General features: G+C 38.1%; 1 protein-coding gene across 1 annotated transcript; it reads left to right on the top strand.

Moving 5' to 3' along the window:
* The first annotated feature begins 29,639 nt into the window (after positions 1 to 29,639).
* LOC131997892 (uncharacterized) lies at positions 29,640 to 35,908 on the top strand. The gene is made up of 4 exons (XM_059369754.1): positions 29,640 to 29,655; positions 29,697 to 31,235; positions 31,385 to 35,567; positions 35,638 to 35,908. The coding sequence occupies exons 1-3, from the start codon at positions 29,640 to 29,642 to the stop codon at positions 34,723 to 34,725; spliced, it is 4,896 nt and encodes a 1,631-aa protein (XP_059225737.1). The 3' UTR covers positions 34,726 to 35,567; positions 35,638 to 35,908.
* The last annotated feature ends 36,181 nt before the right edge of the window (positions 35,909 to 72,089 follow it).

Below are 72,089 nucleotides of genomic sequence, written 5' to 3' on the forward strand. Positions count from 1 at the left end.
TTGTGTCGGCTTGCCTATTTCAGTTTGAAGTGCCTCATGATGATGAACTGAATTTGGGCAAAAATTAATGCTGTCTGTTTTGTTTTTAAAGCGTCCATAAAAAATAATTCGATTCAATTTACGCGTACGAACAAAGCCATAAAACCATGGATAATTACTAAAGAGAATTCATTCTTCTTCTAGTTCTCCATCATCGTAAATGTTGACAAAATTTAACATGGAAATTATATAGCAGCACATCGGTCTATATGGCAGCTACATCTGAACATAATCCAATCAAGACCATATTTGGCATGAAAGTCAAGGGGTCTAATAGAACTCAGTGTTCCAAATTTTAGCAAAATCGGTTAATAAATGCGCCTTGTATACGCTTAAGACCCTAAATCGGCAGATCGACCTATATGGCACCTATGTCTAAATATAGACTCATGTATACCATACTCGGTTTAGGATTTTGATAGTCCCAGTGCAACTCACTGTTTGAAATTTTAGCGAAATCGGGTTACATTTGAGCCTGTTATGACCTTAAGACCCTTTACCAGGAGATCGGTCTTTTTGGCAGCTATATCTAAATAGGGTCTGATCTGGACCATATTCAGTTCGGATGGACGGAGGCCCCCAGCAACTCACTGTTTCAAATGTCAACGAAATTGGGTTATAAATGTGGCCTTTGTCGGCTTAAGACCCTAAATCGGCAGATCGATCTATATGCTAGCTATATCTTAAAATTTTCCGATCTGGACAATACTCGAGTCGAATGATGGGAGGCTTGAAGCAACTCACTGTTCCAAATGTCAGCAAAATCGGGTAAAAATGCGCCTGTTATAGGCTTAAGACCCTTAATCGGCAGATCGGTCTATATAACAGCTATATCCAAATACGATTCGACTTGACCCCTTGAAAAACTTAAACTGCGTATTAAAGATATATGGATCTGTGCAAAAATTCGGCTCGATATGTCAATTTTTTAAGGCTGTATCGTGATCACATATGACAGACGACCAGACGGACGGACAGACACATGGACATCGTTAAATCGTTTAAGAATTTTACGACGATGAGGAATATCTATACTTTATAGGGTCAGAAACGGATATTTTCGATGTGTTGCAAACGGAATGACTAAATTAATATACGCTCTATCCTATGGTGGTGGGTTTAAACAGAAGACTTATAACGAGGGGTAGTAAAAAGGAGATCAGTAAAAAGAAGATTTTTTTTTGGAGGAAGGATCCTCCAAGGGTCCTCAAAGTAGAGTTGGCAAACTATCGACAACCGCAACGTTCTATATTTTCGATATTTCTAATAATGAATATCGATACTATCGTTAATTTCCCATCACCTATATTTCAAACAAAAAGCGAGAAGTAAAAATCGGAAAATCGATTTATATAAAAGCATTGTCAATGAACAGACCGAATACAACCACATTTAATAAAGTCATGAGAGAAATCGTTGCACAATCGTTTAGCCTAATCGGGTGAAAATGGGCCATCTATAGACGCAATGAATCTTTACATAAAGTGCGGGATCTCTTATTTTCGTTAAATTTTGCAAAAAACTTTATTTTGCCGATAGTATCGATAGGAAAAATATCAATCGATATTCAGACGGAAAATAAAATATCGATATTATCGATAGTGCTATCGATATTTTGCCAGCACTACCTCAAAGATTTTACATTGAGTCCCGATCGGCCAACATGCCCATTGAGATAGGCTGATTGTAGGTGGGGTTGCCCCTAGATATTTTGGTCGAAAATTTTATATCAAATTCGTACTCTTATTTCTAATATCATTCTTTTGATACCCAAGTTGCCCCAATGGATAAAAATATACATTTGGGGTGGGGCGTTCAACCAGGTCGCTTGACCCTAGAATAATCGATTCGAAATTCTGGGTTATCATAAGATTAGAAACCAAATTTCGCTTAAATCGTTGCACACATCTCCGAGATCTGGCGTTGTGGTAAGGGGGAGGGTCCGCCTCCTCTTCTACCGTCTGTGACAATTTATCCAGCTATTCAATTATAAAGGGTGATTTTTAGCTGTTATCTTTCTGGCAACATTGTTTTACTGTCAAACATCTTCAGTTTGGCCCATAACTTAACCATAAATCGTCTTACAAACGAACAACACTTACAAATTATTGAATTTTATTGTCAAAATGCATGCTACGTTAAGAAAGTTCATCGCGCGCTTCTTCCATTGAGCGACGAAGCTCATTTTTGGCTCAATGGGTACGTAAATAAGCAGAATTATCGATTTTGGAATGAAGATCTGCCACAAGCATTGCAAGAGCTACCAATGCATACAGAAAAAGTCACTGTTTGGTGCGGTTTATGGGCTGGTGGCGTCATTGGACCGTACTTCTACAAAGATAATGCGAATCATAATGTAACTGTGAATGGTGAGCGCTATCGTGAGGTGATATCCAACTTCTTTTTTGCCCAAAATCCAAGAGCTTGACTTGCAGGACATGTGGTTTCAAAAAGACGGTGCCACATGTCATACAGCACGCGTAACAATGGACTTATTGTGAGTCGAATTTGTAGAACATTTTGTTTCACGTTCGAGACTGGTCAATTTGCCGCCTAGATCGTGCGATTTAACGCCGTTAAACAATTTTTTGTGGGGCTATGTTAAAGCTCATGTCTTGTCACAGACAAGCTTCAATTCACGCATTAGAAGACAGCATTGAAGCATTTCTTCGTGAGATACCGGCCGAAATGTTGGAAAGAGTATGCCAAAATTGGACTTAGCGGATATGGACCATTTGAGGCGTAGTCGCGGTCAACATTTGCATAAAATAATCTAATATTTTTTAAACTTTCCTTTAGCTCTTAAAAAATAACCCGTTATAAAAGTCAAAGAGAGTTTGTTTGTTCTGTATAGACTCGAAAACGGCTTAACCGATTTTCTGCAAATTTTAATTTAGAGAGGAGGCGGACCCTCCCTTTTTTCCAAGAGCATCACCCAATAGGAAAAGAAACCCGATTGGGACAATTTGTACAATGTTGCCCATGAATATTAAATTAAGGAACAGGAACAAACTTCTAACATATCTATGAGTACAGTCCGATTCAAGTTTAAGCTCAATGATAAGGGGCCTCCTCTTATAGCCAAGTCCGAACGGGGTTCCGCAGTGCGACACCTCTTTTGAGAAAAATTTTTAACATGGCATAGTAGCTCACAAATGTCGCCAGCGTTATGAGGAGAAAACCACCGCTGAAAATTTTATTTGATAGTCTCGCCAGGATTCGTACCCAGGCGGTCAGCGTCATAGGCGGACATGCTAACCTCTGCGCTACAGTGGCCTCCATTGGAACAATATGGTACTCAAATGAAAACTATTTTAGAGTCAGGTCTCAGTAAGGTCGGCCTGCCCGTATCAAGATTTGTTTGCCCCTTCATTCTACGGAATCTCTTCAAGTTCGAGAATCCATATCAGCGCCACATTGTGGACCTGGAGCCCATGCAAGGACTTTAAACAATCTGCCACACACCTCGACCACACCGTCTTCGAGCTCAAGGCCTTGAGTGCCTCCATACTGTCCACATCAATTCTGTGTTTTGAGGAAGGTAGATTCCTTACTAGAACTTATCTTGCGGCTACTGTAATGCAGTGATGCCCAGCCCTTTACGGTAGCGTTGATGGCAAGTCACATATATTCTTACGCTCTTGGTATACGCATCATTTCCTGTTGAAATCACGCTACAGTCTTTAAAAATAGAGCTACTGAGCAGGAACTTTACACAGATGCTTTTTTTGTACATAGGCCGGTTAACTACGAAGATGGGCTATATCGGACTATTTCTTAATATAGCCCGATCTCTCGATTTAACGTCTTAGGCCCATAAAAGACGCATTTATTGTTCGATTTTGCCAAAATTTGGGAAAATGGGTTGTGTTAGGCCCTTCGACGTCCTTCTTCAATTTGGCTCAGATCGGTTCAGATTTGCATATAGCTGCCATATAGACCGATCTCTCGATTTAAGGTTTTGAGACCATAAAAGGCGCATTTATTGTCCGATGTCGCCGAAATTTGGGACAGTGAGTTGTATTAGGCTCCTCGACATCTTTCCTCAATTTGGCCCAGATCGGTTCAGATTTAGATATTGCTGTCATATAGACTGATCTCTGGATTTAAGGTTTTGAGCCCATAAAAGACGCATTTGTTGTCCTATTTCGCCGAAATTTGGGACAGTGAGTTGTATTATGGTCCTCGACATCTTTCCGCAATTTGGCCCAGATCGGTTCAAATTTGGATATAGCTGCCTATAAACCGATCTCTCGATTTAAAGTCTTGGCCATATAAAAAGCGAATTTATATTCCGATTTCGATGAAATTTGGCACAGTGCCTAATGTTAGGCTTTTCGACATTTATACTTCGTGTCATATATGGTTTAGATCGGTCTTTATTTGGATTTAGGTACCAAAAAGACCAATATATTATTCTATTAAATTGAACAATGATTTTTACTTATCCGTGCAGAATTTGGTCCAAATCAACCCCAATTTCGATATAGCTGCTATGGGGACAAAAATTATTAATTTTTCACCGGATTATTACGAAAGTTGGTTTACATATATACCCGAAACGGTGGGTGGGTATCCAAAGTTCGGCAAGGCCGAACTTATAGCCTTTTTCTTGTTATTTTAAAAAACAATGATTTTTGTTGTCTAAACGCTAAGAAGGTATAAAAGAGTACTTAAATTTTCTTATTTTGTGATTACTTTTGCAAAACACCAATCATTCAGTCCAAAAAATGTTTTTTACATATTGAGAGAATTAAAAATTCTTAAAGAGAGTATCTCACACATACATTCACATTTTCATTTTGGGCATAGCTGCTGTTATGGCACAGACCTCTACCTGAAAGACCGTACACTCGTCTGGTAGTATCAGAGACATAACGATGTTGAGTGCAACGGAATAGACCCCCAATCCAGTCTTTGATTCCATCTAGGAACCATCACTGAAGATCAAGGTCTCATCCCCCTCAAACACTGCATTCGCCTACCATTCATCCCTCCCAGAAAAAAGAATCCTGAGTGTCCCAATCGGTACCTGTACCAGATAGTGAGAGATCCTCCTTAGTCTATTCTCCGCATCATTACATCCAGGATGGAACTGTGGCCACACCTGTCCTCCTTCAACATGCCGAGCTCTCTCAGCCTAAGCGCAACCTTGGGGGTGAAGTTCGGAATATAGGACCATTGGGCTGTATATACAGCATGACCTCCAAACCTGCCTGCGGTGCGGATCTCAATGCCCCTGTGACTCCGATTCAGGGCTTACTCTGGACCTTCTCGAACTCCCTCGTACGAGTCCTCTTATCCACGGCCCTCCGCCATGCCAATGGCCTACTGGTACTGGAAGTACTGATCTCACAATGGCCGTTTACATCTCAGAAATCATCTTAGGGCTAACCCCCACTTCCAACCGAACTTGATGTAAATTTGAAGACATATTTAGAGAGATGTGTTGTCGTATATTAAAAGATATAACAATTTGAAACAATATCTTGAAAAATCCCGAATTGCCAACTTTTTTTATAATTAAAATAAAGAATTATTGCCACAACCATCTTAGTTTTATCATATTATTTATATGTTCATTGAATTTATTTCAATTGCAACAAAATTTTAACCAGATATCACCAAAATTTTGGTATAAAATAATTTTGTTTTGTGAAAAATTCCATTATTTCCCATATAACAACTAAAAATTTTGTCCTGTATTTCTTTGCCTCCTTTTTTGGAAAATTTAATTTCTGGCTTCCTTTTAGTATTCATGATTGATTGATGCTTCAATTTGTTGCGTTTATTTTTCAGGTCTGTCTTCCCCTTTTTTTTAACGACTATGTGACTGATTGGCTGGAGAATGCCGGTGGTGACGACTTCAATGATGAAGTCAATTGTTTTGTTCAATTATAAACTAAAACAGAAAAAGTGAACAACAATTCGCCGTGAAGACCAACAGATAGACAGACAGACATAGGAACATGCAACAATGTTACAATATTGGCTGCACAGCAATCAACTTTACATCACATCACTTGGAAACCAATCAAATGCAAAAGGAACACGCAATGCAACTAGTGTTGAGGTTGTAACAATAGAAGTCGATTGGCATTCTACCATTCGACGGATCATTCTCTCACCGTCTCTTGGATTTCTATTTTGTATATGTATATCGTTATTCTTTAACACCAACCACTTGCCTCTGTAGAAAGGAGAGCAGACATTTTTTTAAGAGGTATCTAGATAACAGGTTTCAAAACGGTATTGATTGATATCAAAAAGCTAGGCAAGTACACCGGAAAAAAAACAAACAAAAATGTTACTCCTCTAATCCACCAAACCCAATTTCTCTACTCGTACAACCTGTATTTCTCATGGAATATTTGTTCTTTAATATGTTCTTTCTCTCAGTGTATTAATTGGTCACAGCCTTAGAGAAAACCATTCAAAACGCTTGTCTGTCTATTTATCAGACCATTGTTGTTACATTCTGGCTTCAATTCAATGTTTAACTACCTCGCTCATAAAAAAAACTGTCCAAATAAGGCCTTTCTATGACAATGAAAGTCATCATGAAAAAGAAGAACATTTCACTTTGGTTGCAAGTGTTACTTATCATCATTGACAATCATCATTGAATGGAGACCGTAATGCCATCATGTACTCAAAAAAAGAACTCATGGATGATGCGACTAGTTTTTATGGGGCTTTAATTGAAGAAGTGGAATCTATTGTTTGGGCTACTCTTTAGTTAAGTCTCTCTTTTGATTGACTCTGAAATGGAGGGGGGAAATTAAATAAAAAAGAACACGTAAATAGAAATCAACATATCTTTTTGACTTTGAAGAAGGGGTCAATATGATAGTCGCTTCCCTTGATAATGATAAACGAACATCAATTTCCAATTTAAGCTACTCCTTAACTTTCTAATAAATACTCATTGTTGATGATGGTGGCGATGATCTTCAACTTTGTAGTATGAACTTCTTTGTTTTAACTTCTTTCTTATTTTCTCCCTGGAAAGTCAATCTTAACGTTGAACACTTCATCGCAATTGCTTATTAAGAGAACTCCATTAAACAATGGGCGTTTCCTGTTAAAGTAATTGGATTTTTTTATAAAATAATGATCATGCAGCATAAAAGAAAGGTTTGTTTAATGTATAGAAGCTAGAAACTGCAATTAAGCATTATTGATCAAGAGAGGTCTTAATTGAATTGAGTGTTTGATATAAAATACCTATAACAATGATCATAAAAAATTTGGAAAATGAAGAAATTTTAAAACTAAGAGAAATTTGAAAACTAAGTCATTCTTTGAAATTGGTAATAAATGCTTAAAGTGTTGAATGTATAACACCTTAAGCATTTATTACTAACTTCAAAGAATGGCATAGTTTTCAATATTTTTATATATGTGTACTCACATTTTATGACTGTTATACTAATATAAATGTATTCTTAGTCGGAGAAATTATTTCAAAATGTGTGCTGTTGCAGAATGTTTAGGAATTTGTTATACAAAAAAGAGGAAGAATGTAATAAGAAAAATTTAAGAAATAAATCTAAGAGGTTTGAAAAACTGGTAAAAGCCGTAAATACAAAAAAAAAACTAATTAGAAGAAATAATTTAAGAATTAATTATTCATACTCTCCATTAAGGTTATGAAACTTATTGTAATACTGATTATACGGGATGCGAAAAAGGGCACTTATAACAAACCTTAAGCAGTTATAACAGTTTTCAATTTCTCTAGTACCTGTATACACTCCAATTTACCATGTTCAAATTCTTAAAAGCATTTTTAACTACTTAATAAACTTTTTTTAAAACTGTTATAATAGTTTATACTTCATTCCTAGTGTATGTATACCCTCCAATTTACCATTTTCATACTCTTAAAACCATTTTTGAATACTTAATAAACTTTTTTTAAAACTGTTATACTAGTCTAAAACTGCTATACTTCATTCCTAGTGTCTGTATAGCCTCCAATTTACCATTTTCATACTCTTAAAAGCAATTTTAAATAATTAATAATCTTTTTTTAAAACTGTTATACTAGTTTAAAACTGTTATACTTCATCCCTAGTGTCTCTGTACACTCCAATTTACCATGGTTATACGCTTAAAGAGACACCGGCACTTAGGTGGAGATACAATACCACATATGAACCAACTTAGGGGAATGGTATTGAAAACAATTAGAGATTTTGTAAGTAGCACGGAATTCCTAACTTAAGATTTTCTTTTTCGAGGTCAATTTATAGTTTTTTAGAGCGCACAACAAGCCGATTACTGGCTTAGGTGTGTGTCCATAGTGGCATGGGCGAACTAATATCTGCACCCTCTTTTCAACCTAACCTAACCTAAACGCTTAAAAGCATTTGTATAGACCATGTAGACTTTTTGAAAACTGTTATACTAGAAAAAGAATTCAAAAAATTAAATCAAGCAGTGGTTCGAGGTCTTATCAGGATTTGCAGTAATATGGATTCCGTATAGGAGCAACCTGAGAACAGGGAGTACAGGCAAAGGAAACGGGTGCATATGGTTAAAAATCGATGGAATAACAATATTTAGTTGTTAATTGACCTCTAATTATAATGACACGTGACCTACTCATGAGCTATAGAATGGGGATCAAAAACGACAAACACAAGAGGCATAGGTATTGTACAAATGGTGGCCAGAATGCGCCTTACATTCGCCAATGAGGAAAGAGTTCCTACCTTCAGGCGGCCCGGGTGTGAATGCACCATCCCTAATATGACACTGGTATCAAATGCCATTTCGAACAAAATAATAAACTGGAGAGTCCTAGAGATATGCACAGCAAGCGATCACTAGTATATCTCACAATCCCATGACAGCCGGTTGTACGTACCGGATTGACCCGATGAAGTCCTTCATCGGCAAGAGCTGCCTCCCTCGTGTACATCACAGTGCTGCAACCACTTAACGAACTACTGTAAAGAGCACTCGCAGGTGGAATCTGAATAATCAAGTCTGAAACCAATCGGCTGGCAGGTAGCCACAGCTGGAAGATGCCAGAACCGTAGTCATTACCAAAGCCAGCCTGGTATCAGATGCCATATCGAACAGAATAATAAACTGGAGAGTCCTTGAGATAGGCACGGCCAACGATCACCAATATAGCCCATGACAACCGGTTGTACGTACCGGATTGACCCGATGAAGTCCTTCATCGGCAAGGGCTGCCACCCTAGTGTACATCACACTGTTACAACAACAACCAGTATATCTCATATACATTGCAAATGGGCAACACAACCACCGAACGAAGGGCAGTAAAGAGCAACCGCAAGTGCAATCTGTATAAACTGGAAACCTCTGTACTCAAGCCTGAAATCGACCGGCTGGCAGGTAACCAACAGCTCGAAGGAGATGCCAGAACTGTAGTACGCCAGATAATGGGCATCATTACCAAAGCCTGCAACAAGGCGACGCCGAAAATCAAAACCCCAAGAGGAAGCAGAACAGCTGTCTACTGGTGGAACGAGACAATCAACACACTAAGGCAAAACTGCCTTAGATATCGAAGAAAATATACAAGAGCTATCGGAGAGGTCAAGCAACATCGGAATACGAAGATTATAAAGAGGTAAAGAACATCTTAGAATCGCCATGCAAAATAGTAAGAAGAACAGTGGGAAGCACTGAAAGATGATATAAAGCAAGCTCCGTGATGCCTTGACCACAAAGTTGTTAGGAAAAAGCTCTGACGAAAGAACCTGGCAAGCGAGCCAAACGACAAGGCCATGAATAACGTCGTAAACACATTGTTCCCCACACACGACATAGATGCAGGTTATACTGCTAATGGGGAAACACGAGAATTTGCCCCTTTTACAGTGGTGGACTTTAATTCGGCAGTTGCAAAACAGAAAAATGAGAAAACACCAGTTTCTGATGGAGTACCAATCTTATACCGGTGCGAGATTTGAGCAGATAGTCTCTATGTCAGTCACGGGGCACAACAGTCGATTAGCGTTCAGCAAAGGATTTAGCACTTAATTTATGGAAAGGTCATAAAATCGGATTTAGTGGCCAATGTTAACGTACTTTAAGTATCTATTATTTAAAAACTGTTATACTAGTATTAAAAAAATATATCTAAATTAAATTAAGATCTGTTTTTTTATTTGTTTTGTTTGGCCGTTTACATTAAATAACATTTTTATTTCAGCAAATCAATAATATATATCTATTTATATATATTGCTTTTAAAACAGTTTTCAAAATGTATTCCGCACAGTTGCTTTTTGAAATCTGTTATACAAATTTGTGTTGTTTAGTTCCTTTCATTCCAACCAATTTTTTTTTTTGTAAGATGTATATTGTATTTGTAAAGATTTTACGTATAACAGTTTTCATACAATTAAAGTTATGTTGAAGATGTTGTTAACATTCATTCCATGACATAAACAAAAATTTTATAAACTGTTATAAGCTGCCATAAATTGGTATACAGGGTGGCTGATGAAAGCCGCTACCAAAAAAAAATGTAATAACTTTTTTTCTATTTAATAATAATAATTTAATAATTAATTTAATTAATTAATTAATTAATTTAATTAATAATAATTTAATAATTAATTTAATAATTTAATTTAACATGAATAAAAGAAAAATGTATTCCATACACCGAAAAAAAAATGTAGCAATATTCATCATTGTAGCAATATTCATCAGCCACCCTGTACCCCTTATATTCCATATTTATAATTTTTAGAAAGTATTGTGGAACTCCCACAGATATGTGACATAATTCTCACTTTACAGTTTATGATAAAACAAGTATAACAGTTTTCGTCAAGAAAGAAAGGAAGTATTCAATGTTGTAAAAACATGAATTACAATAATTATCAGTTGCTATTGTAAAATTTAGTTGAAAAAAAGTGATTTTTCAAAACTGTTATACACAGAATTCTCTTAAAAGTGCAAAATTTGCTTAAGAACATTCCCATAAGGAACAGCGAGGATACTTCTCTCATATCAATGAGTGTTGTCCGATACAAGTTTAAGCTCAATAATAATGTTCACTTTTGCACTCAAGTAATAGGACAACTTATTTTTAAGAAATTTTCTTTTAGTCTGTTTGGTTTAGAACAAGTACAACTTAATTTATATGCATTTATTCAAACCCAATAATGATGTTATGGAAAAATAAATGTTGCAAATTCAAATTCTCATTAGATGCATTCATAATCACTGGTAACTTTATACATCAATAGTTATTTTTGAAACTGTTATACGAATTTTCAAATAGCTAAAAAGGCTAATTTTTTAATTTTTTTGGTATTTATTAAATATAATTTACGCTAAATATATTTTATGCTTGTTTACAAGTCGATAAAACGTTCAAAATATAAAATTGCATTATTATTGGTTTAAAACTGTTATAAACGGTTTATCAGTGCGAACATAAACATAAAGTTTATAATAAGTTGTAACAGTTTACAATAAAACTGGTTTTTCATGATTGCTTGAAAACTGTTAAACGCGTTTTATCATAGCGCAAAGATGAAGTGTATAACAGTTTACAAAAATTATTGATCTATACTCCAATATGTTATACAAATTCTCAAATGGCCGACAAATTTTCAAATGAAATGCTTTTTATTATTTTACTATATTATATGCTTGTATCCAAACCCATAAAAATATAAATTTATATAATTTTTTTATTAAAAACTGTTATAAGCGATTTATCAGTGTGAATAAAGCATAAAGTGTGTAATAATGTATAACAGTTTACAAAAAATGTTTTTTTCATGATTGTTTGATTGCTTTTCATAATTCATGAAGTGTATAACGGTTTGTAACAGTGTATAACAGTTTATAACAGTGTATAACAGTTTACAAAAATTATGGATTTGAACCGCTGTTCATGTATACATAACTATGGATAACTCCAAACACCTTCAAAAGAAGGATTTTTGCTATCAATCAACTATAGTTTTTATTTTATCAAGAAAAATACTTGCCCTTAAATTATTTTAGTTTTTTTCCATACCTGAAAATAAAAAAAAAAAACATACATTATAAAAAACTGTTTTAAATGAATAATTAGAGTTTAAAACAAATCTTCATATTAACAACATTCAACATGAATAAGTCTGACTCATAACGCTTTTGTTTCTTTTTTTATTACTTCTTTTTTATTTCACACTAAAATCTGGAAGCTAAAAAATCTAGATTAAGTGTAGTCAATTTTTGAAAGTAATTTGAGAGTACACAACAAAAATGACATCATGCTAGAGGCCATATTTCAACTTGATTAATTATCAACTTAAATGAATCTGATATCAAAACATCATGTTGTATCCTAGAGTGCAAAAACCCCCTTTTTATGAGAAAAAAAGCAACAACTTTAGATTGAAAGAACCCTAAACTTCAATTAGCTTCCAACAAAACACGTTTCTGACATTACAAAACCAAAAAACCGCTTTATTCGATTTATGTTATACTGAAAATCTTGAAAATAATACAGAAACAATGTATTCATGCATATGTATGTATGTATGGTCAATACTAATACTCAAATGCTTAGAGTTACATTTCAATTACGAGCATTTGCTGGCACTGTGATTACAAATCAGCAACCAATCAATGATTTTGTAATATGCTGCTAGATCAATGCCTAATTAGACTATAGGGGATAGTTTTACTAAATTTTGCCATACTGCATCTAGCAAAAAATTATTTATTGATTACCGGTCCTTAGAGACTGGATAAACCATATGCTAAGGAACAGGTGGATAACTTGTGTATATCATGGCATAAATATAAGGGAGAAAGTGGCACAGGGCACCCCACAGGGGGGCATTTTATCGCCACTCCTATGGGTGACCACCATAAATAACCTATTACGGATGCTAACTGAAGAGGGAGTTGAACCTGTCTGCTACGCAGACGATGTTATAATACTTCTAAGGGGTAAGGATCCGAACGAGCTATGCAGAAGAGGCGGAAGGGTCTTTCATAGGGCATATGACTGGGCTAGACCCAGAGGTCTCAATGTTAACCCAGAGAAGACTGAAATATGCCTGTTCACGAGGAAGACGAAGGTGGGCCAATTTGACGCACCACGTTTCCTAAATAAAACGATTTCGATATCTGACAAGGTCAAATATTTAGGAATGATCTTGGATAGGAAACTGAATTGGAAGTGTCACATTCAGAATCATACTGAGAAGGCTCACAGATGTTGGGCACTATGTAGACGGGCCATGTGCTCGAAATGGGGCCTGAATCCAAGGATAGTCCACTGGCTCGACATGAAAGTGATTAGACCAATACATACTTACGCCTCAGTAGTTTGGTGGACTGCTATGGAGAAAAAGTGCAACATAAGGACCATACAACAGGTTCAGAGAACATGTTGTCTTGGCATAGGTGGAGCAATGAGGACCACGGCCATTAGGGCACTGGAAAATATTCTAGATATCCGATCCATTGACATACAGATTAAATGTAAGGCAGCCACTGCGGCTATGAGACTTAAGGCGAGAAGAGAATGGATTGAGGATGGGAGCAGCTCATACCATCGCGGTATAATCGCGGCGACGATAGGAAACCTGGAAGGAAGGGAAGATGTTTCCGATCGGATACCAGAGATGAACCTTGAAGTCGAGTGCGAGGCATTGCTGCCATCCGCACAGTCTTGTATTGATAGAACCCTAGGAAGGAAATCTTTCAAATAAACCTACTTTAAAGCTGCATTAAGTTTTGTGAATATGGGCATGAATATTGCAGAACTTATTTGCTTTATAACTTTTTAATAGCCTCATTTATTATTCTTAGAAAAATCATTTTGTTTTGTCATCAAACATCAAAAACAGGATGATGAACATAATGATAACAAATGACATGAAATGTTAAGGGATTATTATTTGCATATTTTAATAAAAATAAAAAGAGATTGCCACTTTCCAAAGCAATGCCAAAACAAGCTATGGTTTTTACATGCAATTGAAATGTTTTCTGTTTTTTTTTCTCTCATCCTTACCCAGCTCAATATGAATCATTCTAGGTAGCTAACATTCAACCATCAGCACTCCCTAGAGGATGCTGGCATCATAAAAAACTATTTGCGCTAGAAAAAAGAGCAGTTAAACCCTTTCTGAAATAAATTGTCGCAATTAGTTTTAGAGTGGAGCAGAACTGTAAACAAAACGTTATGAATTTACTTTTAGTATTAAATAAATGTGGGGTATTCCATATAAAATTGGGCAGTTGTAGCCAACAAATTTTGGAAATATTTTACAACAGCTCGAAACATGGCTAAAGCAATAATCTTTTATATTAGTACCAAACTAAAATAATTGAAGATGAAAGCTATTTCAAAATAATAAGTTTTAGTACCAAAAATAGTACGCCCACCAGAAAAAATATAAACCTTTAAAATATTTATTTGTTGGTACCGAAAACCAGTAAAAAATTAGTAACGAAACAAAAATAATTGAAAATGATAGCCATTGCTACTAAGAACATTTCGGTACCAAAAATAGTACCCCACCTGAAAGCTCAAACGATAATAAACATGAACAAGTAAAAGCGTGCTAAGTTCGGCCGGGCCGAATCTTATATACCCTCCACCATGGATCAAATTTGTCCAGTTCTTTTCCCGGTATGTCTGTTGTGCTATTTCAGACTATAGACCGATGCTGTTTCAGGCTATAGACCGATTTAGACCATATTTGGCACGTTGTTGAAGGCCATGGGAGAAACCGTTGTACAAAATTTCAGCCAAATCGGATAATAATTGCGCCCTCTAGAGGCTCAAGAAGTCAAGATCCCAGATCGGTTTATATGACCATACTTAATACAGTTGTTGGAATTCATAACAAAACACGTCATGCTAATATTCAGACAAATCGGATAGGAATTGCGACCTCTAGAGGCTCAAGAAGTAAAAAAGGAGATCGGTTTATATGGGAGCTGTATCAGGCTATAGACCGATTCGGACTGCATTTGACACATACGTTGGTGGTCACGGAAGAAGCCGTTTTTCAAAATTTCAGCCAAATTGGATAATAATTACTCCTTCCAGAGGCTCAAGAAGTCAAGACCCCAGATCGGTTTATATGACAGCTATATCAGGTTATGGACCGATTGCCACCATACTTAGCACAGTTGTTGGAAGTCATACCAAAACACGTCATGCCAAATCGGATAAGAATTGCGCCCTCTAGAGGCTCATTCTTAATTTCAGCCAAATCGGATAGTAATTGCGCCCTCTAGAGGCTCAAGAAGTCAAAACCCCAGATCGGTTTATATGACAGCGACATTAGGTTATGGACCGATTTCCACCATACTTAGCACAGTTGTTGGAAGTCATACCGAAATACGTCATGCCTAATTTCTGCCAAATCGGGGAAGAATTGCGCTCTCTTGAGGCTCAAGAAGTCAAGATCCAAGATCGGTTTTATAGCAGCAATATCAAAACATGGACCGATATGGCCATGTTTTGGCCAGGAATGGAACGCCGATGATTGGATTTCCCCCGTGCGAGCTTCTTAGTACGGTGGATGGTTTCTGGGAAAACCGCACATGAGGCTGACGCCGTGTTTTGTAGGGCAGTCAAACCACCTTTTCCGAATATTTCGCGGAACAAGATGTCAGTTGTCCTGGGGCTAAGGAAGCCCCATCAATCATCATTGCAATGACAGGTCTTTGACATCGCTCTGATGAACTAGATGGAGCACGTTTGGTGTCATTACCTTACAATTGCGAGAAGACAGAAAATTATGGGCAAACTGTAGACGGACATGCTGTCATGACGCTAAATGTCTGGGTTCAAATTTTGGCGACAACATCAGACCTTTCAGATTGGCGACATTTGTGAGATACCATGTGAAACACTTGCATACAAGAGCCATATAAAAACTTCTCCCCAAAGAGGTGTCAACTATCGATCAACAAATTTTTATACCTACCACCATAGAATACTAATTTCGTCATTCTGTTTGTAACTCCTCAAAATACTCGTCTAAGACCCCATAAAGTATATTCTTGATCGTGTCGAAATTCTGAATCGATCTAGCCATGTCCGTCCGTCTGTTGAAATCACGATAGCGGTCGAATGCGTAAAGCTAGCTGCTTGAAATTTTGCACAAATACTTTATATTGAAACAGGTCGTTGGGGATTGCAAAAGGGCCATATCGGTTCAGATTTGGATATAGCTTCCATATAAACCGATCTCCCGATTTGAATTCTTGAGCCCCTGGAAGCCTCTATTTTTATCAGATTTGGCTGAAATTTTGCATACGGTGTTTTATTATGACTTCCAACAACTGTGTTGAGTAAGATCTAAATCGGTCTATAACCTGATATAGCTCCCATATAAACCGATCTCCCGATTGGACTTCTTGAGCCCCTGAAAACCTCAATTTTCATTCGATTTGACTGAAATTTTGCACATAGTGTTCTGTTATGACTTCCAACAAGTGTGCTAAGTACGTTCAAAATCGGTCTATAACCTCATATAGCACCCATATAAACCGATTTCCCGATTTGACTTCTTGGGCCCCAGGAAGCCGAAATTTTGTCCGATTTGGCTAAAATTTTGCAGATAGCGTTCTGTTATGACTTCCAACAACTGTGTTGGGTAAGATCTAAATCGGTCTACAACCTAATATAGATCCCATATAAACCTCTCTGCCGATTTGACTTCTTGAGCCCCTGAAAGCCTCAATTTTCATCCGATTTGGCTAAAATTTTGCTCTTGAGGTTGATCCAAATTCTTCAGTATCAGTGTAGAGATTCCGTCGGGGCCCAACGCCTTAAATAACTTGGCGCCACGGATGACATTCATAACGTCGTCCATGGTTAATTTTTCTTTGAGCAAAGTTGGTTACCCACCACAACTTTGCTCAACTGTACTTTTGGTCATGGAATGCCCCATATATAACATGCACTCTTATAATGAAATATCGCGTATATATAGAAACTAAAGCGTAAAAAAATAGTTTCTTTAAATACATTGCAATGAATGAATTGCATTTTTCTTCTTTCTTTGTCATTTGATGTTGGCTGTTTGCTCTGTTGTTATCGGGCGCCAAACATTTTCCCACTTATATCCGGCGCTCTAAATTCAATGCGAATGCTAAAAAAACAGCACACGTTTATCCACAATTCAGGCAACGACAACAATTTTTATTATTTTTATATTAAAACAAAAAAAGGAGACAAATAGTCGCGAAATTGAGAATTTGTGTATATACTCAATCGCATATACGCATAAATGGCAGTGACATAAATGCATTTAGATACACAAGGCGCATGATGACGAGTTGGCAAATGAAATGTGCCAAAAATCAAATAGGATGTTTCAAAACAAACATTTCTAAACAATTTATAAAAATCATATAAAATATATACTACACCAGTTGTTTGCGGGTTCTTAAAGATGATTCATAATAATTTTTGTTTATATCAAGAGAAAGCAAGTGTCCCCTTGGGGGACGAAAAAACTGTTTTCACCTGGTATGAACTTCTCCTAGGTTAGGTTGGGTAATAGTGGCAGTCGTTTTCAGACTCACTTAGACAATTTAAATGTCCATTGTAATACCAGAGTAGCTACAGACCAAGGCTTCTGGCGGGAATCGAACCTACGACCCCTGCACTGGTAATCCAAGCACGCTACCAACTCCGCTACCGGGGCGCCCTCTTCTTGCAGCTTCCTCCTATCTTCTATCCATTCTCCCATCGCCTTAAGTCTTATAGCCGCAATCTGTATGTCTATGGGTCTTCATTGCCATAGGAGTGGTCCTCATCGCTTTGCCTATGCCTAGACAACATGTTCTCTGAACCTGCTGCGCAATCCTAACGTTGCACTTTTGCTCCATAGCAGTCCACCAAACTACTGAGGCATAAGTAAGTATTGGTCTAATCACGCTCCTGTAGAGCCAGTAGACTATCCTCGGATTCAGGCCCCTTTTCGAGCCTACGGCCCATCTACATAGTGCCCCACATCTGTGAGCCTTTTCGGAACGTTCCTGAATGTGACACTTCAAATTCAGTTTCCTGTCCAAGATCACACCTGGCTATTTGACCATGTCAGATATCGAAATCGCTTCGTTGAGGAAACGTGGTGCGTCAAATTGGCCCACCTTCGTCTTCCTCGTGAACAGTCGTATTTCAGTCTACTCTGGGTTAACATTGAGACCTCTGGGTCTAACCCAGTCATATGCCATATGCAAGATCCTTTCGGGCCTTCTGCATAGCTCGTTCGGATCCTTTAACAGAGCGGATGACTGAAATGGTTTGAAACTCATCAAGGATTCCTTGACCATAAATTCCGTTATGATAAGCCTTCAATCAACTTCATTATTCCAAGATTCCAGTGTCTCCTTGAGTCTCTTCGTATCCTGTGAAAAATGGGTTTTCATCAACAGCCTCAACATGTCCTCCGTTGTCTCCGATCTCACTCCCATGTCATCTATTGTCATCCCATGTCATCTATTCCTTTCATTTGATACCCATATTGCCCAAAGCGGTAAAAGTGTCCTGTTGGTGGGTTTTTCTTAGGGGTGGGGGACCCCTCGACTCTTATGGTGCCATTTCTGTGACAATTTCGCACTCTGCTCTTAAATGCCTTTCATTTGATACCCATATTGTCCCAATCGGTAAACATGTCCGTTCGGGTGGGGCGTTCCCCCCAGATTATTTGACCCAAAAATTGTATACCAATTTCTAGTTTCTGGGCTACCATAAGGTGGCATACAAAATTTAGTTTAAATAGGACCCATCTCCGAGATCTATTGTTTATAAAATTAGGGTAAGGGGGAGGGTCCGCCCCCCCTTCGACTATCGAAAAATTAACTATCCTATTTTCACCGGGGGCTCAAACAAACTAACAAATAAATACAATACTAACGTTTCAGTTTGGACATGGGTATTTGAGAGAAACTTTTTTATCTTGGCGGCATCATTAGCACTACCGACCTGTTCGCAGAAAATCTTTCAGGAGATACGTTTTGCCGCTCTGGTAATCTTATTGTATTCCTTGAGCCCTGTGTAATACACATTCCAGTAAACTTCCGCTTGTTTATTGACGAGCTCTGTTATAAAGTCTGCGGACCTCCTTCCCAATGTCGCGAATCTCCCCGGTCATCCAGGATTTTTCTTGGGCTGATTTTCTATTCCGAAAAGCACAATTATCTTCCAAAGACACCACTAGTATAGCCGTAACCCTGTTGACATTGTCATCAATGTCTTCCTATTCCGAAGAGGACAACTATCTTCGAAGGACCCAACCAGTGCTGTCGTAATCCTGTTGACATTTTCGTCAATGTCTTCTATGCTTGGCCAGTCTTCTTCTGAGTAGTCTTCCGAATTTCGGCCTGATCTCTGCCAGGGCTTGGCCCCATTTATTAATGTTGGTCATGCCCCACGAAATGTGGTGAGAGTTTGCATCGCACCCTATTAGTACCTCATTTCCTGTATGTTTTACTTTCTTCACTAACCGTTGCAGCTCCGACGTAGGTGGCGGTGTGGGAGAGTCGAAAGGCAGATAAAGTGATGCCAAGTATGCTCCACCGTCTCCCTGTCTCACCACTGTTGCATCCGACGTTGACAATCGTGGGGAAATATATATAATTCAAATTTTGATGACAAATAACGCAGGTCCTCGGCCTAGTACCAATGTTGGCATAGAATAATTGGTAGTTGATATGGTTCAGTCCAGAAACTTTGTTCCGGGTCGTCCATGGCTTCTGAATTAAGACAATGTGAACCTTGTCCTTGCTGATTTTCTCCATCAGAGCGTGTGTGGCAGTCTCGCTCCGGTGGAGGTTTATCTGGATTACCTCAATCATTGGTCCTCCAGTAAATGGGCATCTTGGGAGTAGTTGATGATCTTATCATCTGCTCCCTGTTCTTTAGACTGCATTGACTTTTCTGTCACTGCACTGCCTGGTGTCATCGTTGTAGGTTCTTTGCCTAGTCTAGTCTTCCGACTTTTTATAAAGTCGGTAATGGTTCCATCGTCGGGTCCCTGTTCGTTAAGCTTTATTGGGTTTCCGTCCCCGTACTGCTTGATGTTTCAATACTAGGATCTATGCCTATCTTAGCCTTCAAAATCTTAAGTAAATGGGCTTCTTGGGAGTAGGTGATGGTACCTTCATCGGCTCCCTGTTCTTTGGGTTGCATTGAGACTCCTGTAGCTGAGCTGCTTAAAGTTGCAATATTAGGATCTTAACCTATCCCAGTTTTCCGAATCTTGATGTATGTCATGGGTCCGTCGCCGGTTCCCTGTTTGTTAGGCTGTGTTGGGTGTCTCGCCACTGCACTGCCTGATATTTCAGTATTAGGATTTTTGCTTCTCCTAGTCTTTCCAACATTGAGAGAGGTCGTGATTGTCTCGTTGTCAGACCCCTGTTTGTTGGGCGGTGTTAAGTCACCTGCCACTGCACAGCCTAATGTCTCAAAATGAGAATTTCTGCCTATCCTAATCTTCCCAATCTTGAAAAAGACACCTTTGATCCCGTAGTGCACCATGCCTTTAGTCTTAGCCAAACTCGTCACGGAGACTTGATCAATGCCTTTACTAGTCTTCCAAATCCTGAGTAAATGGGCTTCTTAGGAGTAGGTTATGGTCTCATGGTATGCGTCCTTTGAGCTTTGAGTGCTCTGTCACTGCACTGCCTAATGTTTAAGCATTAGGATCTTTATCCATCCTAGTCTTCCTAATCTCGAGAATGTCGTTGATGGTTACGTCCATCAACGACATTCTCCCAATTCGTCCCAATATTAAGAGATTCGGTGATAATCTCGTCGCCGGCCCCCTGCCTGTTACGCGTTATTGAGTGTCCCGCCACCGCACCGCCTGATAGTTGAATATGAGGATGTTTACCTATCCTAGTCTACCCAATCTTGAAGAAGACGGCCTTCGCCCGCAGTACGCCATGCCTTTAGTCTTAGCCAAACTTGTGGCGAAGACTTGATCAATACCCACCACAAGGAGAGTTCCTTCCTCCTTCTCCTCCCTGTGGTAAACCTTCCATTTCTCCACGACCAAATTTTGGTTTTGCTTGTTTAAGACTTCCATCATGCATTCGTTCGCGATTTCGCCGCGCACATACTTGATGAAGGCCGTCGACTTTGTGAGCTGTGGGATGTCGATCTTTCTCTTAAAGTAAGAAAGATAATTTTTCCAACTTTTTATACCCTCCACCATAGGATGGGGGTATACAAATTTTGTCATTCTGTTTGTAACTCCTCGAAATATTCATCTAAAACCCCATAAAGTATATCTATTCTTGATCGTCATGACATTTTAAGTCGAACTAGCCATGTCCGTCCGTGTGTCTGTCCATCCGTCCGTCCGTCTATCTGTCCGTCCGGCTGTCTGTCCGTCCGTCTGTCTTTCGAAAGCACGCTAACTTTCGAAGGAGTAAAGCTTGACGCTTGAAATTTTGCACAAATACTTCTTATTAGTGTAGGTCGGTTGGGATTGCTAATGGGATACATGGGTCCACGTTTTGATATAGCTGACATGTAAACAGATCTGGGATCTTGACTTCTTGACCCGCTAGAGGCCACAATTCTTATCCGATTTGGCTAAAATTTTGCACAACGTGTTTTGTTATGGCTTTCAACAACTGTGCTGAGTATGGTTCAAATCGGTCCATAACCTGATACAGCTGCCATATAAACCGATCTGGGGTCTTGACTTCTTGAGCGTCTAGAGTGCGCAAATTCTATCCGATTTGACTAAAATTTTGCACGACGTGTTTTTTATGACTTCCAACAACTGTGTTAAGATTAGTTCAAATCGGTCCATAACCTGATATAGCTGTCATATAAACCGATCTGGGGTCTTGACTTCTTTAGCTTTTAGAGGGCTCAATTCCTATCCGATTTGACTAAAATTTTGCACAACGTGTTTTGTTATGACTTTCAACAACTGTGCTGAGTATGGTTCAAATCGGTCCATAACCTGATATAGCTGTCATATAAACCAATCTGGGGTCTTGACTTCTTGAGCCACTAGAGGACGCAATTCTTATCCGAATTGGCTGAAATTTCTGGTGGAGGGTATATTAAGTTCTTAAACCATTTAACTGCACTCGTAGTTATGCATATTTACTGACTTTTACGAATGAAATTCCTATTCATACACGCACATGAGCATGTAACTTTGCATGCAATATTTAAATGATTTCATTCCTGTTTTTTAGAGTTGGTAATGTTTTTTGTTTTTTTTATTTTAATTTTTCCCCATTTTACAAAAAAAGTTTTTCCATGTCTTTCATGTGGGAGACGCCATAGCAAATTCCTGTCAGCCCCCAGTAAGGATGGTTTATAAAGGCTTTCACCCATCACCATCATCATGGCCTGCGGAACAATGACAAGCTTTTAATGCGTCGTCTGATGGTGTCATTGCTAATGCCCGACGCCAGACGTGGTTGGTGTCGGAGCCAGAAAACAAAACACAAAACTTTTCATTTGGCATACAAATATTTGCATGAGAAAATGTTATTTGATGCCACCGCTCGCTTGATTGCATGTTGAAATGATTTCATTTCAGAACAAAAATTGCCTAAAGTGCAATTCAAACGTTTCTTGTTTTTTTTTTCTTTGTACTCTGCGGTGATTACCTAGGGCTGACTTTGGATTTGGGCCATAATAACAGGGTATTATTAACGCCGCCACTGTTGCAACAGTCTTTAGGTCTTATGTGGTATTTTGGTTGATGCAATGTCCCTGTTTTTCTGTGGTGTTGTGTTAATAAACCTCTGCTCTATAATTTGGCAATAATTGAAATACTGTAGTATTGACAATTTTCTATGAACTTTAACACGCAACGTCATTGCAGATTAAAAGGTAGTTAAAATTTTGATATGAAGCCTAAGACTTAATGGGGTTTTCTATTTCCGGTTTGTCTAAACAAAAGAAAAATGAGTCATAATAATATTGCTGTGATACAAATTTAGAATCTTAGCAAATTGCTGGTAACATTTAATGGATTATGGAAAGGGAGGTCTAAATAGGGGACACGTGTTGTAAAACGATTTCAACAGCAACACTTGACAGGTAGAGCCATCTACATGATGCAATTACACTAAATCACATCAGATGGCAGCAATAGAACAAGTTGTCATATGATTGTCATCATAATCATCGTTCATCTGGTACAGCTTAAACTTGTCTGTCCGCTCAATAAAAAACAAAAAAATAATAACAAGTAAGAGCGTGCTAAGATCGGCCGGGCCGAATCTTATATACCCTCTACCACATTGCACTCGTATGTTGAAGGCCATGGGAGAAGCCGTTGCACAAAATTTGTGCCAAATCGGATGAGAATTGCGCTCCCTAGAGGCTCAAGAAATCAAGATCCCAGATCAGTTTATATGGCAGTTATATCAGGTTATGTACCGATTTGTGCCATACTTATCCCAGTTTTTGGAAGTCATATCAAACCACCTCATGCAAAATTTTAGCCAAATCGGATGAGAATTGCGCCCTCTAGCGGCTCAATAAGTTAAGATCCAAGATCGGTTTATATGGCACCTATACCAGGTTATGAACCGATTTGGACCATACTACGCACAAATGTTGGAAGTGATACCAAAACGCCAAGTGCAAAATTACAGCCAAATCGGATACGAATTGCGCCCTCTAGAGGCTCAAGAAGTCAAGAACCAAGATGGGTTTATATGGCAGCTATATCCAAACATGGACCGATTTGAACCATACTTAGCACAGTCGTTGGAAGTGATACAAAAACACCACGTGCAAAATTTCCGTTAAATCGGATGAGAATTACGCCCTCTAGAGGCTAAAAAAGTCAGGATCCCAGATGGGTTTATATGGCAGCTATATCAGGTTATGTACCGATTTGAACCATACTTTGCACAGTTTTTGGAAGTCATATCAAAACACCTCATGTAAAATTTTAGCCAAATCGGATGAGAATTGCGCCCTCTAGTGGCTCAAGAAGTCAAGACCCCAGATCGGTTTATATGGCAGCTATATCAAAACATGGACCGATTTGGCCCATTTACAATCCCAACCGATCTACACTAATAGAAAGTATTTGTGCAAAATTTCAAGCGGATAGCTTTACTCCTTCGAAAGTTAGCGTGCTTTCGACAGACGGACGGACGGACAGACAGACGGACGGACGGACAGACAGACGGACGGACATGGCCAGATCGATTAAAAAAATATCATGACGATCAAGAATATATATACATTATGGGGTCTTAGACGAATATTTCGAGGAGTTACAAACAGAATGACGAAATTAGTATACACCCATCCTTTGGTGGAGGGTATAACAAGTAAAAAAAAACTTTGTATACCCGCCACCTCGGGTATATATGTAAACCTCCTCTCGTCGTAATCAGATGAAAAATTCATAATTTATGCCCCCAAATGGAAAATTATGGCCCCAAATTTTTGGACCATATACGACACGAATTTTGAAAAGCCTAACATAAGTCACTGTGTCAAATTTCATCGAAATCGGGTTATAAATGTGCCTTTTAGGGGGCAAAGACTTTAAATCGAGAGATCGATTTATATGGCAGCTATATCCAACTCTGAACCGATCTGGGCCAAATTGAAGGCCCAAATTTCTGCGAAATCGGTCAATAAGTGCGTCTTTTATGGGCCCAAGAGTATAAATAGAGAGATCAGTCTATATGGCAGCTATATCCAAATCTTGACCGATCTGGGCCAAATTGAGAAAGGATATGAAAGGGGCTAACACAAATCTCTGTCCCAAATTTCAACGATATCCGAATAAAAATACACCTTTTATGGGGCCAGTAACCTAAATTTCGGCTAAATCGGACAATAAATGCGATTTTTGCGGGGCCAAGACCTTAAATCGAGAGATCGGTCTATATGGCAGCTATATCCAAATCTATACCAATCTGGGCCAAATTGAAAAAGGATGTCGAGGGGCCTAACACAACTCTCTTTCCCAAATTTTGGCGAAATCGGACAATAAGAACACGGCCCCAAATTTCAGCGACATCGGGCAATACATGTGCCTTTTATGGGCCCAAAACCTTAAATCGAGAGATATTTAGGTCTATATGACAATAATATTCAAATCTGGGCCAAATTACAGAAGGGTGTCAAAGGGCCTAACACAACTCATTGTTCAAAATTTTGGCAAAATCTGACAATAAGTGTGGCCCAATCCCATATTTCAGCAAAATAGGATAATAAATGTAGCCTTTATAGGACTAAGACGTTAAATCGGTGGATCGGTTTATATGGGGGCTATTATCAAGATATATTCCGATATAGCCATCTTCGAATTTAACCAGTCTATGGACAAAAAACAAAAGAATCTGTGCAAAGTCTCAGCTCAATATCTCTATTTTTAAAGAATGTAGCGTGATGTCAACGCTAATTTCGGCCGGACCGAATCTTGGGAACCCACCATCATGGTTTCTGCTTAAATATGGGAGCTATATCTGTTTATAGACCGAGTTGGACCATACTTGGCATAGTTGTTGAGAGTTGTAACAAAAAATTTCAACCCAATCGGGTAAAAATCTCGGCTTGTAAGGTCTCAAGAAGTCAAATCGGGCGATCGGTTTATATGGGAGCTATATCATGTTCTTGACCGATTTGTACCGTACTAGGCACAGTTGTTGGGAGTCGTAACAGAACACTATGTGCAAAATTTAAGCCAAATCGAATGAAAATTGAGGCTTCCAATGATCGATATATATGGGAGCTATATCTGGATATTGACCGATTTGGACCGTACTTGGAACAGTGGTTGGAAGTCATAACAGAACACCATGTACAAAATTTCAGCCAAATTTGTTTGAAAATTGAGGCTTCCAGGGGCTCAAGGAGTCAAATCGGGAGATAAGCTTATATGGGAGCTATATCCAAATCTGAACCTATATGGCCCATATGCAATCCCCAATGACCTACATCAATATTAAGTATCTGTACAAAATGGGGCTAGCTTTACGTGTTCGGCCGCTAACGGGATTTCGACGGACGGACGGTCGGACGGACATGGCTTAATCGACTCAGAATTTCGAGACGATCAAGAATATATATACTTTATGGGATCCCAAACCAAATTTTCCAGGTCTTACAAATGGAATGACTTGATTAGTATACCCCCATCTTATGATGGTGGGCATAAAAAACCAATACTTTTCGCGTTTTATCAGTGTAGACGGCACCATACCCTTTAACAGTTAAAATTGGTTTGTGAAGTTATGAAGTACTAAATTCTTCATAATTTTTGAGTGTAAGCCCTTCACCATTGCATTATCAGCATTGCCCCTGTAAAACTTCCACCATCATTCTCCCATCCAAAAGTGTGCTCATAATTTAATAAAAAAAAAACTTTTTCCTTTTGTTCAGCTCATGAATGATTATTTCGGGTGGTTGAAAAAATACAATCCAATTACCCTATGACGTCAACATGAAAGTTTGATTATAACCTTGTTTCTAGGTAGGGAGTAGGTGGGAACCATAATTGCCTTAGAATTACTAATGAAAATGCTGGATGTTAATTAGTTGCAGCATATTAAATGCAAATCCCAGTGGGAAATGAATTCAGGCTAGTGTTGATATATGTAATGGTACATATTTTTTTTATCATCATTGTTCACAGAATAATTATTTTTATACGAATGATTTAATTTGCCATCACTGGCATTGACACATTAATTGGGTTTGTACAGTCCGTATGATGTTTTTTTTTTCAGTCTATCTGATATTCTGTTTATAACAACAGCAATCTATGATTAAGCACGAGGACTGTCGATGCTATGGAAATGACAAGAGGATGACGTTAGTGGCTCTCTTTTCCAGTCTGTTTCTATTTACTTTCGAGTTGGTATTTACAACAAAAGCGATCTATGATTGGGCAATGATTGATGGATGGCTAGAGCTTTTGGTGATGATTATTTTTTTTTTTTGCTCTCTTTTCTTTTTATTGCTCTAAGCAATAGTTTTCATTCTTGGGCTCTTGAGACGAATGCGAAATAACCAGTTATCTTTTTCTATCTTCTTGTTTAAAGAATTTTTTTTTTTTGATTCTGTCTTCACATCGAGCCTTGGTGATAGTCGAAATGTGAAAGACAAGTTCTTTTTAATTTGTAATCCTCCGCAACAAGACATCAAAGCGACAAAAAGTGAGACTCAGAAAAAAAAGAAAAAAAAAGGAAAGACCTTAAAGGGTACAGTGTTTTTTTTTTATATACGGCCAAATTTAAATCGTGTGAACGATTAAGCGAAGTTGTTTGTGTGCAAAGACACCTTTTTACTTCCGTATTTTTTTTTTTGTTTCAATTTGAATGAAATTCTGTCTAAATTGGAACAAACGAATTTTTGATTTTTATTAAATTCCTGAATTTAAAATACCCAGGTAATTTTGGATAGATTTTTTTTTATGTGGATTTGCCCAGGACCTAATTCCGTAATTGGTTTTTTTCCAGGGCATACTGGTCATACATAACCTCTCTCGAGTATAGGCCTGTGAAACCCATAAAGCCAGACACGTGGGCTTTTGGGTTACTCGAGAGACGGGTTCCCCTTTTATTGACGGGCCACATATGCCGATTTTGATTTCCGCAGCATATGTATCAAGTGAAAGCTGGCATAACCTAAATGGGATTTGCAAATTTATGAAGGTCGCAGAAATTGGACTAATTAATACCTAAAAATACCTACAACTATACTTCCTTTAAACCCAAATTTATAAGAAAAAAAAAAAAAAAAAAAAACCCTTAAATATTAATTTAACTTTAAATTTCCGTAATATTACCTAACCTAACTTGATTTTTTTTATTTTTTTTTATTTTTTTTTTATTAATTATACTATCTATAACCTAACCTACAATACCTTTAAGATAACTTCTAAAATCCCTAAAAATCATTTTTTTGTAAAATAAGAGAAGGAAATTACTAACTCTTAACATGTATCATAACCCCCTTATCTAAACCATATTATCCAGCCTTTATAATTTTTGTGTGACCAGACTTCGAACACCGCAAGGAGGCCTTCATGCATCGTTGGAAGATCGTCAGCAGTTGCAAAAACAAAAGTGAAACCGTAAGTCTTTAGACAAAAGCAAGCAAAACAGTCCTTTTTTTTCTATTGTTAAATTTTTTTTTGATACATGATAAAAGTTAAGTATTTTGCGTAGTATATGTATAAAGGAATTTCTAAAGGGGGCCATTCTGATTAAATAGTTGTATCAGACTCCCCCCCACCCCCTTTGAAATCTCTTTATGGTCTGAATTCTCCATTTTTAAATTTAATTCAATTTAAATTACACATATATTTAAGTAATATGGCTCCGCCCCTTTAAATCTAATCTTTGTTGTTTTTTTTTTGTATATATAACCTAAAAGAAAAAAAAAAAAAAAGAAAATGGTTTCCTAGACATTTTGAATTTGTGTTGTAATAAAAATAACTAAAAATGGAATAATTTTTTTCTAATGTGAACCAGGTATCTAAGGTAAAGGCTTGTTTTAGGGGTTTTTCTAAAATTTTGAAAAACGTTTTGAAAAACCAGTAAGGATGGGTGGGTAGAGAGGCCCAGAGCTTGACACCTATGCTCTGGATAGTGTCACAGGAAGGAAATAAATGGAGTTTTAAGGGCATTTAAATCGCACGTGAATTTTTTTTGTAATGGGTTTAGTCATGAAATGGAACAAGATCCCCGCCCATATCTCCCGAACAGGCTAGCTTGCCGAGCACGTGCGTTCCGTTCCAGACTCTGACTTAGGATTTTGGGGTGTTGATATAGCTTAGTTTAGATGGCCAGAGCGAACCTAGACTTCGACCGGTACGATCCCCCGACTTCAGGCTAACAGAAGGCTTATATTGACCAGAGAAGACCATGATCTCAAATTTTTTTTTTTACCCTTGACGCATTACAAGATTGGCGCCCAACGTGGGGCCCGAAAACTTAGGAGTAAAAGTTAGATTAATTTTTAACCAAAATTTAGTGCTATCTTCATCTAAGTACAAGACCTTAAGTTTTTGGGTACCTCGTATTTAACATCTATATACATTTTTTTTCCATTCTGGATATCAATTTAGTAACAGTTATATAGTGTTTGTCATAGTTTTGATCATAGGATCAAGAATGTAATAATGGGAAATTACAACAGGAATTATTTTGTACAGATGTCTCGTCATGCAAAATCCATTGGAAGTTTTCTATATATTCATTCATTTTTGTTTAAGTGACTGTTGCATAAATTTTTATCCTGAGGTGCGAATACTTTTCAGGTACTATGACCAAAAATTTAGAAGGAGAATTGATAGGAATTACAATTGCGAAGCAAAGGATTCTGCTCGAATTGTCCACAATTTAAATTTTAATTTTTAGCCATTTTTCTGTAATTGTATACACGACACAAAGTTTTATTTTCCTGTGACATAATCAGCTTTCGAATTCTAAGTTCCAATTTTTTTTTACGGCTTTTAGATTATTTCTTTTTCTATTAGTAATTTTGATTGGTAAACCGAATGACCGATCGTAAACATTTTTTTTTGTTTCTTTGCAAAAATTGGACCTTAGATGTGAAAGTCTGTTTATATATTTTTTCTATTAGAAGCAAACCTTTACCAAAGATGACCACGATTCACCGTAATATATTGTATTTAAAACAAAACTTTTTTTTTTTTTAGCAATGTCACTCATTCACAGCAATGAGAATATTCCCGGCCTTGTGTCAAATAACAAACCCACACAGTGTATAATTTGTGATAAACCATTTGAGTTAGACGATGTGATAGTTTGTACGCCGTGTAAACACGTTTTTCATAAGGAATGCATTGTTCGCATATTAAACGAGACTCAGGAATGTCCTATATGTGCTAAGCTATGCAGGACGAACCGTCTAGTGCCCTATGACATTTTGTCAAGTACGGCAGATCAGACGACAGATAGACAGGCTTCGGCTAGGACTGATTTGGGGGCGATCCCTAAGACCGTTAATCAAAAGAAGAAACCACCTAGGAAGAACTTGGCTGATTCAGCTTTGAATAGGAATTTACCCAGACATTCGATAGAAGGAGGTGCTAGATCCTTGGACCAACTTTTAGATATTTCACAGGCTCCTAATGATTTAGAGTTTCTGCCGACAGATCCACGGAACACTAATATTTCTAGTAGGCCTGACGCTAGAGCCACGGCTTCGACTGTTCCGAAACCAAACAGGAAACCGGCTAGGAGGAATTTGTCAAGGACTCCAGGCTTTGGGAATTATTTTGGTAGTGTTCCAAGAGCATCCGATCAGTTTTTGAATTCATTACACCCTATTCCAAATACTAATAGTCAACAGCGACCACTGGAGCAACAGAACCTGAGTGACAGTTTTCTACAAAATTTGATTAATGACGCGATTAGGAACCAACTGTCTTCCATGAGTTTGAATCAAGGCAACCACACGAGACTTAGTTTCGCGAATCCTGATGTTGGAGTAAATGCTCCTAATAGACGACATGTGGGTCAGAACAGGCAGGATCGTTTCATTGATTTGACCACCGATAAAGTATCGAATATTATTTCTGGCTGGAGATTGAAATTTACGGGTGAAGAGGAAACCGGATTATCTGTGGATAATTTTATTTACAGGGTTCAGGCTCTTACTGTCCAGAATTTACGTGGTGACTTTGACACACTTTGCCGACACATAGATTTACTTTTTTCTGGAAAGGCAACGGATTGGTTCTGGCGATATCACAGAACTGTGAACCGCATTGATTGGGTTTCCTTATGTCGCGAGTTGAGAAACCAATTTCGTGATCGTCGGACAGATTTTGACTTGAAGGAACAGATCAGGTGTAGGAAACAAGAAATAGGTGAGCGATTCGATTCCTTTTATGACGCTATTCTACAGATCTCTGATAGATTGCAATATCCTCCAGAAGAACACGAATTAGTAGAGATACTAAGACGAAATCTTAGGCCCGAAGTGCGGAAGGAACTATTACACTTTCCGATACATTCTATTTCTGATTTGAGAGAATATGTGAGGAAACACGAGATATTAAACGAGGAACTAAATAAGTATAGAAACAATAGAGCATTTGTTCCACGTAGAAATGTGTCAGAAATTGAAATTGAGGAAGTTATTGAGGACGAGACGGTAGAAATCGACGAGATAATTGAGGTTACTTGTTGGAATTGTTTGGAGCCAGGCCACAAGTTTGAAGACTGCTTAGGTGACAGAAAAGTGTTTTGCTACGGTTGTGGAACTCCGAACGTATATAAACCGAACTGTTCAAAATGTAACAAACATCCAAAAAACTACCATGGAAATCGGACGAACAGATATGTTCAGTCCAAAGCAACACAATTTTGAAATCCATAGAATGTCAAACTGACCCCTCTGACAATACAGATACGAGAGTAGCAACCACCTATGACGACTTCCCCAGACATGTAAAGCCGTATCATATACGACTCAGGGAATACAAAGAGGCAAGAGCGAGGATCTTCCATGAGGAAATTCTAGTACCCACTCCGGTTAGGAGGATGAAAAGGTCAACGAGTAGGTTGAGGTCCTTTTGGCGGAATGTTTTGTCTTGTCGTAGGAAATTTTGTTCTGCTATTGTATCTGGTATGGTCAAATCTGATTTAAGACCATATGCGACAGTGAATATTTTTCGGAAAGAAGTAGTAGGATTGATAGACACAGGAGCTACGACTTCTTGCTTCGCTTCCGATTACGCGAAACAATTCTTGGACCAGAACGAATATCCTTGGAATAGATTCAATATAAAACTGCAGACCGCGGATGGGAAACCACACCTTGCTGTAGGTTGCGTAACGACATCAGTCTCATTTCGGGGACAAACTAGAGACATTACGTTTTTAATAATTCCTAATTTGACACAAAATGTTTATTTAGGAGTTGATTTTGTTAGAGAATTTGGTTTAGCCAATGACTTATTTTCAGAGAACAGGTCTATGACTTCGGCATTGGGAGTAGACGAGATTGGGATGAATGAGGATACACATAACCTTGACAAAGATCAGCAGAATGTTCTTAATGCTGCAATTAGCGCATTTCCTTCATACAGCAAGGAAGGGCTAGGACGGACGTCTTTAGTTACCCATACCATAGATACTGGTGAAAGTAAACCGATTAAGCAGAGGCATTTTGCGGTTTCGCCCGCTGTAGAACAAATGCTTTTCTCAGAGATTGACCGCATGCTCGAGTTAGGCGTGATTGAAGAGTCGCAAAGTCCATGGTCCTCGCCGGTGGCGCTGGTACACAAACCTGGGAAGGTACGACTGTGTCTGGACGCACGGAAGTTGAACAGTGTTACGGTGAAAGACGCTTATCCTTTGCCTTTAATCGATGGAATTTTAAGTAGGCTCCCAAAGGCAAGATTTATTACGAGTCTTGACCTGAAGGACGCCTTCTGGCAAATTCCATTAGATGAAAAGTCAAAGGAGAAGACCGCTTTCACTGTACCCGGCCGTCCATTGTACCAGTTCGTTACCATGCCGTTTGGTTTGTGTAACGCCCCACAGACGATGTCCCGACTCATGGACCGAGTTATTCCGGCGAATTTGAGGACCAAAGTATTCATCTATTTAGATGATTTGCTTCTAATTACTGAGACATTTGAGGAGCACATTCTACTACTGCAAGAGATAGCTTTATGCATGAGAAAGGCAAACTTGACAATTAATGTGGAGAAAAGTCGGTTCATGCTTAGACATGTGAAGTATTTGGGACATATAATTGGTTATGGTACTATTAAGACTGATCCGGAGAAGGTGCAAGCCATTCGAGATTTTCCCTTGCCAACATCCGTTCGTCAGCTAAGGAGATTTTTAGGCGTTTGTGGTTGGTATAGACGATTTGTTCGTGATTTCGCTTCGATTAGTTCACCAATTACCGATATGCTTCAAAAGGGCAAGAAATTTTTATGGTCTGAGGAGGCAGTTCAAGCTTTTACTAATTTGAAGGAGATTCTCTGTTCGGCTCCGGTGTTACACAACCCGGATTTTGCTAGGCCATTTTCAATACAGTGTGATGCGAGTCAATATGGTATTGGGGCGGTTTTGGCTCAGAGGGATGACGATGGTGAGGAGGTCCCTATTGCTTACATGAGCCATAAGATGACGACACCGCAGAGGAATTATTCTGTTTCTGAGCAAGAATGTTTGGCGGCCGTCATGGCCATCAAAAAGTTTCGTGCTTATGTGGAGGGCCACCAATTCGAGGTCATAACGGATCATGCCTCGTTAAAATGGCTGATGGGCCAGACAGACTTGCATGGACGTCTTGCACGATGGGCGTTGAAACTGCAAGGTTTCAATTTCACCATAAGACACCGAAAGGGCAGCCAAAACGTTGTGCCAGATTCCTTATCCCGCATGTATTCGGAAAATAATGATGAGATAGGCCATTTAGCTATTGACGGATTGTTTATAGAGGAATTAGATAGTTCGGTCGAGATTGATTTAGGATCAGAGGAGTTCAAGTCTCCCGATTATTTGGACCTTCAGGAGAGATTAAGTTCTAACATTAAGCACCTTCCTGATATTAGGATACAAGATGGGTTCATTTATAAGAGGGTAGAACATGCCACAGGTGATGCCGTGCAGGAACAACTATCTTGGAAACTTTGGGTTCCACAGTCTTTAACTCATGATCTCATCGAGCGAGCACACGACCACCCGCTTTCGGCACATGGAGGGTTGGGTAAGACCCTAGGGCGTTTGAAAACTTTCTTTTTCTGGCCTAAGATGGCGAAACAGATTTCCGAGTATGTTTCGGCATGCGAAGTGTGCAAGCAGACTAAGTCTACCAACAGGATTTTGAGACCACCGATGGGTCAGCAGAACATTTCCACTAGAGTATTCCAAAAGTTGTATCTAGACTTGTTGGGTCCGTACCCAAGATCATCGACAGGGCTTATTGGTATAATCGTCGTTCTGGATCATTTGTCCAAGTTTCACTTTTTGGAACCCATTAGAAAGTTTACTGCTAATGTCATCGTTGAATTCCTAGAGAAACGCATTTTTCATATTTTTGGGGTTCCAGAATGCATAACGACGGATAATGGGGTGCAGTTTAAATCGAATTTGTTTAGATCATTTCTAGATAGCTATGGAGTGTCTCATAACTTGACAGCCATTTACTCTCCGCAAGCAAACGCTAGTGAGAGAGTCAATAGGTCAGTCTTGGCGGCAATACGTGCCTACGTCAACCCCAGTCAAAGGGACTGGGATGTGAAATTGTCCTCTATTAGTTGTGCTCTGAGAAGCTCCATTCATACTAGCACTGGATTCTCTCCCTATTTTACAGTATTTGGCCAGAACATGATGACCAATGGAAAATCGTATAGCCTCCTTCGCCAATTAAATCTTTTAGATGACCATACAGCTGACTTAAAACCTGATGAGAAGACGGATTTGATAAGGAAAAAGGTACAAGACAATATTAGGAAGGCATATGAGAGAAATGTTAAAACTTATAACTTGAGATCACGAGCTGTTAACTTTGATATAGGTCAAATCGTTTTTCGAAGAAATTTTGCGCAGTCGAAGGCTGCAGACCATTTTAATAGCAAACTTGCAAATCAATTTGAGAAGGCTAGAGTTTCAGCGAAGCATGGATCTTGTTATTATGATCTTGAGGATATGTCAGGAAGACCTTTGGGAAAATTCCATGCTAAAGATATTAAGGCTTGACTTCAGCTTTTGTTCTCTCTTTATCATCAATCGGAACAAAATCTGTGTTGTAATGGTACATATTTTTTTTATCATCATTGTTCACAGAATAATTATTTTTATACGAATGATTTAATTTGCCATCACTGGCATTGACACATTAATTGGGTTTGTACAGTCCGTATGATGTTTTTTTTTTCAGTCTATCTGATATTCTGTTTATAACAACAGCAATCTATGATTAAGCACGAGGACTGTCGATGCTATGGAAATGACAAGAGGATGACGTTAGTGGCTCTCTTTTCCAGTCTGTTTCTATTTACTTTCGAGTTGGTATTTACAACAAAAGCGATCTATGATTGGGCAATGATTGATGGATGGCTAGAGCTTTTGGTGATGATTATTTTTTTTTTTTGCTCTCTTTTCTTTTTATTGCTCTAAGCAATAGTTTTCATTCTTGGGCTCTTGAGACGAATGCGAAATAACCAGTTATCTTTTTCTATCTTCTTGTTTAAAGAATTTTTTTTTTTTGATTCTGTCTTCACATCGAGCCTTGGTGATAGTCGAAATGTGAAAGACAAGTTCTTTTTAATTTGTAATCCTCCGCAACAAGACATCAAAGCGACAAAAAGTGAGACTCAGAAAAAAAAGAAAAAAAAAGGAAAGACCTTAAAGGGTACAGTGTTTTTTTTTTATATACGGCCAAATTTAAATCGTGTGAACGATTAAGCGAAGTTGTTTGTGTGCAAAGACACCTTTTTACTTCCGTATTTTTTTTTTGTTTCAATTTGAATGAAATTCTGTCTAAATTGGAACAAACGAATTTTTGATTTTTATTAAATTCCTGAATTTAAAATACCCAGGTAATTTTGGATAGATTTTTTTTTATGTGGATTTGCCCAGGACCTAATTCCGTAATTGGTTTTTTTCCAGGGCATACTGGTCATACATAACCTCTCTCGAGTATAGGCCTGTGAAACCCATAAAGCCAGACACGTGGGCTTTTGGGTTACTCGAGAGACGGGTTCCCCTTTTATTGACGGGCCACATATGCCGATTTTGATTTCCGCAGCATATGTATCAAGTGAAAGCTGGCATAACCTAAATGGGATTTGCAAATTTATGAAGGTCGCAGAAATTGGACTAATTAATACCTAAAAATACCTACAACTATACTTCCTTTAAACCCAAATTTATAAGAAAAAAAAAAAAAAAAAAAAACCCTTAAATATTAATTTAACTTTAAATTTCCGTAATATTACCTAACCTAACTTGATTTTTTTTATTTTTTTTTATTTTTTTTTTATTAATTATACTATCTATAACCTAACCTACAATACCTTTAAGATAACTTCTAAAATCCCTAAAAATCATTTTTTTGTAAAATAAGAGAAGGAAATTACTAACTCTTAACATGTATCATAACCCCCTTATCTAAACCATATTATCCAGCCTTTATAATTTTTGTGTGACCAGACTTCGAACACCGCAAGGAGGCCTTCATGCATCGTTGGAAGATCGTCAGCAGTTGCAAAAACAAAAGTGAAACCGTAAGTCTTTAGACAAAAGCAAGCAAAACAGTCCTTTTTTTTCTATTGTTAAATTTTTTTTTGATACATGATAAAAGTTAAGTATTTTGCGTAGTATATGTATAAAGGAATTTCTAAAGGGGGCCATTCTGATTAAATAGTTGTATCAGACTCCCCCCCACCCCCTTTGAAATCTCTTTATGGTCTGAATTCTCCATTTTTAAATTTAATTCAATTTAAATTACACATATATTTAAGTAATATGGCTCCGCCCCTTTAAATCTAATCTTTGTTGTTTTTTTTTTGTATATATAACCTAAAAGAAAAAAAAAAAAAAAAGAAAATGGTTTCCTAGACATTTTGAATTTGTGTTGTAATAAAAATAACTAAAAATGGAATAATTTTTTTCTAATGTGAACCAGGTATCTAAGGTAAAGGCTTGTTTTAGGGGTTTTTCTAAAATTTTGAAAAACGTTTTGAAAAACCAGTAAGGATGGGTGGGTAGAGAGGCCCAGAGCTTGACACCTATGCTCTGGATAGTGTCACAGGAAGGAAATAAATGGAGTTTTAAGGGCATTTAAATCGCACGTGAATTTTTTTTGTAATGGGTTTAGTCATGAAATGGAACAAGATCCCCGCCCATATCTCCCGAACAGGCTAGCTTGCCGAGCACGTGCGTTCCGTTCCAGACTCTGACTTAGGATTTTGGGGTGTTGATATAGCTTAGTTTAGATGGCCAGAGCGAACCTAGACTTCGACCGGTACGATCCCCCGACTTCAGGCTAACAGAAGGCTTATATTGACCAGAGAAGACCATGATCTCAAATTTTTTTTTTTACCCTTGACGCATTACATATATTAGGGTGGTTCTTATGGGGTTGTTTTTATACCCGCCACCATCGGATGGAGGTATACTAATCTAGTCATTCCGTTTGTAACACCTCGAAATATTCGTCTTAGATCCCATAAAGTGTATTCTTGATCGTCTCGATATTCTTAATCGATCTAGCCATGTCCGTCCGTCTGTTGAAATCACGATAGCGGCCGAACGCGTCTTGATCGTTTTGACATTCTGAATCGATCTAGCCATGTCCGTCCGTCCGTCTATCGAAATCACGATAGCGGTCGAACGCATAAAGCTAGACTCTGGAAATTTTGCACAGATACTTAGTATTGTTGTAAGTCGATGGGGACTGCAAATGAGCTATATCGGTTCAGATTTAAAAATAGCTCCCATATAAACCGATTTCCCGATTTGACTTCTTAAGCCCTTAGAAGACACAAATTTTGTCCGATTTGGCTGAAATTTTGCATGCGATGTTCTGTTTTGACTTCCAACAGCAGTGCCAAGTATGATCCGAATCGGGCTATGACCTGATATAGCTCCCATATAAACCAATCTCCCGATTTCACTTTTTTAGCCCTTAGAAGCCGCAATTTTTGTCCGATTGAACTGAAATTTTGGATGTAATGTTCAGTTATAAATTCCAACAACGGAGCCAAGTATGATCCGAATCGGGCTATAACCTGATATAGCTCCCATATAAACCGATCTCCCAATTTGACTTTTTGAGCCTTTAGAAGCCGCAATTTTTGTCCGATTTGGCTGAACTTTTGTATGTTGTGTTCTGTTATGACTTCCAACAACTGAGCCAAGTACGGTCCAAATTGGTCTATAACCTGATATAGCTCCCATATAAACCGATCTCCCGATTTGACTCTTTGAGCCCTTAGAAGCCGCAATATTTGTCCGATTTGGCTGAACTTTTGTATGTTGTGTTCTGTTATGACTTCCAACAACTGTGTTATGTACGGTTCAAATCGGTCTAAAACCTGATATAGCTGTCATATAGACCGATCTCCCGCTAAAGGGTCTGAAGGCCATAAAAGCTTTAATTATTGCCCACTTTCGCTAAAATTTGAAACAGTTGGTTATTTTAAGCCTCCTGACATCTGACCTAAGTATGGTGCAGATCGGGCTATATCTAGATATAACTACCATATAGACCGATCTCCCGATAAAGGGTCTGAAGCCCATAAAAGCTTTATTTTTTAACCGATTTCGCTGAAATTAGAAACAGTGAAAATCTTCAGGCCTACCAACATCTGACTCAAATACAGTTCAGATCGGACTATATTTAGATAACTGCCGAACTGCCGATAAAGGGTCTGAAGCCCATAAAAGCTTTTTTTTTTTGAATGGATTTCATTGAAATTTGAAGCAGTGAATAGTTTTGGGCCTACCAACATCTGACCCAAATATGGTTCAAATTTATTTAGATATAGCTGCCATTTAGATATAGCTGCTGCACCTTTGTTTGCAACGCTAAGAAGGAGAAGAGCTAGACCCATTTATAAGTATACCGATCGACTCAGAATCACTTTCTGATTCGATGTAGCCATGTCCGTCTGTGAGTCCATGAGTCCATTTTTTTTGTAATCAAGGTGCAGGTCGTATTTATTGTCCGATTTTTTGCACATGTCAATTTTTTGGCCCAAGGACAAACGCTATTGATTTGGAAAAAAAATCGGTTCAGATTTAGATATAGCTCCCATATATATATTTCATCCGATATGGCTTCTTAAGGCTGTAGAAGCCACAATTTTCATCCGATCTTCACATAATTTGACGTTGGGTATTTTATTTGAGGTCTACATATGTGTGCAAAATTTCATAAAAATCTGTTCAGATTTAGATATAGCTCCCATATATATCTTTCATCCGATATGGCCGTTTAAGGCTGTAGAAGCCACAATTTTCGTCCGATCTTCACAAAATTTGGCATTGGGTATTTTATTTTTGAAGTTTACATATGTGTGCAAAATTTCATAAAAATCGGTCCAGATTTAGATATAGCTCCCATATATATGTATCACCCGATTTGCACTTAAATGGCCGCAGTAGCTACAATTGTCAACCGATCTGCACAAAATTTGGCACGGACAGTTTTGTTACTGATCTAGAAAATTTCATCAAAATCGGTTCAGATTTAGATATAGCTCCCATATATATATTCCATCCGATTTGAACTATTAAAGCTGTAGAAACCACAATTTTGGTCTGATCTTTACCAAATTTGATGTGGAGTTGTTTTTGTGAAATCTCAATGTATGTTTTTATTTTTTTTTTTTTAGTTTTAAAATTTTCGAACATCTTCCAGCTCGAGATCATATTCAATGCCTTGTATTCAAAGAACAGCATAGCAAAGAATTTAAAAAAGTTTTTTAATTTTTTTTAATATTTTTATTTTTTACATTTTTATTTTTTTACACTTTTATGTGTTCTATTTATTTATTTTTTAATTTATTTATATTTTTAATATGTTTATATTTTCAATTTACTTTTTGTCCTTTTTTCAAATTTTTTCTCAAATTTAATTTTTTTTTTTTGTTTGCTTTTGTATTTATTAATATTTTTAATTTTAGTTTCAATTTTTTTGAATTTTTGTTTTTTATTTTTTTGAATATTTGTGTTTTATTATTTTTTTTTTTTAATTTTTTATTTATTTTATTTTTTATTTATTTTATTTTTTATTTATTTTATTTTTTATTTATTTTATTTTTTATTTACTTTTTTATTTTTTTTTTTTAATTTTGTTTTTATTGTTTATTTTAGTTTTTTTTCACATATTTCGGCTTATTTTTATTTTTTTTATTTTTTTAAAACTATTTTTTTTTTAGTTTTCATTCCTTTTTCGCTTCAATACAATTTTTTCTTTATACAAAACAACATTGCCTGGGTATTTTTGACTTGTTTGCCATTTTTTTTACATATAATAAATAAATGTTTGGATTAAACTTTTGGCAACCCCTTTTTTTGCACCGTTACGCATTGCTATCTGTAATCGTAAAATTATTGCTAAATGAAGCATAAAATTGAACATTAGCCGATAATTTGGCTATGAAGGCAAAAAAAGAAACAACGGGAACACACATTCGAATGCAAACGAATGCAAAACGCAACTGCAGATTGGCTAAAGAAATTATCTATGAACTCAAGTGGAAATCAAAACAAATTATCAATTGAAAAAAAGAGCACGCTTAAATAGCACCTATTTGCACAAAAAAAAAAGAATAGGAAAAAAGTTTCAAAACACAACGGAAATCGCAACATATCATTTCCTCTTGTCCACCATACAAAAGAAGTTAAAACAGATTAAGTTCCATGGATCGACCTCAGAAAATTTTATGTACTACATATATGTATATGAACTCAAAATTTCATCTAACCTGTATAGTTCTCCATTGGAAACTCTTTAATTTTGTTTAATCAATTTTTTTTTTAATGGCACTTAGTACATTTTTATAATCAACACCTCTCAGATGTATGAATGAATGGCCGCTAACCTACAAAATCGACATCTAAGAGATAATTACCTGTTTAATTAATGTCCACTTATAAAAAATTCCAATAAATTATGATAAATGTTTCCGATTTGCATTATTAATTAATTCAAATGATTATAGAGGGCGCTGGCGTTAAACAAGAAAGAAAAATAAAAACAGCCATTAAACAGTGACACATTGACATTACAAATTGCGTTTATTTTTAGCAAAAAAGTGATAAAGAATTTGTATTACAATTTCACAAAACTGCTATATGATGTCATGCAATGGAATTTATTTCAATTTTTTTTTTTTTTTTTTTTTTGCATTGACTTGGACAGATTTTCAATCTTAACAAAAAATTGCCTAGAATTTCTATGAGCTTACAATTCCAACGGTTGTTTGAGAAAAATGGTGGCAAAAACACAGATACAGACATCATTTTGTTGAATGGCAGTCAACACCATAACATCGAAATAGTGCTGGTGATGGAGATGATGCTTTTGTCTGTCTGTCTGTTGATGTTTTTACAAAGCCTTGTTTGTTAATAAAATTTAATAAAATGCTATTATTTATTAATAGAATGATTAATGGCCATTTTATTTGTAGAATTTATTTTGTGGTTGTAATTGTTATTGACACCAATTGTAGCTGTTGTTGAGAGACTAGACATTGCGACTATGTCGTTTATGGCAGATGAATGGTTCCCAGGGAAAGCAGAAAAACGCTCTTAGCTACGAATATAAAGTTTTTTTTTTTTCTAACTGAAAGAGAGTAATAGGTAATTTTTATTCCCACCACCATAAGATTAGGGGATACTTATCTAGTCATTCCGTTTGTAACACCTCGAAATATTCGTCTAAGACCCCATAAAGTCTATATAATCTTGATCGTCTCGAAATTCTGATTCGATCTAGCCATGTCCGTCCGTCTGTCGAAATCACGATAGAGGTCGAGCGCGTCAAGATAGCTGCTTGAAATTTTGCACAGACACTTTATATTGATGTAGGTCGTTGGGGATTGCAAATGGGTCATATCGGTTCAGATTTAGATATAGGTCCCATATAAACCGATTTCCCGATTTGATTTTTTGAGCCCTTAGAAGACACAAATTTTGTCCGATTTGGCTTAAATTTTGCATGCGATGTTCTGTTACGACTTTCAACAGCAGTGCCAAGTATGATCCGAATCGGTCTATAACCTGATATAGCTCCCATATAAACCGATCTCCCGATTTGATTTCTTGAGCCCTTACAAGCCGCAATTGGCTGAAATTTTGCACATAGTGTTCCCTTATGTCTTTCAAAAACTGTGCTAAGTACAGCCCAAATCGGTATATAACCTGATATAGCTCCCATATAAACCGATCTCCCGATTTGACTTCTTGAGCCTTTACAAGCCGCAATTTTAGTCCGATTTGGCTAATTTTACATGAAGTATTCCAATATGACTTCCAGCAACTGTGCAAAGTACGGTCCAAATCGGTCAAGAACCTGATATAGCTCCCATATAAACCGATCTCCCGATTTGACTTCTTGAGCCCTTACAAGCCGCAATTTTAGTCCGATTTGGCTAAAATTTTGCATGAAGTGTTTTATTATGACTTCCAACAACTATGCCAAGTACGTTCCAAATCTGTTTTTAACCTGGTATGGCTTCCATATAAACCGATCTCCCGATTTGACTTCTTGAGTCCTTACAACCGCAATTTTTGTTCGATTTCGCTGAAATTTTGCATTCAGTGTTCCCTTCGTACGTCTGTCTATCCGGCCCTCTGTCTGTCGAAAGCACACTAACTTTCGAAGGAGTAAAGCTTACCGCTTGAAATTTTGTAATTGCGATTGTAAATGGGTCATATCGGTTCATAACCTGATATAACTGCCATATAAACCGATCTTGAATCTTCACTTCTTGAGCCACTAAAGGGCGCAATTCTCATCCGATTTGGTTCAATTTAATACGGATTGTTTAATAACCCATCAGGAAACATCCACTGAGGTCCATCAAAATTGGTTCACAATTAGATATATCTGGCAAGGGACTTACCGCCCTCGAAACTCAGAATTTATGTGGGCAATATGGCGGCGCTGAAGGCCTTGGGGTCGAGGATGGTGAGGTCGAGATGCGTGGGGACTGTTTAGAATGCCTGGATAGACTCCGGGCCCACGATGTGACGCTGACATGGGTTCCTGGGCATGAGGGGTTTCGAGGAAATGAGAGAGCGGACGAGTGTGACAGGAGGGATTCGTCTGCGCCGGGCGGACCAGTCATCGACCTTGCCTTCATGCCATTTGTCGAGCTACTGAGGGGATGGCCGGGGCGGCGTCGGTGTCGAGTTGGGAAACGGTAGATGGTTCCTGGACTGCGAAGGCGCTATGGCCAGTCATCGATCGGAGGAGAACGAGGGAATTGCTAGCGTTGGATAAGAGGTCGATGAGTACTTTGACAGGGGTCATAACCGGCCGCATGGCGACTCGCATGGGGATACCGCTCAATGACTTCTGTAGCAGTTGCCTCGATCAGGATGAAGGGGGACTTTAGAACACTTGCTTTGTTCCTGTCCGGGTCTGCAGAGACGTAGGCTCTCCTTTCTGAGGAGCGGTTTCTTCTGTGATCTGTGTAAACTTGCGAACGTGCCTCTTGTATGTTTCCTGAGGTTTGTTGCGGGAACAAGATGGTTCTGATGGGGGGTGCCATAAGCTCTGGCGTAGCTACTTCCGTACTTGCGTGGGGACGGGCGTTTTTTCACCCCCTGTTAGGGTACTCCATTTCTCCTGTCTATCTTTTATTCCTGTATAAACTCTAGTCCGAGGTCTCACATCTTCCTTTTTCTTCCCTTTCTCTCTCTAGGGTAGCACAATGGGCGAAATTGGCCTCCGAATGAACTCACCTCTGGTGGGCGACATATTCAACCTAACCTAACCTAACCTAGATATAGCTTCCACTTTGTACTTAGAGTGTAGGTGTAGGGTATTATAAAGTCGGTTTTTTTCTAATTTATTGCATTATTTTTTATCGGTGTTTTAATTTGTTTTATTTTTTACATTTTTTATTAATGTGTTTTTTTTTTATATTTAAGTCTTCATTTATTTATTTTACCTAATTTAAAATTTTATTATCGCTTTTGATTTTTTATTTTTTTTAATTTATTATTTATTTTTAAAATTTTTTTATTTTTTCAATTGTTTTATTTTCTAAATTAATTTATTGCTCTCGTAGTTTTTTTTTAAATTTTTAAAATATTTTTTTTTTTTTTTTAAACAAATTTTTATAATTGTCACAAAACTCTGTCGAAAATTCATTTTTAAAAAACGTTTTGTGTACAATTAAATTTTTATAAAAAAATGTATTATTATACATGTTTCTCAAACATTGATATGTATGTGTGTGTATGTGTAGATATTCCCCATATAGACACGCCTAGATTGTGTCATCTCGCCCAAAGCCGCAAAGACCACATTCATTGGCTAAGGTGACAAAAGAGGTAAATCAGAGCCATGTAAATGAATGAAACGATGGAAATTTCTTATGTGTGTGTGTGCTCCACATGTGGTCAATTTAATTGAGAGCGAAAAAAAGGAAGAATTGTTTTCCCCACACACTGAGGTGTGCGAATGTGTGTGTGTATAAATTAATAACAGAATTTTACATTTTCCATTAAAGCATTTTGAGAGATGTTATAGAAAACCGACCTAAAATGCAAATTTCCCAATAACAGCCCCAAGGGGAGAGGAAGGGGCAGGATGGTCATGAATGCAATTAATATCAGCTGCAATGTAAACTTTTTTGTACTGAAATCGATGATATTAAAAAGGTGTGGTGGTCTGGCTGATTTTTGTTTTCTGGTATGCACACAACCATGAATCTCTGTTCTACATGAAAGAGAATCTCTCCCTCTGGTCAGTGTGGCATCCATTTAATGTTTGGTCAATATCACATTTCACAAACAAAAAACATTTTTAATTTAATAAATTACAAAGGCTTTTCGAATGCCCCATTAATAAAGTCCATTATGCACACTTTGGATGCTACAACAATTGAGGCTACTGTGCACACACAAACACAGCGGTTGGTAGTAAAATAAATTAAAATTAACCTAAATAAAATAAAATAAAATGGAGTTAAATAAAATAAAATAAAATAAAATAAAATAAAATAAAATAAAATAAAATAAAATAAAATAAAATAAAATAAAATAAAATAAAATAAAATAAAATAAAATAAAATAAAATAAAATAAAATAAAATAAAATAAAATAAAATAAAATAAAATAAAATAAAATAAAATAAAATAAAATAAAATAAAATAAAATAAAATAAAATAAAATAAAATAAAATAAAATAAAATAAAATAAAATAAAATAAAATAAAATAAAATAAAATAAAATTAAATAAAATAAAATAAAATAAAAAAATAAAACAAAATAAAATTAAATTATATTAAATAACATAAAATAAAATAAATTAAAAAAAAATAAAATATAAAAAACTAAAATAAAATATAAAAAACTAAAATAAAATAAAAAATATATAGAATAAAATTAAATAAAAAAATTAATAAAACTAAATGAAAACAAGTAAAAGCGTGCTAAGTTCGGCCGGGTCGAATCTTATATACCCTCCACCATGGATCGCTTTTGTCGAGTTCATTTCCCGGCATCTCTTCTTAGGCAAAAAAGGATATAAGAAAAGATTTGCTCTGCTATTAGAGCGATATCAAGATATGGTCCGGTTTGGGTCACAATTAAATTATATGTTGGAGACCTGTGTAAAATTTCAGCCAATTCGAATAAAAATTGCGACCTTTGGGGGCTCAAGAAGTAAAAAGAGAGATCGATTGGGATATGGGAGCTGTATCAGGCTATAGACCGATTCAGACCATAATAAATACGTAAGTTGACGGCCATGAGAAGATCCGTCGCACAAAATTTCAGACAAATCGTATAATAATTGCGACGTCTAGAGGCTCAAGAAGTCAAAATCCCAGATCGGTTTATATGGCAGCTATATCAGGTTATGAACCGATTTGAACCTTATTTGACACAGTTGTTGAAAGTAAGAATAAAATACGACGTGCAAAATTTCATTCCAATCGGATAAAAATTGCGCCCTCTAGAAGCTCAAGGAGTCAAGTCCCAAGATCTGTTTATATGACAGCTATATCAGGCTATGAATTGATTTGAACCACACTCGGCACAGTTGTTGGATATCATAACAAAACACGTCGTGCAAAATTTCATTCCAATCGGATAAGAATTGCACACTCTAGAGGCTCAAGAAGTCAAGACCCAAGATCGGTTTATATGGCAGCTATATCAGGTTATGGACCGATTTGAACCATATTTAGCGCAGTTGATGTAAGTGATACTAAAACACCAAGTGCAAAATTTCATTTCAATCGGATGAGAATTGCGCCCTCTAGAGGCTCAAGAAGTCAAGACCCATGATCGGTTTATATGACAGCTATATCAGGTCAAAGACCGATTTGAACCATACTAAGCACAGTTGTTGGATATCATAACAAAATACTTCGAGCAAAATTTAATTTCAATCGGATGAGAATTGCGCCCTCTAGAGGCTCACGAAATCAAGACCCAAGATCGGTTTATATGGCAGCTACATCAGGTTATGAACCGATTTGAACCATACTTGACACAGTTTTTGGATATTATAACAAAACACGTCGTGCAAAATTTCATTCCAATCGGATAAGAATTGCGCACTCTAGAGGCTCAAGAAGTCAAGACCCAAGATCGGTTTATATGGCAGCTATATCATAACATGGACCGATATGGCCCATTTACAATACCAACCGACCTACACTAATAAGAAGTATTTATGCAAAATTTCAAGCGGCTAGCTTTGCTCCTTCGGAAGTTAGCGTGCTTTCGACCGACAGACGGACGGACGGACAGACGGACGGACATGGCTAGATCGACATAAAATGTCGCGACGATCAAGAATATATATACTTTATGGGAATGACGAAATTAGTATACCCCCCATCCTATGGTGGAGGGTATAATAAAATTAAAAATAAATAAAATTAAAAACTAAAAAGAAAATAGTACATATAATAAAAACTAAAAAAAAATAGAAAATATTAACAAAAAATTAAGCAAAAAGGTAATTATCAAAAAAAAAAATTATAAAAAAATATATCAAAATATTGATCTTCTTGGTAGCTCTATCTAAATACAGACCGATCTGAACCATATACGACACGAATGTCGAAAAGCCTAACATAAGTCACTGTGTCAAATTTCAGCGAAATCGGATTATAAATGCGTCTTTTATGTGCCCACGATTTTAAATCGAGAGATCGGTCTATATGGCAGCTATATCCAAATTCGATGTCGAAGGGCCTAACTCAACTCACAGTCCCAAATTTTGGTGACATCAGACAATAATTGCGTCTTGTATGGGCCCAAAACCTTAAATCGAGAGATCGGTCTATATGGTAGCTATATCCAAATCTGAACCGATCTAACCCAAATTGAAGAAGAATGTCGACTGGGCTAACACAACTCACTGTCCCAAATTTCAGCAAATCGGATAATAAATGTGGCTTTTATGGGCCTAAGACCCTAAATCGGCGGATCGGTCTATATGGGGGCTATATGAAGATATAGTCCGATATAGCCCATCTTCGAACTTAACCTGCTTATGGACAAAAAAAAGAATCTGTGCAAAGTTTCAGCTCAATATCTCTGTTTTTGAAGACTGTAGCGTGATTTCAACAGACAGCCGGGCGGACAGACGGACAGACATGGCTAGTTCGTCTTAGATTTTTACTCTGTTCAAGAATATATACTTTATAGGGTCGGAAATGGTCTTTTCGATGTGTTGCAAACGGAATGACAAAATGAATGTACCCCCATCCTTCGGTGGTGGGTATAAAAATATAAGAAAGTCTTACCCAAATGCGCGAAATCTACTTAAATGGTATTGTTTGCTTTTAATATGGATAAGGGATTTTACCTGAAATTAAAAAAGGTAGAATTGGGAAATTAGTATTGCAAAAAGTTATGTTTATATGAATAGCCGAAATACAAAACAAAATAAAATATTTGATTCAAACATTTTCTGGATTTTGCCATGATTGTGGGTCTATCTAACTGTCTGACCAACTGCTTGTCTGTCCGTCTGTCAATCCGCTCTAGCTAGCAAACTCGCTTGCTACGCTCTTCACTTGTAGACAATCAAAGGTGAAGAAGGTTGAAGAGAAAAATTCTGGCAACCAGGCGTATAAGTGTGAAACTGCCATTGGCCAGAGCCTCATCCTGTCAGCCAATTTTCACCTCGACAGAACTCTAGAATGACAAGAAGCCAAAGTGTCTGAAGGGAATCTAGGCAAGCCTCATTCGCGCGGTCGTTGTAAAAAGCGTCCACTCAAACAAGAAGCTCGCATTGGGCTGGATTCACCGTAGCACTTTCTCCACTCAACAACGATCCATACCAGCCAGCTCTTTGGACATCTCGTTCCACGCCAGCTGCAGGTGGCTCGGGACCCTGCAGAGCTTGACTGCTTTCTCGATGGTTGTTAGATGCTCCTTACATGTTGTTCTTTCATACCTTTAACTGAAAGACGCAACAATCGACCACAAGCCTTATTCAAAGGAACTCAATGAAGATTCTTTTGCTGGTGGTCCCCTCCAATTTAGGCCCATCCGTGTAAATAGTGAGGAGGCCACCGTAGCGCAGAGGTTAGCATTGTCGCCTATGACGCTGAAAGCCTGGGTTCGAATCCCGAAAAATTTTTAGCGGTTGATATTCCCTCCTAATAGGCGCCCCGTTAGCCGAGTTGGTAAAATGCTCCGATTACCAGGGTGGGGGTCGTGGGTTCGATTCCTATCATAGAGCTTTGGTATGTCGCTACTGTGGTATCACAATTGACTTAAAATTGTCTAATTGAGTCTGTTAAGGACTGCCCCTCTTGCCAAATCGAAGCCATCCCCATCAAATCGAAGCTGGAAACATTTGTGAGGTACTATGTCATATAAAAACTTCTCTTCAAAGAGGTGTCGTACTGCGGCACGCTGTTCGGACTCGGCTATAAAACTAAATCTTACAGCACTCATTGATATGTGAGAAGGCAAATGTTCATGGGAAATTTGCATTTTTGTGTATACAGTGCAGGTGCTGGTGCCGGTAAAGCCTTTTCGAAGTCTAATCTCTTAGCAAGGAAGGACTGCCCTAGTAATAATCAGTCGCACCGCTTACATCTTAGCATGCCGCCACGCCACATGGCCAATGGCTAGCTGAACACAAGAATGCATAAATTTTGCCAAAATTTGTGCGCCAGGTTCCTAACGCCCTCAATCCAAGCGCGATCTTTGTTGTCACAACATACAGGTGCAAAAGCCTAAGATAAGGCATAGCCTTCAGCGCCCCTCTCGGGAAACTCCTCATTGCTCCAGAGCTCAGCGGTACCCTGTGCTTTCTCGATCACCCTGTGGAGCGCACAGTTGTTCAGAGATAAAAATCAGCTGAACTACCGCCGTAAGCATTCAGTGTACCGTCCCCGGCCTAAGTCCCTTCTTCCCATCGAGTTGGAACAAGAGTAGATCGCTTTAAATTCCCTTTTAACATTTTTCTTGTCCAATTTAGCCTTTAGTCAAGAATCTCGCTCAATTGCTTGGCCTCTGGTGATAGCGTCAGCTTGACCCCATCCAGGCCAGGTCCCCTGAAAACACTCAGTTTTTCATTCTATTGAAGAGTATCAGCTCAGTTCTTTGGGGTTTATGCCAAGCCTGTCGGGCCATGCCCACCCAAACAAATTGTTCAACTCTCTCTGAATGAGTTCTGCAATAGTAGAGAGGAAACATGATGACCACGCGTAGACTACAACCTTCACCCTCTCCTACTCGAGCCCCTAGAATCCCCTTGGCAATAACACTCAGAGAAAAAAGTTAGTTGACAATAGCAGACCCTGTCTGCTGACTGTTAGTAGTTAATTGTGCTACCACATTGGAATGTGGAGGTAGCGATCCTCATCAAGTTTCATATGTGAGCAAGCTCTTCCCATTTTAAGTCGATCTAGCCATGTCCGTCCGTCTGTCTGTCGAAAGCACGCTATTTTTCGAAGGAGTAAAGCTAGCCGCTTGAATTTTGCGCATATACTTTTTATTAGTGAAGGTCGGTTGGGATTATAAATGGGCCAAATCGGTCCTTGTTTTGATATAGCTGCCATATAAACCGATCTTGTGCCTTGACTTCTTGAGCCTCTAGAGGGCGCAGTTCTCGTCCGATTTGGCTGAAATTTAGCATGAAGTGCTCTGTTTTGACTTCCAACAACTGTATTAAGAATGGTCCAAATCGGTCCATAACCTGATATAGCTGCGATATAAACCGATCTTGGGTATTGACTTCTTGAGCCTCTAGAGGGCGCAATTATTATCCGATTTAGCTGAAATTTTGCATGAGTTGTTTTGTTATGACTTCCAACAACTGTATTAAGAATGGTTCAAATCAGTCCATGAACTGATATAGTTGCCATATAAACCGATCTGGGGTCTTGACTTCTTGAGCCACTAGAGGGCGCAATTCTCATCCGATTTTATTGAAATTTTTCACGTAATGTTTTGGTGTCACTTTCAACAACTGTATTAAGAATGGTCCAAATCGGTCCATAACCTGATATAGCTGCCTCATAAACCGATTCGGGGTCTTGACTTCTTGAGCCTCTACAGGGAGTACTTCATACCCGATTTTTCTGAAATTTTGCATGACGTGTTTTTTTTTTTTTGACTTTCAACAACTGTGCTAAGTATGGCTCAAATCAGTCTATAACCTGATATGGGGTCTTGACTTCTTGAGCCACTAGAGGGCGCATTTCCTATCCGATTTAGCTTAAATTTTGCATGAAGTGTTTTGGTATGACTTTCAACAACTGTGCTAAGTATGGCTCAAATCGGTCTATAACCTGATATAGCTGCCTTATAAACCGATCTGGGATCTTGACTTCTTGAGCCTCAAGAGGCCGTAATTATTATCCGATTTGGCTGAAATTTTGTACATCGGCTTCTGCCATGACCTTTAACGTACGTGTCGAATATGGTCTGAATCGGTTTATAGCCTAATACAGCTCCCCCATAAACCGATCTCCCTATTTTACTTCTCCAGCCCCTAAAGGGCGTAATTCTTTCTAGATTTTGCACAATGACTTCTACTATGGTCTCCAATATTCAATTCAATTATGGTCCGAAATTAACAATAACTTCATATTGATACAATAACATAGCAATTGGTTTCTTCTACGCTTTGTTTGCCTAAAAAGAGATACCAGGAAGAGAGCTCGACAGATGCGATCCATGGTGAAGGGTATATAAGATTCGGCCAGGCCGAACTTATCAAGCTTTTACTTGCATTTTTTAATTTTTTGCTAGTTTTTCTACACGATTTTGCCCCAATGTTCCCTTATCTCACAAGTCCCCTATGAACTAAGAAATTATAAACAAAAATTTGCTATTTTAGCTATCAAAGGCCAAGGTCGGGGTAATAATACAACAGGCAATGTATTTTGAAAAAAAAAATTATGTATATATAGAAATAATTTGCTATAATTGGGAAACCTCAGAGGCAAAACACAATCATCATCAGTCATACGAAAAAGTGTCAACGATGATTCAGTGTTTCATAGAAAGCTTCCAGTGACTCATAATTCCTTTCCTTTTTGCAAATAAGCACTTATAGAAGAACTATAATCTAGAAAACAAAAATAAAAATAAAAACTAATCTCAAGAATGGGGAATGAATGAACTTCACTGGAACAGAGTACAAAAGTCTTAAAATTTTATTACCCTTAAAGATGTTCGTTGATACAGAGAGGTCGATGGCTGTTCAATGGGTTGTTAAATGAATCTTCTCCATCAAATCACTTTAAGCAATCAAGCCATAGAAATCGTAATAAATTGGGACTCAAAAAATGGTCTTCAGCTTTCAGCTTTGGTTTCATATCTCATCTTGCATCTATTTTTAATGCTTGTAGCTAATTAGGAAAAAAAAACTAAAATCTATTTTTGCAAATTTAAATAAACTACAGTCATTTTTTCAACTGCCACAAAACCAAAACCAGTGAATTAATTACACTTTAAGCATATCTCGCTGCCATGATCTGATAGTTCAAAAGAAAACCCCTCAAGAAGAAGGAAGGCACTTTATAAAGTTTTTTTTTCCTTTTTTTTATAATGAATAATGTTAAGCTTTCTCTTTTATGCTTCTTTTGGCTCGGCAAGTACTTCATATCTTTATTATTTTGCATATTTTTTTCTGTGTGTTTTGAACCAAGTTTAAATTGTATGTTTTCTATGTTAAACATTGTTGTGGAGTTGCAAGAGCTGTGTCAAAAAGTTTATTGACCATAACTTTTTCAGAAAAAAAACCATCATAATTTTAGCCATGATCATGATTACAACATTTTTCACTTCTCTTAACTAGCTTGCCTTTAAAACTGTCCGTTACGGTTGGTTAACGGATAAGGTTGTATGCCCTGTTAACGATTTGTTCCTTAAGCAAACTCTCACTTGGCTTAGAATTTTTTTTTTGGGGGGACAAAAAAAGTGCGAAATTATCAAACGGGTTGCTTTTTCTGATAATTTATGAAATAAATTGCAACTCATGAAAAATTATTGCAAGGGCAAATTTCATTTGAAAACATTGAAAACATTTTACAAAATAAAAACCAGTAAGGAAATGAAACGTCGGGCGCTGCCGACTTCATAATACCCTACACCTACCCTATACACACAAAAGTGGGACTATATCTAATTCTGAACCAATTTTGATGGACCTCGCGGATGTATTCAGATAGGTTATTAAAATTACTGTATCAAATTTCGAGCAAAGCAAATTGGTTCAAAATGTAATAACTACGGTTGACAAATGACGGGAGACGGGAGCTATTTCTAAATCTGAACCGATTTCGATCAAACTTTATGGATATTGTGGAATTCGTCGAGGAAAGCGTTGTACAAAATTTTGGGAAGATTGGTCAATAAATGCGCTTGCAGTGGGTCTGGGAGTGAAAATCGGCCGATATATATTTATGTGAGCTATACCTAAATCTGAACCGATTTCTATAAAATTCACCAGTAATATTGAGAGTCATAAGAAAATGCTTTCTACCAAATTTCGAGAGAATCGGTTAACAAATGATTATTTTATTGCATTATTACTGCAAATCGGACGAACATATATATGGGAGCTACATCCAAATCTGAACCGATTTCTATGAAATTCACCAGTAAAATTGAGGGTCATAGGAAAATCCTTCTTGCCAAATTTCGGCGGAATCGATTGAAAAATAACCATTTTATTGCTGAATTACTGCAAATCGTACGAACATATGTATGGGAGCTATATCCAAATCTGAACAGATTTCTATGAAATTCACCAGTAATATCGAGAGTCATAAGAAAATCCTTCCTGCCAAATTTCGAGAGAATCGGTTGACAAATAACCATTTTATTGCTGTATTACTGCAAATCGGACGAACATATATATGGGAGCTATATCCAAATCTGAACCGATTTTTACTAAACTCACCAGTTATATAGGGAGTCATAGGAAAATTCTTCTTGCCAAATTTCCAGAGAATTGGTCGACAAATGACCATTTTATTGCTGTATTACTGCAAATCGGACGAACATATATATGGGAGCTATATCCAAATCTGAACCGATTTCTATAAAATTCACCAGTTGTATTGAGAGTTATAGGAAAATCCTTCCTGCCAAAATTTCGAGAGAATCGGTTGCCAAATAACAATTTTATTGATGTATTACTGTTAATCGTACGATCATTTATATGAGAGCTATATCCAAATCTGAACCGATTTCTACTAAGTTCACCAGTAAAATTGAGGGTCACAAGAAAATGCTTCTTGCCAAATTTTGAGAGAATCGGTTGACAAATAACCATTTTATTGCTGTATTACTGCAAATCGGACGAACATATATATGGGAGCTATATCCAAATCTGAACCGATTTCTACTAAATTCACCAGTTATATTGAGAGTCATAGGAAAATCCTTTCTGCCAAATTTCAAGAGAATCGGTTGACAAATGACCATTTTATTGCTATATTACTGCATATCGGACGAACATATATATGGGAGCTATATCCAAATCTGAACCGATTTCTATAAAATTCACCAGTTCTATTGAGAGTTATAGGAAAATCCTTCATGCCAAATTTCGAGAGAATCCGTTGATAAATAACCATTTTATTGCTGTATTACTGTAAATCGTACGAACATATATATGGGAGCTATATCCAAATCTGAACCGATTTCTGTAAAATTCACCAGTAATATTGGGAGTCATAAGAAAATCCTTGCTACCAAATTTCGAAAGAATCGGTTGACAAATAACTATTTTATTGCAGTATTACTGCAAATCGGACGAACATATATATGGAAGCTATATCCAAATCTGAACCGATTTATCCAATTTCAATAGGCTTCGTCTCTAGGCTGAAAAACATGCCCATACCAAATTTGAAGACGATCGGATGAAAATTGCGACCTGTAGTTTGTACACAATTAACATGGACAGACGGACATAGCTAAATCGAATCAGAAAGTGATTCTGAGTCGATCGGTATACTTATCAATGGGTCAATCACTCTTCCTTTTGGGTGTTACAAACTAATTCACTGTGTTATAATACCCTGTACCACAATAGTGGTGTAGGGTATAATAAAATAATCAAACGACCATCCATATTCAATAGCTCAGCAAGTATGGAAAAATGGAAAATCAATATGTCATCAGATCTTGGCATTGCTGGCTAGCTGGCACAAAGTGGTACCATTTTCGCACAGTTATAACTGTCAAACTATTGTAGAAATGACAGCTACATGATATTGGATTTATTGACAGCTTATTATATTGATTACAAGCCACGTAAAGCATTTGTTTCTGACTTTTTTTAAAAAGAAAGCTATTTGTCATGAGGTTTGAGTGTAATAGTGTGATTGTTGGCGAACTCAGACACCTTAAAGTGAACAAAATGTTGGGGGATCGCATCGTAAATCGCTAAAATGATACTGAAAGCAAAATCCACGCCCTAGTGGCAATCAAATAGCTAAAGATCGTAAAATGTCCCATGAAAGAATGCAACATATATTGGAAAACTAGCTCAAGGTTAAGCCTTACAAGTTCTAAGTCACGCAATCTTAGACCAAGGCAGGTTTTAGATGTGACAATATGTTCGGATAATCCTATAGCTGAGATTCAGGATAGGAGGGTCTCCATGAAGCATTCCTTCTTTGACCATCGCTGCATTAGGCCAGCGCGGAATCCGATCCGTAATAAGTTGAAAATCAACTGGACGAAACTCGGAAGACTACTCAGAAGAAGACTTAGGCAAGATGAATTAAATTCTCCAAACATAGAAGACATTGATGACAATGTCAACAGCATTACGTCTGCACTAGTGGAGTCTTTCGAAGATAGTTGTACTCTTCGGAAAAGGAAATCAGACCAAGAAAAACCTTGGATGAATGGGAAGATTCACAATATTGGAAAAGAAGTCCGCAGACTTTATAACAGAGCTCGTCGTAAAAAAAAACGGAAGTTTAATGGGATGTGTGTTACATACGGCTCTAGGGATACAATAAGATTGCCAGAGCGGCAAAACGTGCCTTCTGGAAACTTTTCCGTGAACAGGTCGCTAGTGTTAATGACGGCGCCAATATAAAAAGTTTCTCTCAAAAACCCATGTCCAAACTGAAACGTTAGTAGACGACATAGGAGTGAGAGCAGAGACAATGGAGAACATGTTGAGGCTTTTCATGAAAATGAATTTTCCAAAGGATACGACGGGGCTCACGGAGACACCAGAATCTTGGAATACCGAGGTTGATCGAAGGCTTAACATAACGGAATTTATGGTCAAAGAAGTCTTGAGATGCTCCAAACCAACCGGACCTGTTGGAATATTTCCGGCATTACTACATAAGGAGGCAGACTATCTGGCGCCCCATCTGGACTGTATTTTCACAGCGTGACTAAGACTTTTATATACTCCGAAAGTCTGGCAGGAGGCAAGGGCAGTATTTTTACCTAAGTCCGACAAGCCAAGCTATGCGACACCAAGACCTGTAAGCTTTACATCCTTTCTACTCAAAACCATGGAACGTATTGTGGAAATCATGATAAAGAGTAGGACATCCAGTGAACTATTCAAATACAAACAGCATGCCTATGTCAAGGGATGGTCGGTGGAGAATGCCCTCCACGAGGTTGTGCATAAAATGGAAGAATCCTTCGATGCCAAGACGTACACACTGGCAGTATGCATTGACATCGAGGGGGCGTTTAACAATGTGCGGACCGCAAGATCAGGACAGTAAGATTAGAAACAATCTTAGAATGTAAGAAGGAGATTAACGCCTTCTTTGGGGATGGCATAATCCGGGCCATATCGGAATAAGGGGCAATGAAAGGACAGAAATTGTGGCTGTGAAGGCCAGAAGACTGCTGTCAATAAACTTGGTTAACCCGAAGCCTTTTGGGGTCGATGCAGTCCGAGTTAAAGGCTAGGGCGACGAACCCGCATGTAACACCGTTGAAACAAGCGAAATAGTCGGTATGACGTCGATAATCCTATGGGGTGATCTGGATCGTGAGAGAGACTATTACTGAAAGGAATTAAGAAGGAGGTCAGTATAGCTTTTTGTATCATAAAGGGACACATAGGACTATGGGCTCACTTATGTACAAACGGTGCGGCAAGTGATAGATTGTGTAGGGCATGTGGGGAGGATGATGAGACGTTGGAGCATGTCCTATCTCATTGTCCGGTTTTCGCGGTGTCATTCAAACCAAATGACGAAACGCTTTCCACAGTGGTTGGTGTGTGTTGTAATCTCTGGGTTTCCTTTTCTATTGCGAAAATCTCCGATCATTGAGATCTTCTCAAAAGAGAAACAAACGCAAAAATGTTTTTTTTTAATTATTTTTGAAATTGGATTTTAAATTTAAAATTTTATTTTCATTAATATTTGACTTTCATAGAACTCTAGAAAAGAAAAAAAATTGCTTCTGAAAAAAGATATTTTGTTAAAATTTTATTTCGTCATTTTCCTCTTCAAATTTTAAATTAATGGAACTTATAAAACGCAAATATATTGAGGGGTGAAGAAACATAAAAATCTTTTTAAATATCTTCCCATTATAAACAGTTCACCTCTTTTAATTTGTTTTTAAACTTTTTTTGTTCTAAAGCTCATTAGCATTCTTTTCAGTTTCACCAGAATAATTTAAATCACTTGACATCACACTTAATTTACGAATTTTAACCGAAGACAATCACATAAAACACCCTCAGTCTACAATTCCCACTTTTAATTAGCATGAGAACCAACACAACCAATGGGGACTATTTTCTCAAGCAAATTTAAATGGCAACAAAGGCGAAGCATAGTAAGAAGAAGAATTTTTGACTCAAAAAAGATGAAAACTTATCATATAAAAACTATACCTTTCGGAGAATTCATCATTTATCAAATACAGCAAGCTACATAGATTTACCAAAGTATTATTATACCCTCCACCATAGGAGAAGCCTCTTGAGGTCACAATTCCTGTCCGATTGGGTTGTAATAAGACGCCAAGTATGGCCTGAATCGTTCTAAAATCCGATATAGCTCCTAGCTTCTTGAGCTCCTAGTGCTCGCAGTTCTTATCTGATTTGATTTTGCTTAATGACTTCTCCTATGACCTTCAACATACGTACCAAATATGGTCTGAATTGGTCCATAACCTGATATAGCTCCCATATAAATCGATCCCCCAATTGCACCTCTTGAGCTCCCAGGGAACGCATGTTCTTGTCCGATTTGGCTAACATTTTACACATTGACTTCTAGTTTGGCCTCCAACATCAAAATCAAGTATGCCACTAATCGGTCCACAACCTGATATAGCTCTAATTAGAGATGTGCACGTGAGTGATTTTTCACTCACGCTCATTTCGCGTTCACGCACGCTCACGAGACAAAAATTTTACTTACGCACGCTCACGCACGACTCAAGAGTAAATCACGACTCACGAGACACTCACAAAACACTCACGACTCACAAGACACTCACAAAACACTCACGAGACAATCACGACTCACGAGGCACTCACGACAAATGAGACAATCACTACTCACGAGACACCCACGGGAAATTCACGACTCACAGGAAATTCACGACTCATGGACAAACACAACTCACGAGTCACTCACATGTCACGGTTATATTCCATGAGTCTTAAATCATACAGCATTTGAACGTACGTACGCATAGATACTTCTAATTGATGTAGGCAATTGCAAATGGGCCATATCGGTTCAGATTTCGATACAGTAGCTCCCATATAAACCCATCTCCCGATTTGACTTCTTGAGCAATTACAACCTCCAATTGTTGTCCAATTTAGCTACAATTTTGCACATAGCGTTTTGTTATAACTTCCAACAACTGCGCCACGTACGGTTGAAATCGGTCTATAACCTGATATAGCTCCCGTATAAACCGATCTTCCGAATTTGACTTCTTGAGCCCTTACAACCTCCAGTTGTTGTCCAATTTAGCTAGAGTTTTGCACATAGTGTTTTGTTATAACTTCCAACAACTATGCCAAGTACGGTTCAAATCGGTCTATAACCTAGTATAGCTCCCATATAAACCTATCCGCCGATTTGACATATTGAGTCCATACAATCCGCAATCTTTGACCAATTTGGCAAATACGGTCCAAATAAGTCTATAACCCGATATAGCTCCCATGTAAACCGGTCTCTCGAAGCTTTAAGTTTTGCTGGTTTGACATAAGTTTGGTACGTACAACAAAATTAAGCCCCCGAACTAAATTTATTTTGTATAAAGTTTTCTCTCAAATACTCCAAGTACTTTCTCGTGCGATTAAACTAATGAATTATACTGGAACTGACAATCTGGAACTTTTAGCATCTATGAAGATTAGCAAGACATATAGATTTCATAATTATTCATCGGAGGCCACCGTAGCGCAGAGGTTGGCATGTCCATCACTGACGCCAACGCCTGGGTTCGAATCCTGGCGACAATATCAGAAAATAAATTATCAGCAGTGATTATCCCCCTTTTCATGCTGGCGACTTTTGTGAGATACTTCTCCCCAATGAGATGTCGCACTGCGGCATGCCATTCGGACTCGGCTATAAAAAGGAGGTGATAAGGGCCTAAACTTGAATCGGACAGCACTCATTGATATGTGAGAAGTTGCCGCTGTTCACTAATGGAACGTTCATGGGCAAATTTGCATTTGTTATGTTTTCAAACACTCCAAGTACTGATTCGTATAAAACAAAACTAAAGAATGCTACTGGAAATTGAAGTCTTGGACATATGGCCCTTCGATTATGATATGGAAGACTTACTGTTACTGACTTCAGTTTTATCCTATGTGCCTAATTTTTCGATTCATTAGCCTTGCCACATCTGTTAGTATCAGAATTTTCTTTAGGGAGGGGATTTTTGGTATTCAGCCAAGGATTTTTTGACATTTTCCATAGTTTGCAGCCAGTTTACTGTAAAATTAGAGCTTCTTTAGGCATCTATACAACAATTCTCATTATGTTGGCGACATTTGGTCAATTTTAAATTTTTTATGGACAAAAACAATTTTGGCACATTATTTTTAACCTTGAAGAAATATTTCTTAGGACCCCAATTTTAGAAACGTAAACCATCAATTAATTTTTTTCATACTTTTTCGCCATAAAAAAAAAATGTTAATGTATTTTAAATTATACATTTGGATGTTATATATAATTTTATTGTTTTTATTCATCCCCCTCGTAATTGGTATGTTTAAGAGTTTTCACAAACTCATAGAGTACCTTCACTACAAATAATGGCATAATGACAGCGATACTTTAAAGTTCCTAGCTCAATGACGACTGTCTGCGGGTGGAAAATTATGATGATATACAAATTTGCCATAATTTTTTGTAAATTTTTTTTAGGCAAGGAAAACGAAGATGGGCTACATTAAATGCTTGGGCAAGTAACCATCCATCCCATGGGGGTTTATTTGATGAAATTAAAATTCTATTATTTGACATAGTTTTGGTGTTTATTGTTGTTGGTATAGCATTGCCCATCATATGATGATGTTGGTATATCATTGCCCATCATATGATGATGGTGGTTGTCATCATCATCATCGGCAGCACCAACAACAGCAACATCATTGACATCATATTGCAGATATGACACATAATAGTAACCTTACCCCAACATGACATAATTCGCCATTATGACATAATCATGGGACAGTTTTTGTTTGTCTGTTGGTTGGTCGTTTAAATCTTCCATCCTTTTCATGGTTGATAACCCTTGAGAATGTTTAATGTGGTTTTCTTGTTTCAGAGAGTTTGGGTTTTTAAATTTTGGATTAAAATTCCAATGTAAGATTAAAGGCGTGTGGCTTTATTTTATAGAAGGGATCAAAGTTAAATATTGTAGATAAAAAAATGTAAGAAACATGCCTGCGACTGCAATTTAGGTGAAGCACAGTCTCAGTGTAAAGACTTTCAAAGGAAACCGTAGGATAAAACTTAATTGCGATATAATAAGCAGTTTGATCAAACTGTTATATGGTTGGAGGATGTTTGATCAAACTTAGGAAGTATGGTCAAACAGTTTTCAGGGTGGGAAGATGTATGATCAAACTATGTTTAAAGTGGGAAGATGTATGATCAAACCAAAGCAGTTTGAAGCAAACTGATCCATGTCAGGGACAGATAGGCTTGCCAATATTTGTTTTTAAGAAAATTTTAAAATTTTAAATTTTTATAGAAAACTAGCTAAACAGGGCCCGCTCCGCTGCGCCTTCTTGTACTCTCTTATTTTATTTGAACTCTATACTGACACGGTCAGGAAAAAAGTCCTGAGGGTACCAGTACGGCCTTTCAGATATTTCGCCCCAATGTGGATATCATATTGGGGCTCTACTCCCAAATTTCTTTCATTTGAGGTTTATATTGCTTTGGTCGGTAAATATGTTAGGTATGGGGGTGTTTTTTGGGTTGAGTTGGACCTCCATGTACCAGATTCATTTCCTAGTCTCAAATATCTTTCATTTGAGCCCAATATTGTTACTATTGGTTTAAATTGCCATTTGACGGTCTTTGAGGGTGGGGCAACCGCCCTAGACATCTCACCTTAAAAAAGTATACCAAATTTCTGTTTTTGAGTTATTATAAACAAACTAAATTTTGCCTAAATCGTCGCATCCATCTCCGAGATTTGGCGGTTTTGAATAAGGGTAAGGGGAGGGTCCGCCCATTAAAGTTTGGATGTTCGATCTACTTCATTCTCTTTTGGTGGTGGATTGGAGTAGTCAAACCCTTTGCCCCGAAAGTGAATATCAGATGCATACCCTTCTCCAAAAAACCACATTTGAGCTATATACTGATATAGTGTGTATATATGTTATTTTAAGGGAGAGATTATGGGGTGAGGCGTCCCTGAAACACTTGGCCATAAAACAGATATCAGATTTGAGCCCCAATTGTCATTGGTTTGGGGGAGTTTATGGGGCGAGACGACCCCCAAACACTTGGCCTCAAAATTGGATATCAAATTCGTTTTCTACTATCAAATACCTATTATTTATTGTCATGGTAGGCAAACATGGCCGGTTTGAAGGGAGTTTAGGGGGCGGACTCTGAAATAATATCAGCATGGTGCTAGAACACGGTTTTGTTTGAGCCCCATAATGTCAAGCATTTCAGGACCAGAAACGTGGTCCTGAAAGTGGGTATGCATTTCGTGCTCTACTCCCAAATGCCTTTCATTTGTGTCCCATATTGCCATGATCGGTAAATACGTATGTCTGATTTAGCGTTTTTTTTTGGAGGTGAGGTGGTCTCCCAGACTCTTAGCCCTACTCTAGTATACCACACCATTTATTAAAGTCCCACATTGTCATTGGTTTAAGGCGAGTTTTTGGGATGAGGCGTTCCCCCAACACTTGGCCCCAAAGTAGGTTATCAAATTCGTTTTCTTAAATGCCTTTCATTTGAGCCACATATTGCCATGGTCGGTAAATATGTTCTCTTTGGGGGTGCTTTGGGGAAGGGGCGGCGAATACGTTTATTTAAGCCCCATATTGCGATGGTCAGTAAATAATTGCTGTTTGTTTTGGGGAAGGGGTAGACCCCCAGAAAATTGGTCCAGAAAGTGACATTAATTTCATGATCTACCCCTTAATACCTTTCATTTGAGCCCCAAACTGATCTGATCGGTAAATATGTCCGATTTAGTTGTGCTTTGGGGGGTGGGGTGGTCCCCCAAACACTTACCCCTGAAAATAAATCAGCATCATGCTCTACTCTCAAATATCATTTATTTGAACCCCTTAGGGCCATTGGCCTCAAAATAGGATATAAAATTCGTTTTATAATCTCAAAACCGTTCATTTAAACACCTTATTGCAAAAGTCAGCAAATATGTCCGATTTGGGGCATGGGCCCTAAAATATACTAGAAATATCGAGCTCCACTCTCTTTAAGACCCAAATTGTCATGGCGGGAAAATACCTCCTATTGGGAGGTTGTTATGGGGGTGGGAAGTCCCCTAGACAGTTGGTTCCGAAAGTTGACTTCAGATTCGTGGTCTACTCCAAAATATCTTTAATTTGAGCCGCATATTTCCATAGTCGGCAAACATGACCAGCTTGGGGGGTGTTTTGGTGAGTGAGTTGGGCTTGAAAATATATATCGGATTCGTGTTCCACTTTAAAAACCCTCTTATTTGAGCCTCATATTGCAAGTCAGCAAATACTTCCTATTTGGGTGGTGTTGTGGCCCCATAGACAATTTTACCAAATATTGATATCAAATTCGTGCTTTACTCCCAAAGACCTTTCATTTGAGGTTTTTGGGGAGAGGCTGCCCCCCAAACACTTGGTCCCATATTTGGATATCAGATTCTAATACTACACTCAAATACCTTTTATTTAAGACCCATATTCTCATGGTCAGTAAATAAGTCCTGTTTGGGGGTGTTTTGGGGAAGGGGTTTACCCCACCCCCCCCCCCCCCCCCCCCCCCCCCCGTGATCCAACATTTGGATATCATCGCAAATACCTTCCATTTGAGTCCCATATTGTCGTTATTGGTCTTTACAAATATTTGGTAGGTTTTGGGATGGGGCGTCCCCACTAGGAACCCCATCCGAAATTTGGTACCAAATTTTTGTTTTTAGGTTACTATAAGACGGCACACAAAATTTCGCTTAAATTGCACCACCCATCTACGAGAACTGGCGTTTTTGAAAATTAGGGTAAGGGGGAGAGTCCGCCACCCCCTTCAGAAATCCAAAAATCTGTGAAAATTTCAAGAAAATCGGTTCAGCCGTTTTTGAGTCTATACGGAACAGTCAAACAAACAAACACAAATTTATTTTTATAGCCTCCACCATAGGATGAGGGTATACTAATTTCCTAATTCTGTTTGTAAAACCTGGAAAAATTCTTCTAAGACCCCATAAAGTATATATATTCTTGATCGTCGTGACATTTTAAATCGAACTAGCTATGTCCGTCCGTCCGTCTGTCTGTCTGTCGAAAGCACGCTAACTTCCGAAGGAGTAAAGCTAGCCGCTTGAAATCTTGCACAGATACTTTTTATTGCTATAGGTCGGTTGGGATTGTAAATGGGCCAAATCGGTTCATGTTTTGATATAGCTGCCATATAAACCGATCTGGGATCTTGACTTCTTGAGCCTCTAGAGGTCGCAATTATTATCCGATTTGACTGAAATTTTGCACGTGGTATTTTGGTATTACTTCCAACAACAGCGCTAAGTATGGTTCAAATCGGTCCATGGTTTTGATATAGCTGCCATATAAACCGATCTTGGTCTTGACTTCTTGAGCCTCTAGATGGCGCAATTCTCGTCCGATTTGGCTGACATTTTGCATAATGTGTTTTGTTATGACTTCCAATAACTTCACTAACCATGGCGTAAATCGGTACATAACCTGATATAGCTGTCATATAAACCGATCTGGGATCTTGACTTCTTGAGTTTCTAAAGGGCGCAATTCTCAACCGATTTGGAAGAACTTTTGTACAACTGCTTCTCCCATGACCTTCAACATATGTGTTTAATATGGTTTGAATCGATAAAAAGCTTCATACAGCTCCCATATAAACCGATCTCCCGATTTTGCTTCTTGAGCCCCTACCGCGCATTGCACTTGACAAATGCGATCCATGGTGGAGGGTATATTTGGGCTGGCCCGGCACGCTTTTACTTGTTCTTTTTAAATTAAAATTTTTAAAAAGTTACAATCATGGGTCCCTTGAAAATTCGGAATTTTATTGAAATCCCTCCATGAAACCAATATTCGTAGAATTTTGTAACTTAATAGAAAAAATATCAGCCCTCATATTTAATCTTTTGCCCTATTTCAAAAATCTATCAATTTCAATTGCTCTCCACGAGCTGTCGATTATTTTAACAGACTAAAGTATCAAACAGAAAAACGTATCATGTAATCAAATCGAAGATAATTAATCAAAATTTATATGTAAACACATTCGAAAACGGGCAAACAAACAAACAAAACGCGAACGTTTGAATGACGGGTCCATGGTTTATTTCAATCACCACACTTGAGCGTTTGCCATTAAAAATGGAACTAAAAAAAAAAAAACAATCAAAGAAAATATAGATGCATGTTAGCTAATTACAATTAGACATAGTCGTCGTCATCATCAACCTCTCGCTCATTCAAGTCGAGGAAGCAGCAAATCTTCCAAGTGAGTCTGCAAAGATGGTTGGCCATTTAAACTATTAAACTGTCATTGAAATTGAATGTCAATCAAAATCTGGACACTTAGAGAAATTTGTAACATATCCCGCCAATTATTTCCATTAGCTTTGATTTTCACAACTTTTTTTTTGTAAACTTTCTTGTTTTTTAAGTGATAATGGCTAGCATTTACATGATGCTTTGCGAGATAGGAGAAATTTGTTATTTTCTTAGCTACGAAAATTGATTATTGGCGGTCTACTTTAACTTTCGTGTGTCTATAAAGTGGTTGACGTTAAATTGAGACCACTTGTAATTTAGCGCCCAACAATTTGTACGCGTGACCGATTAAAACGAGTTCCATAGCTCACAAACAGCGCTACAAATACATATTTTTTATAGAGATTTTCTCTTAGACGGAAAATTTTATTGGCATCACCATCAACCGGTGTTGGAGTGATACTAAGGCTAAAATTTTGGCTGATCTCTATATTAGGTCATGGGTGACTGGAGTTTTATAGATCAGCAACAAAAAAAATTGAATTGAAAAAATGTTGAAGGGCCTAACACAACTCACTGTCCCAAATTTTGTCAAAATCGGACAATAAATGCGCTTTTAATGGCCCAAAACCTTAAATCGAGAGATCGGTCTATATGGCAGCTATATCCAAATCTGGAACGATCTCAGCCAAATTGAAGAATAATGTTGAAGGGCCTAACATAACTCACTGTCCCAAATTTCGTCGAAATCGGACAATAAATGCGCCTTTAATGGGCCCAAGACCTTAAATCGAGAGATTGGTCTATAAGGCAGCTATATCCAAATATGGTCCGATCTAGATTACACTCCGTTCGGATATCGGTTGCCCTACTGCTGCAACTCTGTTCCGAATTTCAGTCAAATTGGATGATAAATGCGCCTTTTATGCGCTTAATACCCTTAGTCGACAGATCGGTCTATATCCAAATATGGTCCGATCTCGTTCATACTCCGTTCGGATATCGGGTGCCCTTCTGCTGCTACTCACTGTTCCGAATTCCAGTCAAATAGGGAAATAAATTCCCCTTTAATGTGCTAAAGACCCTAAATCGGCAGATCGATCAATAGGGCAGCTATATCTAAATGTGGCCTGATGTGGACCATCTTTGGTTCGGATATCGGGTGGCCCAATCCAACACATTTCTTCAAATTTTAGCAAAATGGGATAATAAATGCGCCTTTTAAGTGGTTAAGACCCCAAGTCGGCAGACCGGTCACTATGGCAGCTATAACCAAATGTGGTCCGATGTAGACCATACTCGGTTTGGATATCGAGCGGCCTTCTTCAACACACTGTTCCCAATTGCGGAGAAATCGAGTGAAAAATGCGGCTGTTATGGGCATCATTCCTTGAATTTGCAGATCTGAACCATACTCCGTCCAAATATGGCGTGTCCTACTACAACTCACTGTTCAAAATTTCGCCGAAATCGGGGAAAAAATGCGGCTTGAATGGGCTTAAGAAGCTGAATCTGCTGATCGGTCTATATGGCAGCTATATCCATATATGGCCCTATCTGAACCATACTTCGTCTAAATATCGGGAGCCTTACTGCAACTCTCTGTTCAAAATTTCAACAAAATCGGGAAATAAATGGTGGTTTGAATGGGCTTAAGACCCTGAATCCGCTGATAGGTCTATATGGCAGCTCTATATAAACATGGCCCGATATGGACCATATTCAGTTCAGATATCGGGGGCCCTAGTACATCTCATTGTTTCAAATTTTAGCGAAATCGGATAATACATAAGCTCTTTATGTGCTCAAGTTTCTTAATCTGAACATCGGTCTATATGGCAGCTATAGCCGAATCTGATCCGATTTGGCTCGTTCAAGAACTCAACTTGGATATTAAAGAAAAATGAATCTGTGCGGAATTTCAGGCCAATATTTCAACTTTTGCAGAGAGATTTGATAAGACGGATAGACGATCAAACTTCTCTAGTTTGGTCAAACTTCTCTAGTTTGGTCAAACTTCTCTAGTTTGGTCAAACTTCTCAAGTTTGACACAATCTAGTCCGGTTCGAACATATTACTCCAGCTTGTTCAAACTCCGATTTTTCGATTGAATCAAACAACTTCAGTTAAGTTTGATCAAACCCATCTGGATTGGTTCCAACCAACTCCTACGTCAATTGTACTAAAAACGGTAAAGCGTTAAGTGGATACCATGATAACGAGTAGGATGCCGGCGAGTTGCTCGGATCCGAGCGGTATGTCTACGTCAACGCATGCGTGATAGCGTGTTGAAGATATTATAGCCCTCCCTCCCTCGTCGAAAAAAACCCGTCGTATCCATGTATCTGAGTAGACTATGAGAAGACTCTTCACATACATATGCAAGCTCGCTGAGACCGGAGAAAAATCGCCTCTTTAGAACGGAAAGCCTGTACCTCTGTAGACCCGGGCTTGATCAGATCAGATATTCGATCATCTCCTCCTTATTCTAATCAAGACAGCTTCCGCAGAAGTCATTGTGCGTGACTCCATGCATGCCCACTGGAGTCCTTCATCGGCAAGGGCTGCTGCCTCAGTTTACAACACATTGCTGTTGTTGTTGTGTGTTGTAAACTGAGCCGGCAGCCCTTGCCAATGAAAAACTCCATTGGGTCAATCCGTCACGAACAACCGACTGCCATAGGCATGCATGACTCCAATAACCGTACTCTCTGGCACCTTATCAAAGGCCTGAAATTCCCTCGTCCCGTGTTCTGGCAATCCTACATCCATCCACAGACTCCCACCTCGTCATCGCCTCCCCACTGACCAACTCCTCTGCTATGTTCAGTAGTTCCACAAAAAGCACAAGACCGACCACAGGTCTACCTGCCGTGGAAAATCACCTTCTGGCATACTCGTCCGCCCTTTCATTCTACAGAACACCGACTTATCCAGGAAACCAAGCCAACACAACTTCATGAGCAAGGAGCCCGTTCTGGGCCCCAAACACTCTGCCACGAGCTTGGGCCTCATTGTCTTCGAATTTAAGACCTTGAGGGCCGCCATATATTCTGAGTTTTAAAGGTGGAACCTGCGTCCTGCGGATCTCCTATGCGGCCAACATAATGGCACAGACTGACTATGTCTAGCCTAAAAACTCGTTCACACGCCCGAGAGTTTAATTGACATACCGATGTCGAATATCTCTGAGTAAATTCCCAATGCCGTCCCTGACTCTAACCTGGAGCCGTAAATGAAGAACGAGGTTTCATCCAACTCAAATTAAGCGAATCCGGAACAACCTCTCTCGAATCGATCTCGGCGTCTATTAGTATAAGACCCCCATCCCCATCTTGAGACTATCCCTTGCATCCATGGCTTCCGGAATGTAGCAGTGGCCGTGTCCAAGTCCCTACCTTAGCCGCACAGCCTCACGCCTGAGATGCCGGCTCACAAATGGCCTGGGATTCTTGCCTGTGGTCTCATTCCCAGAGGGAATATTGGAACCTGCAATGCCTGGTCCACATGATTCCCGTTGTATAGGCGAAGCAATATCTGCGGGCTGGGTGAATTTACCATCAGCTTCAGCTCTGTCTACAATGGCCACCTTCTGGCTCGAAGGATCCAGTCGTTCCAGCTCCTCCAGTCGCCCAGCTGGGGTCACAAATGGCTTGGACTTTTTGCCTGTGGTCTTAATCCCAGAGGGAATATTGCCACCTGCAATGCCCCGCCCAGATGGTTGCCGTTGTGTAGGTGAAGTAATATTTTTAACCCCACAATGCATCATTGCATAAAATTTTAGCCTAATCAGATAAAACATAGCGCCCTCTATAGGCGCAATGTATATTCATAGATACATTGCGCCTATAGAGAGCGCATTTTTTTTTGCTCAATTTTGCAAAACATTGAACTTTGCCGGGAGTATCGATAGTAAAAATACTAAGCGATGTCCAGACAAAACATAAAATATCGATTGCGCCATCGAAATTTTGCAAGCTCTAACACCTAAACCAGTAATCGGCTTGTTGTGCGCTATAAATACTTAAAAGTAACCTCGAAATCTAAGTCAGACAATCTGTGCTACTAACAAAATCCCTAATTGTTGCAATAAACATAGTTTTCTATGGACTGTAATTCCATTATTTCACACCCACCACCGAACGTTGGGGGTATATTCATTTTGTCATTCCGTTTGCAACACATCGAAGTATCCATTTTCGACCCTATAAAGTATATATATTTTTGATCAGCGTAAAAATCTAAGACGATCTAGCCATGTCCTTCCTTCTGTCCGTCTGTCTGTTGTAATCATGCTATAGTCTTTAAAAATAGAGATATTCAGCTGAAACTTTGCACAGATTCCTTTATTGTCTATAAGCAGGTTAAGTTTAAAGATGGACTATACCGAACTACATCTTGATATAGCCCTTATATATACCGATCCGCCGATTTAAGGTCTTAGGCCCATAAAAGCCACATTTATTATCCGATTTGGGGTTTTTGGCCCATAAAAGGCACATTTATTGTCCGATTTTGCTGAAATTTGGTATAGTGAGTTGTGTAAGGCCCTTCGACATTCTTCTTTAATTTGGCCCAGATCGGTTTAGATTTGGATATAGCTGCCATATAAACCGACCTTTCGATTAAGGGTTTTGGGCCCATAAAAGGCGCATTGATTATCCGATTTTGCTGAAATTTGGTATAGTGAGTTATGTAAGGCCCTTCGACATTCTTCTTTAATTTGGCCCAGATCGGTCCAGATTTGGATATAGCTGCCATATAGACCGATCTCTTGATTTAGGGTTTTGGCCCAAAAAAGGAGCATTTATTACCCGATTTCGTTGAAATTTGGGACAGTTAGTTGCGTTAAGCCCTTCGACATTCCTCTCCAATTTGGCCCAGATCGGTTCAGATTTGGATATAGCTGCCATATAGACCGATCTCTCCATTTAGGGTTTTGGGCCCATAAAAGGCGCATTTATTATCCGATTTTGCTGAAATTTAGGATAGTGAGTTGTGTTCCATCCTTCGACATCCTTCGTTAATTTGGCCCAGATCGGTCCTGATTTGGTTATAGCTGCCATATAGACCAATCCTCCGATTTAGGGTCTTAGGCCCATAAAAGCCACATTTATTATCCGATTTCGCTGAAATTTGGAACATTAAGTTGTGTTAGGACCTTCGACAACTTTCTGCAATTTGGGCCAAATCGGTCCAGAATTGGATATGGCTGCCATATAAACAGACCTTTCGATTTAGGGTTTTGGGCCCATAAAAGGCGCATTTATTATCCGATTTTGCCGAAATTTGGGACAGTGAGTTGCGTTAGGCCCCTCGACATTCTTCTTCAATTTGGCTCAAATCGGTCCGGATTTGGATATGGCTGCCAAATAGACCGATCTCTCGATTTAAGATATTGGGCCCATAAAAGGCGCATTTATTGTCCGATTTCGCCGAAATTTGGAACATTGAGTTGCGTTAGGTTCTTCGACAACTTTCGTGCCGAATTTGGTCTAAATCGGTCCTTATTTCGATAAAGCTGCGATGGGGCATACATTATGAATTTTTCACCGGATTATGACGACAGGTGGTTTACATATATACCCCAGGTAGTGGGTATCCAAATTTCGGCCGGCCAACTTAACGCCTTTTTACTTGTTGTTGTTTCCATCTTCAACAAACCTGCTTCATATAGAGTACTTTCCATACCATCCATAGAGTGAAAATAAATCTATTTTTATAATCTATCCCGCATTTAATTAATGCCTGCTGTTAAGTTTTTATTTTTATTTTCATTAAATCACAAGAAAACTAGAAAAACTGCCACAACAACTATGATCGCGAAAAAACACAGCCTAAAGTAACTCAAATTGAGGAGTAAATGGAACGGAACTGCTAGATGCTTAGCCGCCATCAATGCAGCCTTATCAGTTCATATATAAAATTACAGCAAGTGCATCTGCATCAACAGCGAGAAGACAAAACATGCCGCCATCATTGGATGCCAATGAGGATTGCATGCGATGATTAATTTGCAGTTTTGTAAAAACTGCAACGCTGGTGCCAAAAGGCTGGTCAATTTTCCCACGTTCCATAGAGACAGTGAAGAGTGTAACCTGTTTTTGAACAACACATCAACATGGAAGAAGAAAAAGGAGGACAGTTAGAGGAGTTTTATTTTTAATAGATTTTTTTTCTTGGGAGGAGTTACTATGACATTTAAATTCCTTAAACAATGAAAGGGGGAAAAAATGGATACAATTAATAAGTCCAACTTTTTTTTCAATTTCTTGCTATACCTTATCAGGCCTTGCCTTTATTTTTCTGTGGCAAAAAAAAATATTTTTTTTTTGCGCTACAAGCTGTTTATATTGATTTGACCTACTTTGTCTTATCCGTAACGTCAGACATAGAGAAATTAGTAAAATTATGAGATTTCTTGGAAACACGCATATCCTCCTTCGCTCCCTTCCTTTTCTTCTGCCTTATCAACACGTCTTAAGGCCTTGGCAGGACTGGTCACATTTCATGTTGTAAGGAAGCCCATTAGGAAAATTCGTGAGGAAACCTAACCAATGCCAGTCACCAGAAAATATGGCTACACTTGAGCAGGAAATGGAAAGCGAAGGTGGAGGTTTAGTTTGAGGTTGGGGCTTGTCAGCAAGGTTAACAACCTCAAATCAAATGTTCTCCTCCTCCTACTTTAGTTGAATAATTTTTTCCATTACCAGGGAAACTCAGGATGCCATGGGTTAGCATTTAAGCAGTCCTAATGAATTTTTTTGATGGTAAAGAAAGGAAGGGAACACAAATATTTTCTCAATTCATTGGAAATTTATAAGCATTGAAAAAATGACTTTAGCTTGTTTTCAATCAAAAAAGAAAGCTCAGAGTAATTTAGGCTGGTAACACAAAATGAATGATTTTCAAACATGAACAGATGATACAAATCTAAATTGGAATACTAAGAGGGCATTGTCGCGATGTCAACCATTTTAAATATTTAAATTCTCATCAATGTTGGGAATAAAAGACATAGACATGATTGACGTTGTTGGGTTTGATAGGTCTTTGAATAACAGAGTGACCACCTTTTGAAACACCATTAAGAAAGGCAGGGCATATTAGTCAACTTCATAGTACCCCAATCATTACAATCATCTCTAAGCACTACCATGGAACGGTTTTATTAAGTTCTTTGCACGATTTCACTTTATAGTGTTAAACATAGCGTTAGCATAGATAAGTATACCCCCACCCCATGATGGTGGGTATAGAAATGTTCGTGATATTTTTTTCTGTGTACCCACCACCGAAAGATGAGGTATATTCATCTTGTCATCCCGTTTCAACACTTCGAAAAATACATTTCCGACCCTATATATATCGCTGATCGTCATTAAGGTTAGGTTAAGTTTAAGTGACAGTCTACCATCAGACTCACTTACATGTTTTCGTCCATTGTGATACCAAAGGTACAGATGAAGGAAGATGCCTTCTAGTTCCTACGGTTGAACCATCCAGATCACTTTAGAAAGCCCAATAACTTGCGAATATTCACATGCGCTTAAACAAACAGGTTCTCAAAGAAATGAGAACCTAAAGTGGAACTCCTTCTGACTGCTAATGCTGGAAACACACACAGAAGGTGTTCTATAGTCTCTTCTTCTTCGATGTCCTCACAGCTTCTGCAAAGTCGTTGCTGGCTACCTTCTGTCTGTTAGCATGTTTTTCGATCAGACAG

Source organism: Stomoxys calcitrans, chromosome 5 (genome assembly GCF_963082655.1).
Source record: "Stomoxys calcitrans chromosome 5, idStoCalc2.1, whole genome shotgun sequence".
Lineage (NCBI taxonomy): Eukaryota > Metazoa > Arthropoda > Insecta > Diptera > Muscidae > Stomoxys > Stomoxys calcitrans.

Coding starts and splice junctions, on each gene's coding strand:
- LOC131997892 (XM_059369754.1), top strand. Junction 31,236..31,384: donor CAAGTTTGAAGACTGCTTAG/GTGACAGAAAAG, acceptor TGAAATCCATAG/AATGTCAAACTGACCCCTCT.